This window comes from Lolium perenne, chromosome 1, assembly GCF_019359855.2.
Source record: "Lolium perenne isolate Kyuss_39 chromosome 1, Kyuss_2.0, whole genome shotgun sequence".
Classification (NCBI taxonomy): domain Eukaryota; kingdom Viridiplantae; phylum Streptophyta; class Magnoliopsida; order Poales; family Poaceae; genus Lolium; species Lolium perenne.
In genome coordinates, this window is record NC_067244.2 from 257,447,948 (window position 1) to 257,520,036 (window position 72,089).

Sequence of the window (72,089 nt, forward strand, 5' to 3'; positions counted from 1 at the left end):
AAATATCGGGGCCGTCGGCACAGGACTCGTTCTAGCCAGGCCAGCAGGTCAGCCGTCGGCACAGGTAAACCGTCGGCACATGAAGGTCTGTGCCGACGGCAACCGTCGGCATAGCCTCTCCGCCGTGACGGCGAGCTAACAGCGTCAGGCCTGTGCCGACGGCAAAGCCGTCGGCATATATTTCAGCCCTGTGCCGACGGCAAAGCTATTTTCCATTTTACGACATTAATCTTAAAAAAATCATAACTAAATCATTATAATTCAGAAAAATACAAATAATATATCAAAATTTTCAGAAAAATAAGTTCTATCTTGGAAAAATATCAAACTTGAAATATCTAAAATGAAAAAGATCTTCACGCCCACTGTTTTGAATATAGATTGAAACGGGCATAAAATATTCGAAAACGATCCAAACAATGTGAAACCTTCGCATGGTGTCATATTATGTGTCATAGTTACAAGGAAAAATTTTAAAGTTGGAAAATTGCGAACATCACAAAAAATCATTCACAAAATGAGCTATCATGTTCTAGGTTTCATGACATTTAGGTCAAACGACCATGTTATGGATAGAATCGCGGCATAGTTTGTGATAATATGCCCATATTGTGCACACATGTGCATCTTGGGATGTCTTACGATATTGCAGGAGGAAGTTTTCCATTTTATAGCACGAAAAAGCCATTTTCCATTTTTGAGGTGCCGAAAACGGGGTGTTTTGTGAAGCAACCACCAAATTAAAGATTGACATTGGTACCAACACATTTTTAAAAAATACTAGACCAACTAAGATGCAAAATTTCTCAACCGGTGTATCTGAAACCTTTCTGTCCACCCTTCATGAAAAAGACAAATTTCTACCGAATCGGTAGGAGGCTGACCAGATTTGAACTACAGGTACATGATATATTGCTCAAGATTTTTTGTAAAAATCATTTTTAGATTCACAACATGCTATTTCATCAGAGATCCAGTGCAAGTTTGGCGAGCCTCAGGCCCGGGCAAAGGATCTTCATGCCCGCCGTTTTGAATATAGTTTGAAACGGGCATAAAAAAATCGAAAACGATCCAAACAATGTGAAACCTTCGCGTGGTGTCATATTATGTGTCATAGTTGCAAGGAAAAATATTAAAGTTGGAAAATTGCGAACATCACAAAAAATCCTTCACAAAATGAGCTATCATGTTCGAGGTTTCATGACATTTAGGTCAAACGACCATGTTATGGATAGAATCGCGGCATAGTTTGTGATAATGTGCCCATATTGTGCACACATGTGCATCTTGGTATGTCTTACGATATTGCAGGAGGAAGTTTTCCATTTTATCGCACGAAAAAACCATTTTCCATTTTTGAGGTGCCGAAAACGGGGTTTTTTGTGAAGCAACCACCAAATTAAAGATTGACATTGGTACCAACACATTTTTAAAAAATACTAGACCAACTAAGGTGCAAAATTTCTCAACCGGTGTATCTGAAACCTTTCTGTCCACCCCTCATGAAAAAGACAAATTCCTGCCGAATCGGTAGGAGGCCGACCAGATTTGAACTACATGTACATGAAATATTGCTCAAGATTTTTTGTAAAAATCATTTTTAGATTCACAACATGCTATTTCATCAGAGATCCAGTGCAAGTTCTGCGAGCCTCAGCCCCGGGCAAAGGATCTCCATGCCCGCCGTTTTGAATATAGTTTGAAACGGGCATAAAAAATCGAAAACGATCCAAACAATGTGAAACCTTCGCGTGGTGTCATATTATGTGTCATAGTTGCAAGAAAAAATATTAAAGTTGGAAAATTGCGAACAGCACAAAAAATCCTTCACAAAATGAGCTATCATGTTCGAGGTTTCATGACATTTAGGTCAAACGACAATGTTATGGATAGAATCACGACATAGTTTGTGATAATATGCCCATATTGTGCATACATGTGTATATTGGGATGTCTTACGATATTGCAGGAGGAAGTTTTCCATTTCATCGCACGAAAAAACCATTTTCCATTTTTGAGGTGCCGAAAACGGGGTGTTTTGTGAAGCAACCACCAAATTAAAGTTTCACATTGGTACTAACATATTTTTTTAAAATACTAGACCACCTAAGATGAAAAATTTCCCTAGCGGTGTATCTGGAACTTTTACGTCCATCCCTCATGAAAAAGACAAATTCCTGCCGAATAGGTAGGAGGCCGGCCAGATTTGAAATACGGGTACATGATCTAATGCTCAAGATTTTTTGGAAAAAATATTTTTAGATTCAAAATATGATATAGAAGTCATATTTGGATTCCTCTCATTTTTCTAATCGATTTAGACATATTATTTGTCAAATTTTGATTTACATATTTAAAGATATTAATTATTCCATATTAAATAAAAGAAAAAATAAATCATTTTATTGTCCATTTGAATTCAAGATTAATATACTTATTCTTGTAGTTTATGTAGGTAATTTTTTGAAATTCAAAAAATAATGATGTGCAACGTCAAGTAATAAGGGTTAATAGTATTGATATGATATTATTGTCAACAAGGTGTCATTTCTTTCATGGAATCTAGTCTAAATGGAACCAAGAAGTTAAGCGTGCTAGGGGTGGAGTAGTGTGAGGATGGGTGACTGACCGAGAAGTTTAACTATGAGTGGTATTTGACCTAATATTAAGTGTAGTTAGAGTTAAAATGGTGCATGTGATAGATTAAAAAAATTGGGATAAAAAAATATGAAAAAAAAAAATTTGAAAAAATTTTAAAATTTTTTTTTTAAAAAAATCGAGCCATAATTACCAAACGGCGTTATTTCTATGCCGACTGATGCTGTGCCGACGGCCAGCCTGTGCCGACGGCAACTTTGACTGTGCCGAGGCGTTATTGTGCCGACGGCAAGGTGCCGACGGCTGCCGTCGGCACAAGCCTGTGCCGAAGGCAAAGCAAGCTGTGCCAACGGCCGGCGGCCGTCGGCACCTTGACTGGTTCCGTAGTGTCACCCGGTGGGTCACCAAGGGTTGCATCCAAGACACTCTTTCTTAGCAACTTCCTGTACAGTTCTAACATTGCGGTACCAATCTACAAAGTTAGTTCCAGATTCATGCAGTTTCTCTTTTTTTCTAAGATCAGAGCTAACGGGAAGGTGTTGTTGTGGGCCATTGATCTACAAACATTGGTAAAATTCACTTAGACAAGTTTCATAATTAATTGGTTATATTGAATTAAACAAATTTTAATCATTTAGTAACTCCCACTGAAATCAATATCTCTCTTGATTGATACATCCGCATATAACTCACTCGAGATTGATGTGACACCACATGTCGAGGAATGGTGACATTGAGAGCAGAGGTGCGGTCAGGCTGCCAGCTCCTCGAGGTCGAACACCTCGATGGCGGCACATAGGTCAGCGTCCTCCTAGTCATTGACAACATTGGGCGGAGGCGGTGGTGCGGCGGCTCCCACGGTTGGCTCGTTGATGGCGAGGGCGCCTACTCGCCAGACCGGCATGCCAACGGCGCTCCTGGCCTACGATGGCGCGGTGGCGCGCCCGACGCAAAGAAGGTGTGGAGGCGCATGTCGTACTCCGCCGTGAACCACATGCCCTAGTTGCGGGACCCCTTAGCGTAAGCCGGGTCATTGAGGAGGTCCTGCCGCAGGTGCGCGTGCTACCACTGGATCTCGGCTAGGTGGGCATGGCCAGAAGTGGGCACGGGTGGCACCGGAACCCGATCTGGGCTCAGGTGCCAAATGTGAGGCTGGTGGACGTCGCCCTACGGCATTGGGGCGTGTCAGCGGCGAGAGTGTGAATGTAGCTTGCGCAACCGGCGGCTGGCTAGACCCCGGCTCGTGGTCATTCGTAACACGCTTCTCCTTCTTGGGGGCCATGATGGCAATGCTATCGGTGGCGGAGAGTGAGCGAGTGGTGAAGTGGAAGTGGGGGACTGGCGTGGGGTCTAGAACTCTCTTGTCGGTCCTATTTAATATGGCCCACGGGGTTGCTGTGCCGCCGATAGGTGGGCTCTCAGAGACCAATAGGCCAACGCGGGAGGACCCGCCGCGCGTCCGTGCTCCATCCACGGCCGCACTTTTGCATCACCGCGTTGGGCCGCATTTTGGTTCGTGGCAGATGCATGCAGACGCAATGCATCGCTGCGTCAGAGATGGCCTTAGGCACTCCGCCTCCTAAGTTTTGTATACATATATACCCCCACGTGTGTCAGATCAATACAACAAAATTATAGGTTTTCACCTAATTTCACATGGTATTTGGGTGGTTAGTCTCACAACATCCATCCTAGGTTGTTCTACCACTTCCACATTCGCATTATCCCTGTAGATTTATGTTATCTCCCTGGACACGGCTGCCCGATCTTGATCAAAGATCGAAGTTTAACCCCTAAGGAAGCGCTTTATGAGGATCGGTTCTTAGATTTATATATTAGATCTAATTTCGAGATTCTAGTTCTATAGATCAAATCATCTAGTTACCCACAAAATTCCTGTGTGGCAAAGCGAGTTGATAATAGGGTTCCATAATGTATTACTGCATAAATTGTCACACGAAGAAACACGAGTACTTATAAAACCATATATGGTTCAATTCTTAAAGCGTAATATTCAGATCGATAAATCAAGTCCTGAACTGCCCACAACTTCTAGGAATCAGAACTCCTTTTCGTTGCATATCCAAGGAGTCATTCAGGCTTGGGGCCTCCAGACAACTTCAGGGACTCTGATGCTTTCCTGCAGGGCCTCCGAAGCTTTCCTGCATGTTCCAGAGAGAAATATCAATGATTCGAACTTGCATAATGGAGAGTCGCATGTAGTTCTTTAGGCATTGGGGTCAGGACTGCATATCAGCATATGTTCCTAAGATAATGCCATGCATTGCCATCAATAATAGTAAAATGCGTTTGATTTTAAAAATCCTAACAAACTGGAGACATAATTGAACTCAAATAATATGGATCGTCAAAAGTTGTGCTGATAAGGTCATGAGCTTACCCATCTCGGCTACAACACAAGGGAATGTTCAACATATAACTAATTAAGCTGTGATGTACTGAATCATGGAAGTTTTATCCGGTTATAGAGACCAATGCTAGGTTGACCTGAAAGCACTACTTAAGCACACAATGCTTATGTGTAACCATAGGAAGATTGGATACCTTTGGGCATCCTCCATCTCAGCGTTCTCTGGGTCCATCTCGAGTCCATCAGAAAATCGTTCATACGCCCTCTTGTAGTCCTGATGATGCAAGACCGAGTGAGTGGTCAAAACATATTTGCAAGGAAAAAAGAAAAGCATCGAACACCATCTTTTATTTAACCTTTAGTAACATTAGAGCTGAGCCTTGCCGGTAGCAAGCCTTTGGCCAGTCAGGCCTCCTTTTCCTGCACTCATCAGCATCAGACAAAGCTTTCCCTCCATCACCCATGAGAAGCCAACAAGCACTCCTGTTGGAGAACGCGATTGCGTCATCAGGATCAAGCGCTATCATCTACACCCAACAAGAAAATTAACAGTGGTCAGGCAAACCAGCTGAAGGAACACAATATATTAGCATTTGTACCCTATTGTAACAAAACAACGATTTGGTTACTAGATTACTAAGGTCCACTCAAGTCATGTACACCAAACGATATGGTGCTTCTGGTGTTAACTTTACCCATGACTCATATTTTAAATAGAAGCCATGTAGCTGCATGCAGAACTTCCTTTCACATTCAGCAAAAGTACAAACCTAGGTCAGAAACTAGGCCACCCATGACTCCTACGGAAAATTTAGAACTTGCAAGCCATTATAAGATACGTATTGAACAATGAAACCCGGTGAGAAGATATATGGAGCTTTAGTATACATACCAAAGTGTAGTATCGTTCTGCAGATTCAAAATCCTTATTCTTGAAAGCGTAATTCGCTATTGCCTTAAACCCTCCATCTCTTGTTTCCCGCTTAACAACAGGCTCCTGTGAATATCAAATGAGAAGAGTGCATGGAGAAGTCATAAAATATATAAAAGCTGTACAAATTACTAAGAACAGTGCTGTTAAGATCTGGAGAAACATGTTTTTTCTCATTTTCTATGTGAGCACAAGCATAATGTTTCTGGTACTTCAAATTATCTACTAGCATCCATGCTGATTATTGTAAAAAAACTAAATTTTCATCTAAAATTCTCGCACATTCTAAATGCCATACTAAGGTAACAATCAACATCAGCATAGCATATCCTACATAAAAACATAAAAAAAAAATCCAGGTTTACTCCTTCATTTCACCTCTCCCATAATATCCCTAACAACTAGCTAGGGGTGCGAGCGGGGCAGGACGTGGATAATTTTTTTTTTTGCATTAGTCATGCTTTAAATCAGCTCTAATATAGCCCCATTTACTCTATTTAGTTTTGCAGGAACCTTTGCGGACGCGGCTTGCAACCCTACTAACAACCATCTATAACTACCTCTTGTGCACAATTGGATAAATAGATTTGTGTAACAATCATCTGTAACCAACAATTTTTTAAGAAGAGCTAACCATGCAGTATCACCAACTTGTTAGCTTTTTGAATATTTCAGGAATCAACAAGTTTATAATCAGGTTGAGTGTTGGATAGAAACCTAAGTTGTATTGCGAATAGATTATATATATGGCTGGATTGGTCTGTCCTCATCTGCATTCTACTACGTGTAAACAAGAGATGCAGAGGTTCAAGTACTTAGCATTCAAAATAAAAATTGATTATACACCTTGCTGGCTCACAGTGACGTTTTAAAAAAATACATCTGTATTGCTAGTAGCACCTAAGCTAATAGATTATATATATAGCCAGATTGGACTGTCCTCATCTACATTCTACTATGTGTACACAAGAGATGCAGCGGTTCAAGTAGTTAGCGTTCAAAATAAAAATTGATCATGCACCTTACTGGCTCACAATGACGTTTAGAAAAATACATGCGTGTACAGCTAGAGAGATAATTCTTACACCAGGAATGATACGCTTGGTATTAAAATCGTCCAGTATGCATTTGACAAAGTCACTTGAAACAACGTTTTCAGCGTGGAGATGTTCAGCAGCATATGTTAAAGCTTCCTTCCGATCAGCACCAGCCTACACAGAAATTAAGCAGTTAATTTCACAATCTCTCCATTATCATACAAAAATAACTACCTTGAAACCACTGACCTGCTGTACATTAACAGTCTTAAATTATTAACTTTGACCATTATTTCTAGCATAACAAAATATATCAATATTATGAAATTGTTTTTGAAAACAAACATATTCTATTAAGTTGTTTGTCAAGAACATAGCTGGTGGAAGATTTAAAAGTTTTACCAGGACTATGTCCAAAATGTCATGTTTTTGAAAACTGGAGAAAGTGTTTGTCATGGAACATTATCATCATGCTAGTGGCAACAAAATTGATGGTCACAATCTTGTGGAAAGATTTTTATGTGCCAAAGGCAAAGTGGGCCACAAATTCTAGTATGAAATAATTGTTTGAATTGCTCAAAAGCTTAGCACCATCAAATAAAAAAAATACTTACCATATTAAGCATAGAATTTTAAGCCATAACAAAGGGAGTCACCAAAATTCAACAAGTCAACAAAGCTAAGATAAAGGCCTATACCTTGTACAAGAGAAGTATACATTTCCTTGAGCCAGCATCAATAGCAGCAATCATAGGTGTCTTACCATTTACCATCTTGTTGACCTAGTGAGAGACAATAAATACAATTAAATAATGGTAACTAAGGATAGAAGTAAGAATTTGTTTATTTGATGGTAAGTATAGTGTGTAGAAACATATTTCGGTGACTAGTTTTCAGTACTCCCTCCTTCACAGTTTATTAGGCGCGCGCGTACCCCTAGGTCACCAATTTAACCTATATAATTTAAATTATATAATATAAAAATTATATCATTAGAAAATAGAACATCTGAACTTTCTAATGATATAATTTTTATAACATATAACTAATGCTAACTTGATCAAATTTGCGACCTAGGGGTACGCGCGTGCCTTATAAACTGTGAGAGAGGGAGTAAACAATAAACAACTCTCATGACATCAATGAGATTGTCAACAGACAGCTGCAGATTTTTTTTTTTTAAAAATATTCCATTTTAAAAAAACTTCTAAATTTCCAGAATTTTCTTTTCCAGAAATGTTCAAATACTGCTTAGAAATGAGTGAAATTGAAGTTAAACAAATGTGTATTTATTTCTTCTATTTTTCTTAGCAAGACATGTCATGAAGTGGTATGTACTTTTTTACGAGAAATTAATGGTATTCACTTAAAACTTACATCAGCATTATGGTCCAATAAAATCTTCATAGCACCATCATGATCTTTTGTAGCAGCAACATGAAGTGGTGTCCCACAATGAGCTTCAAGGTCAACGTATGCTCCTTTGGCAAGCAACAGTTTTACCATTTTACAATCTCCTGGAAAAAAGGCATGAACATATTTCCCAAACAAATGTTATAAAAAATGCAACAAGGAATACTTTGGATACAAAGGAACAAAGCCGATCTTTTCAGTGGCTAGAAAATTATTCAAATTTCATACGTATGTATTTTGCGGTATCTAATTTCCATCTAACAAAATAACTGCTATATGCGCAAATATCCCACATTCAGTTGCTGCATTCCAACTTGATTAGATAAATGACTTGAAAAACAATAGGTGATAAGTGAAAATATGCAAGGTGGCACATAATGGAGTTATAGGTTTGTAGCCACTTCTTATTCCGAAATGGAGACACAGTGCCTCAGCCTCTACATCAATTGATGCATGCTGATTTTTATTACTACTTTATTGTAGCCACAATTTAATTAGTAAGTGGGACAAAGCCATCGAAACCCAACAAACTCACATATGTACTGCCATATTTGTGGTCATTTTAATTACAATTGAGTAGATAATTACTATCCACTTTGAAGATAGTTTATTATCACAATAAAAATTTACTATATGACAAAATGGAAATAGACCGTAGTTAGAAGATAACACCACCAACAAACTAGAACTTACAAACTCAAAAGACTACTGAATTAAGAAGTGTTGCAATTTGGCTATGCGTGTCAGAGATGTTTGTTCATAGAAATAGACCTGATACAGTTGCTTGATGTAGAGGTGAAATCCCGTCATGACATGATTTGTTTGGATTGGCACCATGATCAAGAAGATACGTGGCACAGCAGACATTCTTAGAGAGGGTCGTCAAAAACAAAGGTGTCCTACCTGTCAATTCACGCAGTAGTGAATCTTAAAAATGTTTTAAGTTCAGCATAGAAATACGATATTCCTACATGTAAGTATGAAATCATATTTCCTCTCCACAATATACATTTAATCCCAGAAACTCATGAACTGTACTATGTTTCTTCAGACTGAGAGCTTACAAACAGGAACACATCCGTCAGAATATGCAAAATGGATCCGTCGAGTTTATATAAGTATTATATGAAAAAAGTAGAATAGCAGAGTGCAAAATGGCTACGGATTTGGTTAGTCATAAGAATGATGTCTCTGCTGTCCTACTTGATAATGTTTCTGCTACAACATGTTCAAATTATTTTGTATCACAGGCAGATTTGGCTACCAAGAAGAGCACAACACCGGGTTTAATGACCACGCCGGTATCTCCAGCTTTATTCTCTGATGAAGTGATTGCGTTTGGAGGCGTTAAATCACAGACGGCAAAAGGTATAAGGTCTAGTGGAAGACTTCGAGCGCAACCAAATGCTGATGCAACTCAGCTTGAAAAAGCTATGCTTCTGGCACAAAGGCGTAATGAAAGTTTTGCGCAAGGTATTTCTCAGCCACACTCGCTACTTAATTTTTCAGATGCACAAATTATCCATAATGCTACTGTTTTGGGGGTATCAATGGGTAGTTCACTTTCAGACCAAATTAATGCGGCACATATAATTAAAGAGAATGAATTTCAAAGGACACTAACTATCCTGAAAAAGAATGAGTCCATGTTGGAAAAAAGTGCGGAACATTTGCCTTGTCTTACTGTCTCACATGCGTCTGAATTAGTTGGGGATCTAGATGATGATTTTCCATCAGATAATGATTTGCTTTGTGCATCACCTGTAACACATAAGACAAGACGGAATAAAAAGAAAAAGTCTTATGATAGGACTAAGGTTAGACGAAGTAACAGGATTCGGAATAAAATTTATAATTAGATGGCTTTGAACTCTTTGTGTGGATTGACTTGGAATAGTGAGGGTTTTGGTGATCCGGGAAAACACCTTTTTGTCAAAGAAGCTATTAGAGAACATCGGCTAGACTATATAGCACTTTTGGAAACAGGAAGATCAAATTTTACTGTTCCTTTCCTTAGGGATCTATCTTGCGGGAAGGAGTTTAGTTGGTTTTGTTTGCCACCTCAGGGGCGTTCGGGGGGTATTTTGGTTGGCATTAATAATAACACTTTAAAAGTTAATAAGGTAGTTAATGGTGATTTCTGTGTCAAATTATCTTTAAAATCAAAAATTGATGGGTTTGAGTGGGTCTTGGTACCAGTGTATGGAGCTGCTCAGGATTCTCTTAAACACGTGTTCTTGTCCGAGTTGGTGCGTCTCTGTGAGGTTGAATCTCTACCTTTGCTCCTTGCCGGAGATTTTAATATACTTCGAAAACCTGAGGATAAAAGTAATGATAATTATAATCCTCGGTGGCCCTTTATCTTCAATGCTATTATTGAAAGTTTAAATTTGAAAGAAATTGCACTATCGGGGCGTCAATATACTTGGGCTAGTAGGCGAGTGACTCCTACCTATGAAAAGCTGGATCGTGTGCTTGCTAGTGTGGAGTGGGAACAAAAATTCCCATTAGTGTCGGTAAGGGCTTTATCTAGGTCGGGGTCTGATCACACACCTCTTCTTATTGATTCGGGAAACCATGCACACTTAGGAAACAAAGCCCGTTTCTCATTTGAGCTGTCTTGGCTGCAACAGGACGGTTTCTATGATTTGGTGGCAGCTGAGTGGGCTGCAGCTCCAATGGGGGTCTCACCAATCGATACTTGGCAAAAAAAGATTAGACATTTACGCAGATTTTTAAGGGGATGGGCGAAAAATCTTAGTGGAAAATATAAACTAGAAAAGGAGAGGTTACTACAAATTATTGATTTCCTGGATATTAAGGCGGAGACTTGTCCTTTATCTAATGTTGAGAGGGATGAGTTAAAAATGGCTAATGATAAGTTGAATAAGCTTAGAAGGTCGGAAGAAACCAAATGGGCACAGAGAGCCAAGGTTAAGTATATACAGGAAGGGGGAGATAATACAAAATATTTTCACCTAATTGCTAATGGGAAGCATAGGAAGAAGAAAATTTTCCAACTCGAACAAGAGGAGGGGACGATTGTTGGGGACGAGAACCTAAAAACTTATATTACTGAATACTACAAAACATTGTTTGGTGAACCGCAACATAGTCCAGTATTAATGATGGAGGATAGAGTTGATGATATTCCTCAAGTTTCGGCGGCTGAGAATGAGCTTCTCATCAAAGACTACTCTTTTGAGGAAGTTTATGAGGCGATCTCACAGATGAAACATAATAAAGCGCCGGGGCCAGATGGGTTTCCGGCAGAGTTTTATCAGACCTTTTGGGAAGTAATAAAAGTGGATTTAATGGCGCTTTTTATTTCCTTCCAAAGAGGAGAGTTACCTTTACATAGGCTAAATTTTGGGGTTATTACTCTTATTCCAAAAAAATATAATGCGACACAAATACAACAGTACCGCCCGATTTGTTTACTTAATGTGATATTTAAAATCTTTACTAAAGTGGCTACTATTCGTATTTCGGAGGTTGCTCATAATGTAATCAAACCTACCCAAACTGCATTTATGCCAGGCAGACACATTTTAGAGGGAGTGGTTGTGCTTCACGAATCCATTCATGAACTGCATAGGAGAAAGTTAGATGGTGTTCTTTTCAAAATTGACTTTGAGAAGGCGTATGATAAAGTTAAATGGCCGTTTTTACAACAAGTACTGCGTATGAAGGGTTTTGATGAGATATGGTGTGATCGAATTAAACAGTATGTTCATGGAGGGAGTGTGGGGATTAGGGTTAATGATGATATTGGTCATAATTTCCAAACTAGGAAAGGTTTGAGACAGGGTGATCCTTTATCTCCGATTCTATTTAATATTGTCGTGGATATGCTAGCTATTATTATTGCACGAGCTAAGGAGGAGGGTCAGATTGGGGGTCTTCTACCTCACCTAGTCGAGGGGGGAATTTCTATCCTACAATATGCTGATGATACAATTTTATTTTTGGAACATGATATTGTTAAAGCACTGAATATGAAATTAATTCTATGTATATTTGAGCAGCTCTCTGGTCTGAAAATTAATTTTCATAAAAGTGAGATATTTTGTTTTGGTAAAGCAAAGGATAATGAACAACAATATATGCAGATTTTTGGTTGTGAAGCGGGTGCTTTACCTTTTAAATATTTGGGTATACCGATCCATCACCGAATCTTGAGAAATGCTGAATGGAATCCGGTTGAAAACCGTTTTGCTTCAAAATTAGGGTGCTGGCGTAGTAAGATGCTTTCTTATGGCGATAGATTGGTTCTCATTAATTCGGTGTTAACAAGTCTATCAATGTTTATGTTATCATTCATGGAGATCCCTGTGGGGGTTAGAAAGAGACTAGATTATTATAGATCTAACTTCTTTTGGCAATCGGATGAAAAAAAGAAAAGATATAGGCTCTCTAAATGGAACATAATCTGTAGACCGAAAGACCAGGGGGGTTTGGGTATTGAAGTTCTGGAATTAAAAAACAAATGCTTACTGAGTAAGTGGCTATATAAACTTCTTACTGAAGAGGGTATGTGGCAACAAATTTTGCACAACAAGTATCTGCACTCTAAGACTTTACCGCAAGTTGAGGCAAAGCCTACTGATTCGCCGTTTTGGAAAGGTCTTATGAGAGTAAAATCTGACTTCTTTAGTAAAGGTTTTTTCAAAGTTGGAGATGGTACTTCGGTACGCTTTTGGGAAGATGTCTGGTTAGGGGATGTTCCTCTATCACGACAATATCCCTCTCTTTACAATATTGTACAACATAGAGATGTTTTGGTTTCCACAGTTTTGGCACAAAATCCGTTGAATATTACTTTCAGGAGAGGTCTTAATGATCATAAATATACTGAATGGTTGCATTTGTGTCAACGACTCATAACTATTAATCTCACTAATGAACCTGATAAGTTTGTATGGAAGCTTACAGATTCGGGTGTGTTTACTGTTAAGTCTATGTATCATGATTATATGAATGGCCATACCAGATTCCTGCGCAAATATTTGTGGAAACTCAAGATCCCCTTAAAAATAAAAAATTTCATGTGGTTTCTTAATAATAAGCTCTTACTTACTAAAGACAATTTGGCGAAACGTAGATGGACGGGATCTCAAAAGTGTTGTTTCTGTAATACAAATGAAACTGTGCATCACTTGTTCCTTGCATGTCCTTTTGCTACTATTATTTGGCGGATGATTTACTTTGCCTATAATGTCCCGCCACCTACGAGCATTAATAATATGTTTGGGAACTGGTTGTATGGAGTTCCGAAGAAAGATAAACTGAAAATTAGGATTGGTATATCTGCTATATGTTGGACAATATGGAACACTAGAAATGACATGATTTTTAATAATCAAAAGGGTACTAACTTTTTGCAGGTTATTCTTCGAGCTGTGCACTGGATACGGTTATGTGCTTTCCTGCTACCGGAGGATCAGCGGAAGGATATGGATACTGGATGCAACAGACTGCTGGTGCTTACTCAGGATTTCTACTACCGGGCTACTGGGTGGCGACACATTAATAGGATAGAGTATGGCTAGCCTATTTAGATGTTTTGCTGTCCCGCTGGTTGATGTATGTGGCAACCAAGTCGGGCACATATTTATTTTTTACCCTATGCCTTTTGTACTTTGTACTTGATTTTTGATACTTTATACGTTCAATAAAAGGCCGTGTGCATCGATTGATGCAGAGGCCGGGGCTTGCTGCTCCTTTATCGAAAAAGGTAGTTTTTTTTTCAAACGGGAGTGTCTTCTACTTTAAAGAAATTAACATCCCCAACAAATGATGGATCTCTTAGAACATGCTAAGTAGAAAACTAAAACAATCCCGAAATATAGAACTTCAAAATTTTGAGATATCGGAAGAGAGAATTCTCCAGGCCTCTGCACCCTAGTTATAGTTAATACTGACCATGCTCATCAGCGACATTCGCATCGACTCCTAGGTCCTCGACCAGGTAGCTGCAGAACTGCAGCCTCCCTCTGATGGCGGCGATGTGAAGCGCACAGAGGCCTTTCATCAACCCTTCATCTTCCACCCTCAGGGCTTCGACTGCCTCCCTGAGGCGACCCCTGCCCATGTCCAGCAGCATCACCAGAACTGCAACATATTGCTCATAAGAAATTAGCACTCGATCAGGAAAACCGCATCGGAAAGAAAATTGGAGACAACGGAGAGAGCACAGCATACCCTTGAAGCGGGGGAGGTTGCCTTCATGAACCGCCTCGAAGATTTCATTCAGCATTGGGCCACCGACTGTGGCAGGACGAACAGGCGGAGGAGGCGCCATGGCGTCGGTGGAGCCGTACAGTACTATGGAGATGGAAGGGTTTTGGGGTGAGTGGGGAGAGGAGGAGACGGGGTGCGGGTGTGGTATTTGAAGCACTAGCTGTCAGGCCCCTCAGCCCTCACCCACACGACCCTTTATTTTCCGAGTGATTATCTGTGCTTCACATAATTATCATATTTTAGGGAAAAGCTCCATTAATGGTTTATTTATGCGGATCTGGTGTTTCGATACTCGATCGTGCTTGGTTTTTGGTGCGGCTAGATTAAGTTCTGGTGCGGCTAGATTAAGTAGTACTCCACCGCAAGGCTTCATCAAGTTTTCATTTTTTTTTTTCGGAAAGGGGAGTAATCTTTCTCCATCATATCAAAAAGAAAATATTCCCTCCTTTCACAATTACCCTACGGGGTTCTAGGTTTAGTCAAAGTCAAACTTTACAAAGTTTGATTACAAATATAGGAAAAATATTAATTTCTAAAATACAAAATTAGTATCATTAAATTCATCTTGAAATGCATTTTTATATTAATCAAACTTTAAAACTTTGACTTGAACTAAAATCAAAACGATCCAACGGAAAGCCCCACCTGAGCTCTCGCGACCATGTGGGCGACGGGCGTGTGCGTGCTGCCGCCGCACTGATCTCCCTCTTCGTGCCTCCCCTGCCTCGGCCCCTACCAGATCGGGAGTCCCCTCTCCGTCCTCTCTCTGTCCTGCCCTGCCGTCGTCGGCGCAGCGGGAGCTGTGCCCCTGCTTCCCGGTGCCCAGGCCGTCTCTTCGGTCGGGCTGGGCGGGGCCTCCGCTTCGCCCCCGTCGATCGGCCTCCTTCGCGTCCTATTGCTAGGTTCGGCCTCACGACGGTCCTTGTTCTCGCAGCCTGGCGCGATGGCTCCCCAGCCCCCTGCTCCTCTTCATCCACCGCCGCCGCCGAGCTCCCTTTCGCCGTCTCCGTTCGAACCTACGATCTTCTCCTCCGCGTAGAGGCTGCTCCTCTGCAGCTCCCGAAGCACCCCTGCTCCTGCCACGGACTCGCATAGGATGGATCTTTCCAGCGCTTCGCCTGCGCCCCTGCTCTTGCCGCGAGCCCGTGCGAAGAGGGTGGATGGAAGCAAGTGGGTTCAGGTCGTCGCTCTGGCCGCACCTTTCTATCGCCATATACGAGGGGGGAAGCTCTAGAATGGAGCCTCGCCTTCAAGAGATGGGCTCGTGGGCGGTGCTTCCGCTGCCTTGAGCGCGGCCACCACATCGGCACCTATCGGGAACTGTCGGGGATGCTCCCCGGCAATGCCCACCATGAGGGGCTTAGGGTTGACGGAATCCTGCAGGCTAGCATGAGACATCGGTAACCAAACAAACGGAGAGAGAGATTTATCCAGGTTCGGGGCCCTCGATGAGGTAAAACCCTTACTTCATGCTTGTCTGATCTTGATTATCGAATATATCAGGTTACAATGGGGTAGCCGATAGGCTATGATGGTGGTCTCGCCGAGAGGCAAGGGTTCTATGCTCTGGTTCTAATCTTGCGGTGGTTCTACGTGTGTAAGTTCTTTTGGAGATATGCCCAAGAGGCAATAATAAATTAGTTATTGTTATATCTTAGTGTTCATGATAAATGTTTACATACCATGCTATAATTATATTAACCGATATATTGATACATGTGTGTTATGTAAACAACAAGGAGTCCCTAGTAAGCCTCTTGTATAACTGGTTTGTTGATTAACAGATGATCATGGTTTCGTGATCATGAACATTGGATGTTGTTAATAACAAGGTTATGTCATTGGGTGAATGATATAATGGACATACACCCAAATAAGCGTAGCATGAGATCAAGTCATTAAGTTCAATTTGCTATAAGCTTTCGATACATAGTTGCCTAAGTCCTTCGACCATGAGATCATGTAAATCACTTACACCGGAAGGGTACTTTGATTACATCAAACGCCATTGCGTAAATGGGTGGTTATAGAGATGGGAATAAGTATTTGGAAAGTATAAGTTGAGGCATATGGATCAATAGTGGGATTTGTCCATCCTGATGACGGATAGATATACTCTGGGCCCTCTCGGTGGAATGTCGTCTGATTAGCTTGCAAGCATATGATTGGATCATAAGAGATGACATACCACAGTACGAGTAAAGATTACTTGTCGGTAACGAGGTTGAACAAGGTATGGAGATACCGATGATCGAACCTCGGACAACTAAAATATCGTGTGACAAAGGGAATTGGCATCGTATGTAAATGGTTCTATCGATTACTAAGTCATCGTTGAATATGTGGGAGCCATTATGGATCTCCAGGTCCCGCTACTGGTTATTGGTCGGAGAGGAGTCTCGATCATGTCTGCATAGTTCACGAACCGTAGGGTGACGCGCTTAAGGTTCGATGTTGCATAAGTAGATTCGGAATATGAGATGGAGACCGAAGTTTGTTTGGAGTCTCGGATGGGATCCAGGACATCACGAGGAGGTCCGGAATGGTCCGGAGAATAAGATTCATATAAGGGAAGTTGATTTCTAGGTTTCGGAAAAGTTCAGGATTTTTCCGGTGGAAGACTGATACGTCTCAAACGTATCCATAATTTCTTATGTTCCATGCTACTTTTATGATGATACTCACATCTTTTATACACACTTTATGTCATTATTATGCATTTTCCGGCACTAACCTATTGACGAGATGCCGAAGAGCCAGTTGCTGTTTTCTGCTGTTTTTGGTTTCAGAAATCCTACAAAGGAAATATTCTCGGAATTGGACGAAATCAACGCCCATGGTCTTATTTTTCCACGAAACTTCCAGAAGACCGAAGGGGATACGAAGTGGGGCCACGAGGGCCCGTACCCATAGGGCGGCGCGGCCAGCATGGGGCCCGCGCCGGCCTATGGTGTGGGGCCCTCGCGCCGCCTCCAACCCTACCCTTCCGCCTACTTAAAGTCTTCGTCGCGAAACCCCCTGTACCGAGAGCCACGATATGGAAAACCTTCTAGAGACGCACCCGCCGCCAATCCCATCTCGGGGGATTCAGGAGATCGCCTCCGGCACCCTGCCGGAGAGGGGAATCATCTCCCGGAGGGCTCTTCATCGCCATGATCACCTCCGGATTGATGTGTGAGTAGTTCACCCCTAGACTATGGGTCCATAGCAGTAGCTAGATGGTTGTCTTCTCCTCATTGTGCTATCATGTTAGATCTTGTGAGCTGCCTATCATGATCAAGATCATCTATTTGTAATGCTACATGTTGTGTTTGTTGGGATCCGATAAATATGGAATACTATGTCAAGTTGATTATCAATCTATCATATATGTTGTTTATGTTCTTGCATGCTCTCCATTGCTAGTAGAGGCTCTGGCCAAGTTGATACTTGTAACTCCAAGAGGGAGTATTTATGCTCGATAGTGGGTTCATGCCTCCATTGAATCTGGGACAGTGACAGAAAGTTCTAAGGTTATGGATGTGCTGTTGCCACTAGGGATAAAACATCAATGCTTTGTCTAAGGATATTTGTGTTGATTACATTACGCACCATACTTAATGCAATTATCTGTTGTTTGCAACTTAATACTGGAAGGGGTTCGGATGATAACCTGAAGGTGGACTTTTTAGGCATAGATGCATGCTGGATAGCGGTCTATGTACTTTGTCGTAATGCCCTGATTAAATCTCATAGTAGTCATTGTGACATGTATGTGCATTGTTATGCCCTCTCTATTTATCAATTGCCCAACTGTAATTTGTTCACCCAACATGCTATTTATCTTATGGGAGAGACACCACTAGTGAACTGTGGACCCCGGTCCATTCTTTACATCTGAAATACAATCTACTGCAATACTTGTTCTTTACTGCTCTTCGCAAACAAACCTCATCTTCCACACTATACGGTTAATCCTTTGTTTACAGCAAGCCGGTGAGATTGACAACCTCACTGTTACGTTGGGGCAAAGTTCTTTGATTGTGTTGTGCAGGTTCCACGTTGGCGCCGGAATCCCTGGTGTTACGCCGCACTACACTCCGTCACCAACAACCTTCACGTGTTCCTTGACTCCTACTGGTTCGATAACCTTGGTTTCTTACTGAGGGAAAACTTGCTACTGTACGCATCACACCTTCCTCTTGGGGTTCCCAATGGACGTGTGTTAACTGCACGCATCAAGCTCTTTTTCTGGCGCCGTTGCCGGGGAGATCAAGACACGCTGCAAGGGGAGTCTCCCACATCCAATCTCTTAACTTTGTTTTTGTCTTGCTTTACTTTATTTACTGCTTTGTTTGTTCTCTATATCAAAAATACAAAAAAAAATTAGTTACTAGTTTTATTTTATTTACTGTATTGTTTGCGGTCTCTATATTAAAAACACAAAAAAATTAGTTACTTGCATTTACTTTATTTAGTTTGCTTTATTTACTACTTTTAAAATGAATACTCCTGAGAATACTAAGTTGTGTGACTTCACTAGCACAAATAATAATGATTTCCTATGCACACCTATTGCTCCACCTGCTACTACAGCAGAATTTTTTGAAATTAAACCTGCTTTACTAAATCTTGTCATGAGAGAGCAATTTTCTGGTGTTAGTTCTGATGATGCTGTTGCCCATCTTAATAATTTTGTTGAACTTTGTGAAATGCAAAAGTATAAGGATGTAGATGGTGATATTATAAAATTGAAATTGTTTCCTTTCTCCTTAAGAGGAAGAGCTAAAGATTGGTTGCTATCTTTGCCTAAGAATAGTATTGATTCATGGACTAAATGTAAAGATGCTTTCATTGGTAGATATTATCCTCCTGCTAAAATTATATCTTTGAGAAGTAGCATAATGAATTTTAAGCAATTGGATAATGAACATGTTGCTCAAGCATGGGAAAGAATGAAATCTTTGGTAAAGAATTGCCCAACCCGTGGACTAACTACTTGGATGATCATCCAAACCTTCTATGCAGGATTAAATTTTTCTTCGCAGAACCTATTGGATTCAGCTGCTGGAGGTACCTTTATGTCCATTACTTTGGGGGCGGCGACAAAGCTTCTTGATGATATGATGATAAATTACTCTGAATGGCACACTGAAAGGGCTCCACAAGGTAAAAAGGTAAATTCTGTTGAAGAAACCTCCTCCTTGAGTGATAAGATTGATGCTATTATGTGTATGCTTGTGAATGGTAGATCTAATGTTGATCCAAATAATGTTCCTTTAGCTTCATTGGTTTCTCAAGAAGAGCATGTTGATGTGAACTTCATTAAAAGTAATAATTTCAACAACAATGCTTATAGGAATAATTCTGGCAACAACTATAGGCCATATCCTTCTAATAATGGTAATGGTTATGGTAATTCTTACAACAATAATAGGAGTGTACCCTCTGGTCTTGAAGCCATGCTTAAAGAATTTATTAGTACACAAACAGCTTTTAACAAATCTGTTGAAGAAAAGCTTGGTAAAATTGATATTCTTGCTTCTAAGGTTGATAGTCTTGCTACTGATGTTGATCTTTTAAAATTGAAAGTTATGCCTAATGAAGATAAAGATATTAAGTCATTTGCTACAGCAAACGCTATCCAATTTCGAATTAATGAAAATATTAGATTGATGGATGAATTGCATGCTAGGTGGGAAAGAGAAGAAAACGAAAAACTTGCTAAAGAGAATAATGTAGCTAAAGTTTGGACTATTACCACCACTAGTAATGTTGATGCTTCACATGTTGCTACACCTCCTACTATCAATGGTAAAATAATTGGTGTTGGCAATGCTTCTACTCCTAGTGCAAAGCGTACAAAACTGCTTGAAACTGCTAAAACTGCTGAAACTGTTTGTGATAAAACTGCTGAAATTTTTCAAAATATTGGGGACAATGATCCCATTGCTGTAGATCATAATGGTTTAGATTTTGATGATTGTCACATCTCTGAAGTTATAAAGTTCTTACAAAAACTTGCTAGAAGTCCTAATGCTAGTGCTATAAATTTGGCCTTCACAAAACATATTACAAATGCTCTCATAAAAGTTAGAGAAGATAAACTAAAACTTGAAACTTCTATTCCTAGGAAGTTAGAAGATGGTTGGGAGCCCATCATTAAGATGAAGGTCAATGATTTTGATTGTAATGCTTTCTGTGATCTTGGTGCAAGTATTTCTATTATGCCTAAGAAAATCTATGATATGCTTGACTTGCCACCATTGAAAAATTGTTATTTGGATGTTAATCTTGCTGATAATGCTATAAAGAAACCTTTGGAGAGGATTGATAATGTTCGCATTACGGTTAACAATAACCTTGTCCCCGTTGATTTTGTTGTCTTGGATATTGAATGCAATGCATCTTGTCCCATTATATTGGGAAGACCTTTTCTTCGAACTGTTGGTGCTACTATTGATATGAAGGAAGGTAATATTAAGTATCAATTTCCTCTCAAGAAAGGTATGGAACACTTCCCTAGAAAGAGAATGAAGTTACCTTATGATTCTATTATTAGAACAAATTATGATGTCGATGCTTCATCTCTTGATAATACTTGATTCACACTTTCTGCGCCTAGCTGAAAGGCGTTAAAGAAAAGCGCTTATGGGAGACAACCCATTATTCTACTACAGCACTTTTGTTTTATATTTGAGTCTTGTAAGTTGTTACTACTGTAGCAACCTCTCCTTATCTTTATTTTATTGCATTGTTGTGCCAAGTAAAGTCTTTGATAGTAATGTTGATACTAGATTTGGATTACTGCGCAGAAACAGATTTCTTACTGTCACGAAATTTAGCAGCCCCGTCTGTAGGTAACTCAGAAAATTCTGCCAATTTACGTGCGTGATCTTCAGATATGTACGCAACTTTCATTCAATTTGAGCTTTTTCATCTGAGCAAGTTAAGTGCCCCAGAAAAATTCGTCTTTACGGACTGTTCTGTTTTGACAGATTCTGCCTTTTATTTCGCATTGCCTGTTCTGCTATGCTTAATGGATTTCTTTGTTCCATTAACTTTCAGTAGCTTTGTGCAATGTCCAGAAGTGTTAAGAATGATTATGTCACCTCTGAATATATGAATTTTCAATTATGCACTAACCCTCTAATGAGTTTGTTTCGAGTTTGGTGTGAAGGAAGTTTTCAAGGGTCAAGAGAGGAGGATGATACAATATGATCAAGAAGAGTGAAAAGTCTAAGCTTGGGGATGCCCCCGTGGTTCATCCCTGCATATTTCAAGAAGACTCAAGCATCTAAGCTTGGGGATGCCCAAGGCATCCCCTTCTTCATCGACAACTTATCAGGTCACCTCCAGTGAAACTATATTTTTATTCAGTCACATCTTATGTGCTTTACTTGGAGCGTCTTTTTTCTTTTGTTTTTGTTTTTGTTTGAATAAAATCGGATCCTAGAATTCTTTGTATGGGAGAGAGACACGCTTCGCTGTTGCATATGAACACATGTGTTCTTAGTGCTACTTTTAATGTTCATGGCGAAGGTTGAAAACTGCTTCGTTCATTGTTATATGGTTGGAAACGGAAAATGCTTCATGTGGTAATTGGTATAATGTCTTGAATAATTTGATACTTGGCAATTTTTGTGCTCATATAGATCATGTTTAAGCTCTTGCATCATGTACTTTGCACCTATTAATGAAGAACTACATAGAGCTTGTTAAAATTTGGTTTGCATGATTGGTCTCTCTAAGTCTAGATATTTTCTGGTTAAGGTGTTTGAACAACAAGGAAGACAGTGTAGAGTCTTATAATGCTTGCAATATGTTCTTATGTAAGTTTTGCTGTACTGGTTTATACCTGAGTTTGCTTCAAACAACCTTGCTAGCCTAAGTCTTGTATTGAGAGGGATTACTTCTCGTGCATCCAAATCCTTGAGCCAAAAACTATGCCATTTGTGTCCACCATACCTACCCACTACATGGTATTTCTCTGCCATTCCAAAGTACATTACTTGAGTGCTACCTTTAAAATTCTATTCTTTGTCTTCGCAATACATAGCTCATGGGAAAATAGCCTTAAAAACTATTGTGGTATTGAATATGTTGCTATGTATATTATTTCTTTGTTGCGGTCAGAAACCCACCGGCGAGCAACGACGGGCAACACAGGAGAGCCGGGAGCAACTTAGGGCTGCGGCTGGCCCTGGTCCCTCCGAGCGACGGCCCGCAAAGACTCCGGCACGCACGTCCGATGCTGACGCAAGGGCGTGCCACCTGACCTATACCTGGTCAGGAAGGTGATGGAGATGCCTCGCTTAGTTTCCTGCATGGCATACACGTAAACATTAAATACGAGCCTCGATCGGCTCTCAGGTTGTCCTGTGAATCGGCTCAAGGAGCCGATCCACCCATGATTCGTATGAGGTGCACGAATATATGGGGGTCCTGCTTGATCAAGATAAAGCTAAAACGATCTACGACGATTTAGGGTTTTCACCGCATAATCGGAACGTCCTACTCACGATTGGGCCTCGCGGCCACGCACGGTGATCGTAAGCCGATCCTAGACAAGGCCTAAAAACCAACACGAGGTTGATCCTCGGAACATCCTGTCTAGGGCTAGCAAACTACACCCTACGCGCCGCTGGATCCTCCAACCCTTTGTAAGGCCTAACTATTGCAGATATTAAACTAATCCTTGAAGAACAAGGAGCAACCGTAACGGATCGGATCTACTAAATAATAATCAAGTGGGGTGCCGCCCCTACACCTAAGATAGGTGTAAGGGCGGCTAGATGTATGAGGGTTGCACTACGACAGCATATGATACGAAGAACAATGCTAACCCTAACACATCTAAGATAACTACGTTGCTCGCCATCAAAAAGGCTTCAGTACGAGCAACGCATGGTAACGAATAAACTTGTACTGCCTAGATCGCAAGATGCGATCTAGGCAGCATGATGCTTACCCGGAAGAAACCCTCGAGACGAAGGAGTTGGCGATGCGCCTAGATTGATTTGTGGTGAACGATGGTTGTTGTTTATTTCATAAACCCTAGATACATATTTATAGTCCGTAGACTTTCTAACGTGGGAACAATCCCAACCGTGCACGAGACAAACTCTAACTAACCGACACGTATCCTACTATGTTACAGATACAAGGGCAAACTAGCCCAAACTTTGCATATAAGGCCGATTCACGTATATTCTTCCATGTATATTCTTCAAGCCCATCTTGATCGCGGCCCACCTCTGACTCGGTCAAATTCTGGTGATAACACATGCCCCCCTGGTTTTGGAATTGATAATTCCAAAATCACTCTGCTTTTTCTTCGTCGGGTCATGTCGTGGCAGAAACGTCGCAGTATCCTTCATCATGATGCCTTGCCTTCTCAACTTCTCCGCGTGACCTGGCAGTTTTTTTTTTAGGCACCACTTCCTCAGAAACTGCTGTGGCATTGAATTTCCACTATATCCCCTTTTATTTAACCGCTCCAAACAGTTTACTTTCCGCATCCCCTTCGCATTAGCACTCCAAAAGCCCTCCTGCGCCACCATGTCTTCATCCTCCTCTGCTTCATCGGACCTTTCCAGCCAATCCTCCTCTTCTCGCGAGCCGACGCCGGAGCATAACCCGGAGGAGGTCCATGCGGCGAACACCCGCCGCGCCATCGAGGCCGGGGAGGAATCCAGCCATGATTTCTCCGTCTGGTCTGAGGACGACAAGTCCTTGACCGACGGGGAGAGTGACCTCCGCTTCCTCGCCGACGGGGAAACGGAGGAGGAGAGCGATGACGATCGCTTCTCCTGCGATGACTTCACCTCTCCCGAGGAGGAGGAGGAGGAGAAGGAAGAGGAGGAGGATGACACCTCCTCCGACGAGCCGTCGGCCAAGCGCTTCTGCCCCTGGCCAGGGAACCTCAGCGACTTCGACAGCGACGACGACGACGCTGACGAGGAGGATGAGGACAATGAAGGCCCGGTTGGCAGCCGCTGGAGCAGCGACGACGAGCCCGCCGGGAGTAGCGCCGACAGCGGCGACGACGGCGACGACGAGGGCAGCGACGGCCCATAGATAGGACCATTAGCATAGGATCAGTAGTAGTAGACGGGGCAATGTATCGCCTAGTACTTCCTTTTGAGAGCAATCAGCTCTTTATGTAAGAAATCTTGCTTATCAATGAAGAATTTCCCCAATTTGATTTTGCCGATTTCCCTTAGCCGATTTCCCCTCATACTGATTTTGCCGATTTGTCCCCTTAGCCAATGCTTAATGAGCCGATAGCAACGCATCGGTCCTTTACAATCCATCCTTCAAATCCTCAACTGATGACTTTGAGACCTGGTGGATAATGTGGAGTCTTCAAGAGAGCCCTTAAATTTCTCCCACCAGTTCCAGCGATCCTCTTCTGCGAGCACTCATCATTTTGTGAAGAAGGTTGCGACGAAGGATCAGCCGTGAAGGATAACGTTGCATAGAAAACAAAAAATTTCCTACCGCGAACACGCAATCCAAGCCAAGATGCAATCTAGAAGATGGTAGCAACGAGGGGTTATCGAGTCTCACCCTTGAAGAGATTCCAAAGCCTACAAGATGAGGCTCTTGTTGCTGCGGTAGATGTTCACTTGCCGCTTGCAAAAGCGCGTAGAAGATCTTGATCACGATCGGTTCCGGTGCCACGAACGGGCAGCACCTCCGTACTCGGTCACACGTTCAGTTGTTGATGAAGACGACATCCACCTCCCCGTTCCAGCGGGCAGCGGAAGTAGTAGCTCCTCTTGAATCCGACAGCATGACGGCGTGGTGGTGGTGGAGAAATCCGGCGGAGCTTCGCTAAAGCTACGCGGGAGATATGGAGGAGAGGGGGGCGGCTAGGGTTTGGGAGGGGGTGGCCGGCCTCAAGGGGGTGCGGCCAACTTGTGGCTATGTGGTGGCCGGCCCCCTCCCCTATGCCCCTCATTATATAGGTGGAACCCCAAGAGTTAGTCTCCAAGTCTTCGAATAAGACCCGAACCAAAAACCTTCCATATGGAGGGGAAACCTAGCCAAGCTAGGACTCCCACTAGAGGTGGGAGTTCCACCTCCCATATGGGGGGGTGGCCGGCCCCCTAAGGGGGAGTCCACTTGGGACTCCTCCCCACCTAGGGTTGGCCGGCCATGGAGGTGGAGTCCCATGTGGACTCCACCTTCCTTGGTGGTTTCTTCCGGACTTTTCTAGAACCTTCTAGAACCTTCCATAGAACCTTCCGCGACATTTTAATTCACATAAAATGACATCCTATATATGAATCTTATTCTCCGGACCATTCCGGAACTCCTCGTGATGTCCGGGATCTCATCCGGGACTCCGAACAAATATTCGAACTCCATTCCATATTCAAGTTCTACCATTTCAACATCCAACTTTAAGTGTGTCACCTTACGGTTCGTGAACTATGCGGACATGGTTGAGTACTCACTCCGACCAATAACCAATAGCGGGATCTGGAGATCCATAATGGCTCCCACATATTCAACGATGACTTTAGTGCTCGAATGAACCATTCACATACGATACCAATTCCCTTTGTCTCGCGATATTTTACTTGTCCGAGGTTTGATCTTCGGTATCACTCTATACCTTGTTCAACCTTGTCTCCTGACAAGTACTCTTTACTCGTACCGTGGTATGTGGTCTCTTATGAACTCATTCATATGCTTGCAAGACATTAGACGACATTCCACCGAGAGGGCCCAGAGTATATCTATCCATCATCGGGATGGACAAATCCCACTGTTGATCCATATGCCTCAACTCATACTTTCCGGATACTTAATCCCACATTTATAACCACCCATTTACGCAGTGGCGTTTGATGTAATCAAAGTACCTTTCCGGTATAAGTGATTTACATGATCTCATGGTCATAAGGACTAGGTAACTATGTATCGAAAGCTTATAGCAAATAACTTAATGACGAGATCTTATGCTACGCTTAATTGGGTGTGTCCATTACATCATTCATATAATGATATAACCTTGTTATTAATAACATCCAATGTTCATGATTATGAAACTAATCATCCATTAATCAACAAGCTAGTTTAAGAGGCATACTAGGGACTTCTTTGTTGTCTACATATCACACATGTACTAATGTTTCGGTTAATACAATTATAGCATGGTATGTAAACATTATCATAAACTCAAAGATATATTATAATAACCATTTTATTATTGCCTCTTGGGCATATCTCCAACAGTCTCCCACTTGCACTAGAGTCAATAATCTAGTTTACATTTGTAAAGATATAACACCTTGGCCTTCCAGTGCTTTATCATGTTTTGCTCATGAGAGAGGTTTTAGTCAACGGACCTGACATGCTCAGAATCGTATGTATTTTGTAATTCATTTGCGTCTCAACGCATCACTCATTTCCAAATGAGTCGGCATTAAATATGTTTGGTCTTCTGGTGGAACCTTAATTCCGCGGTCTGAAATATGTCACTAATATTGTCACACACAATATAGCTTCAAAGTTCTGACACTATGGGAACTACACCAAGTTCTCAAAGAACCTCTTGACTTAACATCCTCAGTCATTGTCAAAACAATGACATATTCTGCCTTCGTTTGTAGAATCCGTCACAGTATTTAGAACTCTTCTAAATCTAGCATTGTGCTACCTTTTAAACAACACTTAGCCTAATTTTGAGATTGAAATTTTATTTTTATATGTGACAAAACCAATATCGGTGCAACACCTTACAGCGATTTGTTTGTCATATCTCCATACAAAACTATTTATATATCCTTGGTTCTTCTAAAGTACACAGGGATATTCTTACTGTTTGTCCAATGATCATCACATGAATCATTCTGGTATATGCTCCTAACATTTTAGAGCACAGGACATCTGATTGTGTACATATTAATTGTGATCTAAATCACTCATGTGTTTTTACTCATTTAGTGTCAGATACACTCAAGTATTGTTAATACTTCACATGATAAGAACATTTTCTTAATATTTCTATATTGAACTACTTCAATATCCTTTCTATGTACTTTTGACTTAAACTTATTATGTGTTTCAATCTATCTTCATAGATCTTGACACTAAATATGTTTCAGTCCATATCCTTTCATTGAAGTTAATTCTCAATGAAACCTTTTAATCAAGTATATAATTACATCATTTATAACCAACTATATGTCACCTACATAAAGTGTAATAAATGTGTCTTAGCGCTCCCACTTAATTTCTTGCAAATGCAAGCCTCTTCATCGTCTCTGATGAAATCAAAAACTCTTTGACTATTTCATCTGGTGAAGATTCCAACTCCGTGATACTTACTTCATCCAATTTGAAGTCGTATACCTATCTAGTATTCCACGGACCAGCAAAACTCTTGGTTGTATCTTGTATACACCTTTAATACACACTTCTGATAAGTAATGTATTTTGCCATCCTACTAACATATTTCATAAAGGAAATATGTAGTGTTTACTAGAATAATCTATATAGACTTTAAGCATTGCTACGGAAGATCTAATCTTGTCGTAGTCAACTCTTTGAACTTTGTCGTAAACAACTTTTCGACAAGTCGAGCTTATTCAAGGATATTCCATCCAAGTCCATCAATTTTATAGATCCGTTTACTTTCAAAAAATATTCATCTATCTTGGATTTCATGGCGTATAGCCATTTTAACGGAGTCAGGGCCCATCATAACTTCTTTGTATGTAGTTGGTTTATCATTGTTCAAAAAACAATCCTTTGTTCACAAATCATTTATTTGATCACAAAGTAAACCATACCTACAAGGTTCAATAAGTACTTCGATCTCCATGACTATAACATTTTTTTTTAGACATGGGAGCCATGATCGTCGTGGCCGCTTCCGGAACCAATTCCGATGCTGCGCTACTCTGATCATTATGCTCAGGTTCATAAACCTTATCAAGTTCTATTGTCCTCCCACTCAAATACTTCGCTAAAAACAATTTCTTGGAAATAAGTAAGAAACATTGACAAACACTTTTGTCTTTGTCTCCATAGTGGAAAGAATTCCCAATCAATTCTGTGGGATAACCAACAAAGACATTCATCCGATTTTGGTTGTTAACTTTTAGACCAAAATTTAAAGAAAGGATTGTTAGGGTTTATACCCATGCCATAACTCGTATGGTGTCATTTCTATGGATCATGATGATGCTCTATTCAGTGTAAAAGCGGTAGTCTCTAAAACATAATCCACAAAAATATAATGGCATCAATATTTTATCTCATCATTGATCCAACAAGGCTTGGATACATCTCTCGGATACTATATCATCATTATGATGTTCCAAGAAATGTGAGTTGTAGAACAATTTCATGACTCTCTTAGATGTTCGCTTAAAACTCGTAATTCAAATATTTTCACCATGATCCAATCATAGATATTTGACTTTTCTATTACGATGATTTCCACTTCATGCTGAAATTTATTTGAATCCATTCAAATGTTTCAAACTTCTTCCTTATTGAATATATCCACATATATATATTCAATTCATTGTTGAAAGTTTTCATGAAGTAGAAGAATCTCCCGCACACAACTATGCCCAGTGAACCACATACATCATCATGTATTTTTCACTAAGTTAGTTGCCCGTTCAACTCTTGGCCTATGAACGGTATTTTAATCATTCTCTTTAGAAAAGATTTGCAAGCGCCAAATGATTCAAAAATCAAATGACTCCAAAAATCCATTTGCATGGAGTTCCTTCATGCGTTCCTTTCTAACATGACCTAAATGGCGGTTCCACAAATAAGTGGAATTCAAATCATTTGCCTTATGGCATTTTTAGCGTCAGTGTTATGTCTGTGTGTTTCACCATTAAGATTTATAATAACTTATCCATCGTACATGGAGTAATGTCATAATTTGAACAACTCATTGTTTTCATTTGACCAGAGCAAAATAACAATTATTAAGTTCTTTATTATAAATTCTAAGGGCTAGATAGAATACCAACGACGAACATAATAACACTTTATTTTGTTCCAGACGTGTATTTCTATCATATTCCTTGTCAGTCACTTAGGCCATTGTATTCTTGTATTGTGTTGTTTTGTATGACACTTCATACCAACCAATATAGTACTAATACCCAAGAATTTCATAGTGTGACCTAACTAGGAATACAAACATAACATGTATATCATTTATATACACCTGAGCTAGACTTTCTAGTCTTTTCTTTCTTTTTGCCAAAATATCTTTTGCAGTTTCTCTTTTAGCTTTCCTCATTATTCAGAAAAACACTTCAACATAAATAACTTCTAGGTTTGTTGGTCAAATACCAATAACCTTGAGGTTCTTACTTTGAAGTTGATCATCATATGACAAGTGTTCTAGATTTCACTTATTAGTAACTATGATGAACAATTTCACTCATAATTTTATCCATCAATTCATGACAACCTTTTGAGACCATGTCTGTACATGCTAGGCTCATAAAGTTTAACCTTAGTATTCGCATGTACAAATCTGGCTTGCACCCGTTGTATGCACACGTAGAATCTATCACACCCGATCATCACGTGATGCTTCGAAACGACGAGTCTTAGCAACGGTGCATACTAAGGATGATAACTTCATGGATATGCGAATATTATTAGTGCCCCAATAGTTGGAGGATTGTGACGCCTGGCGTCTTCAACCTTCATACATTCCCATAAAACTTATGAGTTTATGTAGTCTCACCAAATTTATATTCTATCATCTTGCAATAAGGTCTTAGATATCACATATATCTCATACCTTGATTATTTCTGAAAACTAAATTTTCAGCTCCTTACTTTTCAAACAGATTTGAACTTCAAGTTTCACGGAGACAAGATAACTTTGGGTACTAATTGAAACCATAGCTCTTTGAATCAACAATGTGAGGTTTACTAAAAGTTTGCAATAGGACTTAATCAATTCTTGATTCTTTAACAATACGGTACTAATCCGTAAAGTTTCTTATCAGATTTAACAGTATTTCTATCTCAATAACAAGACTAGCGCATAGTAGTAAACGGATGCCAATACTACAAAATTAATACAAAATACTACTCAGACTATGTTTATGATAATTAGTTCATGTTTTAATCTAATTACTAATGAACTCCCACTTAATACAACATCCCTCATAGTTGTTAAGTGGTACACGATCCAAATCCACTACACCAAAACCGATCATCACGTGAGATGATGTAGCTTCAATGGTGAACATCAACATGTTGATCATATCATCCATATGACTCGTGTTCAACCTTTCGGTTTCCGTTGTCCCGAGGCCATGTCTGTACATGCTAGGCTCGTCAAGCAAACCCAAGTATTCCGCGTGTGCAACATGGCTTACACCCGTTGTATATGAACGTTGAATCTATCACATCCGATCATCACGAGATGCTTTGAAACGACGAACTTTGGCAACGGTGCATACGAGGGAAGAACACTTTATTATCTTGATATTAATGTGAGGGATCATCTTATAATGCTACCGTCGTGATCTAAGCAAAATAAGATGCATAAAAGGATTAACATCACATGCAGTTCATATGTGATATGATATGGCCCTTTTGTCTTTGCGCCTTCGATCTTTATCTCCAAAGCACGGACATGATCTCCATCATCAACAGGCATGATCTCCATCATCGTCGGTGTAGCGTCAAGGTTCATGGCGCCGTCTTCATGGTTGTTCACCTCATGTAGCAACTATTACAACTACTTTGAAATACTACTCAACATGAAAATTAAAGACAACCATAAGGCTCCTGCCGGTTGCCACAATACAATAATGATCATCTCATACATATTCATCATCACATTATGGCCATATCACATCACCAAACCCTGCAAAAACAAGTTAGACGTCTCTAATTTGGTTTGCATATTTTACGTGGTTTAGGGTTTTCGAGAGAGATCTAATCTACCTACGAACATGAACCACAACGGTGATACTAATGTTGTCAATAGAAGAGTAAATTGAATCTTCACTATAGTAGGAGAGACAGACACCCGCAAATCCTCTTATGCAATACAAGTTGCATGTCGAACGAGGAACAAGTCTCATGAACGCGGTCATGTAAAGTTAGTCCGAGCCGCTTCATCCCACTATGCCACAAAGATGCAAAGTACTCAAACTAAAGATAACAAGAGCATCAACGTCCACAAACCATTGTGTTCTACTCGTGCAACCATCTATGCATAGACACGGCTCTGATACCACTGAAGGATAACGTTGCATAGAAAACAAAAATTTTCCTACCGCGAACACGCAATCCAAGCCAAGATGCAATCTAGAAGATGGTAGCAACGAGGGGTTATCGAGTCTCACCCTTGAAGAGATTCCAAAGCCTACAAGATGAGGCTCTTGTTGCTGCGGTAGACGTTCACTTGCCGCTTGCAAAAGCGCGTAGAAGATCTTGATCACGATCGGTTCCGGCGCCACGAACGGGCAGCACCTCCGTACTCGGTCACACGTTCGGTTGTTGATGAAGACGACGTCCACCTCCCCGTTCCAGCGGGCAGCGGAAGTAGTAGCTCCTCTTGAATCCGACAGCATGACGGCATGGTGTCGGTGGTGGTGGAGAAATCCGGCGGAGCTTCGCTAAAGCTACGCGGGAGATATGGAGGAGAGGGGGGCGGCTAGGGTTTGGGAGGGGGTGGCCGGCCTCAAGGGGGTGCGGCCAACTTGTGGCTTTGTGGTGGCCGGCCCCCTCCCCTATGCCCCTCATTATATAGGTGGAACCCCAAGAGTTAGTCTCCAAGTCTTCGAATAAGACCCGAACCAAAAACCTTCCATATGGAGGGGAAACCTAGCCAAGCTAGGACTCCCACTAGAGGTGGGAGTTCCACCTCCCATATGGGGGGGTGGCCGGCCCCCTAAGGGGGAGTCCACTTGGGACTCCTCCCCACCTAGGGTTGGCCGGCCATGGAGGTGGAGTCCCATGTGGACTCCACCTTCCTTGGTGGTTTCTTCCGGACTTTTCTAGAACCTTCTAGAACCTTCCATAGAACCTTCCGCGACATTTTAATTCACATAAAATGACATCCTATATATGAATCTTATTCTCCGGACCATTCCGGAACTCCTCGTGATGTCCGGGATCTCATCCGGGACTCCGAACAAATATTCGAACTCCATTCCATATTCAAGTTCTACCATTTCAACATCCAACTTTAAGTGTGTCACCCTACGGTTCGTGAACTATGCGGACATGGTTGAGTACTCACTCCGACCAATAACCAATAGCGGGATCTGGAGATCCATAATGGCTCCCACATATTCAACGATGACTTTAGTGATCGAATGAACCATTCACATACGATACCAATTCCCTTTGTCTCGCGATATTTTACTTGTCCGAGGTTTGATCTTCGGTATCACTCTATACCTTGTTCAACCTTGTCTCCTGACAAGTACTCTTTACTCGTACCGTGGTATGTGGTCTCTTATGAACTCATTCATATGCTTGCAAGACATTAGGCGACATTCCACCGAGAGGGCCCAGAGTATATCTATCCGTCATCGGGATGGACAAATCCCACTGTTGATCCATATGCCTCAACTCATACTTTCCGGATACTTAATCCCACCTTTATAACCACCCATTTACGCAGTGGCGTTTGATGTAATCAAAGTACCTTTCCGGTATAAGTGATTTACATGATCTCATGGTCATAAGGACTAGGTAACTATGTATCGAAAGCTTATAGCAAATAACTTAATGACGAGATCTTATGCTACGCTTAATTGGGTGTGTCCATTACATCATTCATATAATGATATAACCTTGTTATTAATAACATCCAATGTTCATGATTATGAAACTAATCATCCATTAATCAACAAGCTAGTTTAAGAGGCATACTAGGGACTTCTTTGTTGTCTACATATCACACATGTACTAATGTTTCGGTTAATACAATTATAGCATGGTATGTAAACATTACCATAATCTCAAAGATATATTATAATAACCATTTTATTATTGCCTCTTGGGCATATCTCCAACAAGCCGATGACACTCCAATCGGCTTCTAAAAAACAGCGCATCTACCAGGCTAGCTGCCCCTCGAGCCTCAGTCATGGTGAGAATATTGGTGAGGATGCACAGATCAGACCAAAGGCTTTGAACTCAGGTAGTCTGAGACAGCCATCATGCAGAGTTAGCCAAACTTGCCCCATTGACCCCCTCTCTTCTGCTGAAAGCCGATGTCGCAGACGAAAAACCAACAGCTTAATGAGAAAGAGGCTACCTTGCATGTCAACACCGATGCTTCTGATAGTACCGCTGAATTGGCACAAAATCGGCTCCTTGCAACCCAGGCAGCTCTCATTGTTCACCCCCTCACGGAAGCAGAAAGCCTTGAAGCTGAACTGAAGACCGTCTTGGCAAGCATCCGCGCTTTGAACACGCAGCTTGGTAGATCTTGAGTCGGCTTTGTTTCTTAGCTCTAAAGTCGATGTCCTTGCATCGGCTGTATACCCACTATGAGAAATTTTTTTTTTACTGCCCGATTTTTTCTATCGGCCCTCAAATATTTCACCGCACACATGTTCATATGCACATGCTCATCTGATTAGGTGCCCCCCGAGCCGAATCTGTCAGGTGACTGCAGATATCGGCTCTGTAGTACGCCAAGGCACTGTATTTGCACGTCGGCTCCGTTAGGATTCGTGTTGATTCTCATCAGCCGACGTGACCGCTGCTCATTAGATCATCGTTGAACACAAGCAGACCGTGTGGTGAGGATAATTTTGGCCGATTGCTGGAATCGGCCTCCATATTGATCGAAGCGCTCAACGAAGGTTTTGTAATGTTCCTTCATAGATCTTTGGGGCCGATCCTCCACGTTTGCTCATCAGTTTGTTCTTGCTATACGGTCAGGCCGGTGGATAAGACCAGCCTAACCCTGCCCTTCGTCACGTCGATGCGCTCGCAGTCGTCCAAATTGATGCCTGAGAGTGGCTCTTGGCCTGCTATTTCCCAAGCGTTCATGCCAGCCGTTGAAATCTCGGCTGAGTCATCGGCCTGGACGACCTCTACCTCATCTCCATCCCACTGTATTACGCATTGGTGCATCGTGGAGGGAATGCAACAGTTGGCGTGGATCCAATCTCTTCCTAGCAGAACAGCATAGGTGCTCTTGCTATCGACGATGAAGAACGTCGTAGGGATAGTTTTCCTTCCTACGGTCAGATCCACGTTCAGAACACCTTGTGCGTCAGACGCTTGGCCGTTGAAATCGCTCAATGTCACGTTGGTCTTGATCAGATCCGAGCTAGAACGTCCCAACCGACGTAGCATAGAGTATGGCATAATGTTGACTGCCGCTCCGGTGTCCACCAGCATCTTATTGACAGGCCTCCCATCGATATAACCTCGCAAGTACAGGGCCTTCAGATGTCTGTAGCTTCTTTCTCGTGGCTTCTCAAAGATAACCGGCCGTGGGCCGCAGTCAAGTTGTGCCACAGGTGCCTCGTCTAATCCTGGAGCACTGAACTCCGAAGGGAGGATGAACACCATGTTTGTGCCAGCCGATGTTTCATCATCGGCTTTCCTTTGCTTGGGGCGCCACTCCATTTTTTGTGGTCGACCCTCTTCATCCAGGGTTCGCTGAATTTTCGCGGCCAGATCAGGCCGCGCCTTCCTTAGCGTGTGTAGGTATAACCTTTCGGCTTCCTCCAAGCCGCGAAGTCGCTGAACCCTACGTTTTTGGGAACGGCTGAGTCCATCAGGGCACCACCTTGGCCGGTGGTACTTGTCTTCTTCTTCTTCATCATCGCCTCCCAAATCCTCGAGATCTTCCATCCGAGGGGACTCAGCGTGCTTGTTCCGAGGCGGGAGAGGCCCTAAGCGTTGGAACACGGACACGTTAGCTGCCTCCTTCTTCTTCTGGTTACATTCTGGGCAATTGCCGATTGTAGGCAATCGGCTCATTCCTGAATCCCAGCAGTGTCTGAAGAAGGGACAGTCCCAGTGCCTATCTTCGTCGTCTTGCTCCCTTGATTTTTCCTTGGCACGACGCTCGTACTCCTCATCGCGATCATGCCGACGATGTCTCCTGGCGTCCCTAGCCAGACGGTCCCTATCATCATCGTCGCTGGATCGTCGGCGTTGGCTGTATTGACTCACATACTTATTGAGGAGGTGATCAGAGAGAGGTCGCTGATATCTTATGTTCCTCACTTCTCCCTCTGTGATGCAGCGCTTGCCATCATGACGGAGCCGATCGCGTGGAGCGGCCTCCTCTGTTTCCTTGCTGTGAGAGCAGCTGCCCTCGTCTCCGTCCTTGCCAGCGTGGTGTCCAGGTCCTACCATGTTGATGCTGAACGAGGATCCTGGCTGGCAACCTTCAGGGTAAGTGCACTCCACCATGTTAACGGCGGGGAAGGGGTGGGTGTCGACCTTCATGGCGGACTGGTTGAAAATCAGACGTCCTTGTTCTATCGCCATTTGGATCTGCTGACGCCACACCCTGCAGTCGTTGGTGGCATGGGAGAACGAGTTATGCCATTTGCAGTATGGCTTTCCGTTCAGCTCCTGTACCGTGGGGATTTTGAGGCCTTCGGGTAACTTCAACTGCTTCTCCTTGAGTAGGAGGTCGAAGATTTGCTCAGTTTTAGTCACGTCAAAATCGAACCCTCTGGGCGGACCTGGTGGCTTCACCCATTTGCAGGACACGGGGGTTGCCCCCCGAGTCCATTCAGCCACTGCTACTTCTTGATCTCCCGCAGAGCCTTCGTCTTCATCTGCCTCAACCAGGACTACCGCACGCTTGAATTTGTCCTGGTACAAGTCCGGGTGGCGCTGTTCATATGCCGACAGTTTCTGAACCATGTGCGCCAGTGAAGGGTAGTCTGCTTGGGAGGCCATGTCCTTGATTGGTGATGCAAGGCCCACCACTGCCAACTCGACTGCTTCCTTTTCAGTTACACGAGCCGAATAACATCGGTTCCTAAGATTTCTGAAGCGCTGGATGTATTCTGCCACGGTTTCTCCACGCTTCTGACATATTTGTGCTAGATCGGCAAGGCCAGACTCGGAAGCCTCTGAGTGGTACTGCATGTGGAACTGTTCTTCCAACTGCTTCCAAGTCCGGATCGAGTCCGGTGGCAACGAAGTGTACCACCCGAAAGCCGATCCCGTGAGGGACTGTGCGAAGAACCTCACGCGTAGTGGATCCGACGCTGAGGCCGTTCCTAGCTGTGCCAAATATCGGCTCACATGCTCGATGGAGCTGGAACCATCTGATCCACTAAATTTGGAGAAATCAGGGAGCCGATATTTGGGTGGTAGCGGGACCAACTCGTACTCGTTGGGGTACGGCTTGGAATAGCCGATTGTCCTCCTTTTCGGCACCATGCCGAACTGGTCTCTCAGGATCGTACTGATTTGATCCGCGGTCTGGCCTGCAGAGTCGAACTACGAAGATTCGCCGGAGTGGCATACTTAGCCAGCCATGCTTGCTTTTCCAGCTCTGAGCCAACTGCAGGAGCTGAGCTCTGGAGGTTTGTCGGAGTGGCATATTTAGCTAGCCACGTCTGCTTCTCAAGATCTGTCGCTGACGTTCCTCCTGCTTTTCCAGAAGTCCCTGCTGTTGCGGCCTGGTTTGTGAGCGCCCAGTTACCGCAGTCTGGCACGTATGTGCACATGTACCCGTGAGGGATCTCCTTAGGCGCCTCATGCAAGAACTGGCAGTCACTAGGGTCACCACCGATCTTGTAGACGACGAATGCCGGTGAATTCGGCACCTCTGGTGCTGCCAACGCAAATGGCAGCGGTGGACGGGACTGGAGTGGCATCTCTCCCTGGTATGTCCCGAGAGCTGGTCCTGACGGAGAGTATTGACGACTCATGATTTCCTGGATCACTCGAAGAGCAACACGCTCCAAAATGTTCACCAGGTTCTCAGAGTGGCGGTGTAGCGAGTGAGCCACCATGTAGTTAATCTCCTGACGAAGGGACCTGGTGCGTTCTTCTGATGGGGTGGACAGGTCTATTCCATCGAGCGCACCTTGAGGCGAGAACCCTTTCCACCTGATGCCATGTGAACGGGTTCTGTGAAACGAGCCGATGAGGTCGGCTTCGAGGATCGTTTTGACCTCGTCATACTTCTTCTTGAGCTCCTCGGTCAGATCCTCGTACGTGACTGGGGTGCCATCCGCCATCTCGGATGTAGATGGCGATGTGGTTGATGTAGAAGATTGTCCCACCGGGCGTGCCAGAATGTGTTGCGGTCAGAAACCCACCGGCGAGCAACGACGGGCAACACAGGAGAGCCGGGAGCAAATTAGGGCTGCGGCTGGCCCTGGTCCCTCCGAGCGACGGCCCGCAAAGACTCCGGCACGCACGTCCGATGCTGACGCAAGGGTGTGCCACCTGACCTATACCTGGTCAGGAAGGTGATGGAGATGCCTCGCTTAGTTTCCTGCATGGCATACACGTAAACATTAAATACGAGCCTCGATCGGCTCTCAGGTTGTCCTGTGAATCGGCTCAAGGAGCCGATCCACCCATGATTCGTACGAGGTGCACGAATATATGGGGGTCCTGCTTGATCAAGATAAAGCTAAAACGATCTACGACGATTTAGGGTTTTCACCGCATAATCGGAACGTCCTACTCACGATTGGGCCTCGCGGCCACGCACGGTGATCGTAAGCCGATCCTAGACAAGGCCTAAAAACCAACACGAGGTTGATCCTCGGAACATCCTGTCTAGGGCTAGCAAACTACACCCTACGCGCCGCTGGATCCTCCAACCCTTTGTAAGGCCTAACTATTGCAGATATTAAACTAATCCTTGAAGAACAAGGAGCAACCGTAACGGATCGGATCTACTAAATAATAATCAAGCGGGGTGCCGCCCCTACACCTAAGATAGGTGTAAGGGCGGCTAGATGTATGAGGGTTGCACTACGACAGCATATGATACGAAGAACAATGCTAACCCTAACACATCTAAGATAACTACGTTGCTCGCCATCAAAAAGGCTTCAGTACGAGCAACGCATGGTAACGAATAAACGGGTACTGCCTAGATCGCAAGATGCGATCTAGGCAGCATGATGCTTACCCGGAAGAAACCCTCGAGACGAAGGAGTTGGCGATGCGCCTAGATTGATTTGTGGTGAACGATGGTTGTTGTTTATTTCATAAACCCTAGATACATATTTATAGTCCGTAGACTTTCTAACGTGGGAACAATCCCAACCGTGCACGAGACAAACTCTAACTAACCGACACGTATCCTACTATGTTCCAGATACAAGGGCAAACTAGCCCAAACTTTGCATATAAGGCCGATTCACGTATATTCTTCCATGTATATTCTTCAAGCCCATCTTGATCGCGACCCACCTCTGACTCGGTCAAATTCTGGTGATAACATTCTTATAACACTACAAGAAAAGTTCTGATAGACAACGTCTCAAAATCGTCCGCTAAGGGGTATTTTTCGTCGCCTATGGGCCTAACCCGACGATATGGGTTCTGTTGTCGAAACTGCGTCAGGCAAAGTCCTATGACGATTTTTTCGGTCCGTCGCGCTTGGGCGCCCTTCCGCCACGGAAAATCGGACCGTTGCAGAAGTGTTTCCGGGAGCCCGTTGACTGCAGACGTCATGCAAACTGACACGTGGCAGACGCCGTTAACTGGCAGTTAACGGCGTTAACCGGCTGAAACCCCGTGGTAGATGGTAGGCCCACACGAGGCCTGCCACGTCTTAAGCGGGCCGGCCCATTAAGTTTGCGGGCCGGGCTAGCTGACTTAGTTTGACCGGTCAACTATATACCTGGGCTGGTCCATTAGTTACGTGGGCCGGGCCTAACCTCTACGGTTGACTGGTCAAATCTTTAATGGGTCGGCCCACTAAGCATGTGGGCCGAGCCGAATGCACTCGTTTGACCGGTCAACAGGCAAAAGGACCGGCCCACAAGACATGTGGGACCCACTTTTCTGTTATCGGGCCGGCCCATTTAACAAGTGGGGTCCACCTTAAAGCAAGTGGGCCGGCCCAAGAAGTTATTGGGCTGGCCCAATTAGCCTACGGGTCCCACTTTCCTGCTATCGGGCCGGCCCATTTAGTACGTGGGGTCCACAGTAGATCAAATGGGCTAGCCCAACAAAAAGTGGGCCGGGCCAAAAACACATGTGGGTCCCACTTTCCTGTTAAAGGGCCGGCCCATTTAGTATGTGGGTTCCACCATATAGCAAGTGGGCTGGCCCAACAAGATAGTGGGCCGGGCCAAAAACACAGGTGGGTCCCACATTCCTGTTAAAGGGCCGGCCCATTTAGTATGTGGGGTCCACCATATAGCAAGTGGGCTGGCCCAACAAGATAGTGGGCCGGGCCAAAAACACAGTTGGGTCCCACATTCCTGTTAAAGGGCCGGCCCATTTAGTATGTGGGGTCGACCATATAGCAAGTGGGCTGGCCCAACAAGATAGTGGGCCGGGCCAAAAACACAGGTGGGTCCCACTTTCCTGTTAAAGGGCCGGCCCATTTAGTATGTGGGGTCCACCATAACGTTATTGGGCTGGCCCAACGAGATAGTGGGCCGACCCAATAAACAAGTTGGGCCCACTATCGTGTTAACGGGCCGGCCCAATAAGTAAGTGGGCCGACCCAAAATGAAAGTGGGTCCCACACTACTGTAAGTGGGCCGGCACAATCTGTTGTAGGGCCCTGATTGTTTGACTAGTCAACTTGCATTAAATTTCATGAGCCTAAAATCTGGTATCAATGATACACACAATTACATACACAAATAAAATAACTAGGAAAATTACAAGGCAATTAATGTGCCCAAAAAAAAATTTACATAGAATCATTGAGGACTTCTATTAGCATCATCAATAACACGTTGACATTTGGCAATCGCCTTGATTGAATCGTGTGTACTCTTGGTCAACATATCAGCTACAGATCTTAAAGCAGCAATACCATGTCTTTTATAAAGTACAGCCTTGAGATATTTACTGTTTGATGAAAGGAATGGTCTAGGTTGACGGCTATGAGAGGATGCATCAGAAGAAAGATCAAAACTTTTTGTGGGCCTCTCTTCTGATGAAGATTGCTTCATCACAACTGCATTCTGATAATAATGCAAAAAGAGTTAAACGATGAACTATGCAAACATGTATTAAGCATTGTCGATATGAGATAGTCACACGTACTAAGCACAGACTTACATTATATCGTTGCATAGGCTCACCCCGGAACCTTTTTTGCGCTCTATCTTCTACTAAGGACTTCTTCATTACAACTGCATTCTAGTAATATTGCAAACATAGTTACAACAGTGAACTATTCAAACATTTATTATGCAATGTAGATATAAGATAATGACAAGTTCCATAAATAAGACAATGTATGGAACTTGTACTAAGCACAGACTTACATCATAATGTTGCACAGGGTCGCTTTGGCGACTATCTTCTAATGATGACTGCTTCATTAAAACTGCATTCTGGTAATATTGCAAACATAGTTACAACAATTAACTATTCAAACATGTATTACGCAATGTAGAGATCAGATAACAACATGTAGCAGAAATAAGGACATGATAAGATAAGATGCATGTACTAAGCACATACTGGCTCGCTGCAGGTCCTTCTTTTGCGTGCACTAGTCGTGGTCGACATGCCTGTCATTTTAGGTTCAGCCATCAAGTGAAATGCTAATCCTCCTGCTCCATTGTCCTTAATCTGTGTTTAGATATCACATTTAAGACCAAGTCAGCTGGTTTCAAATAACAAAAAACTTGAGCTGCCAAATGAATAAGCCAATATTTACCAGATATCAGATTAAAACCAACTAGATGTTGCTTTTCATGAGATACGAATTTCAGACATTCAGATTTAGAGTTGGGTAATGCCAAGGTTGTCCACATAAACTAAACTGGCATTAAGAATGACCAAATGTCAGGTTCAAATCACCTTCGCAGTTGCTCCAAGACAAGCATATCAAATAGGCAGAAACATAGTAAAGCATGAATGGCATTGCTATGGCAGGGTTCCAAGTGTTAATCTCTTGCATAAGGAACAATGCATATAGGTTATAGATAATAACGGAAGTAAACTGCCGAAATTACCAACCAAGAACTCAGATTCCAACCTTCCCTAGCGTCCCTGCTGTTAATGTTGGATGTTCTAATAAGTGGTTCGCATGATCAATCCCTAGGAAAAATAACATTGACAAGTTAGTCTACGATAATACAAAGACCAGACATGCACGCAGCAATAACTATGCAAGCTGTACGACAGGAGCATTCATGGAAAAAAATAGCTATAAGCTAAAGACGAGGTATAAGAGCAAGCAGATTAGAAATGCACATAGCATGATTATAAAAGCAGTGTGAGAATAGCAGGCACGAGAAAACAACTAGCGGCTAGCGGTGAGCTAATGACGTGGTATAAGAACAACCAGATTGGAAATGCCCATAGCATGACTATCAAAAGAATAGCATGCAGTACAAAAACAGTTGACAGCAAATGAATGGGTATAAGGCTATAAATATGTGGATGCACACAGGTGTCAGTAGAATGAACAGGATGGTAGCGACCGGATAATGCTTTTGTACTGTACAATATTTAAATGTACTTCAAGCGAAGTAACACATCAAGAAAGTTAATGGCATATGAGATCTGCAAATAACTACACAAAACATGGCTAAAGAAACACCGCGATCTAACGGGCCAGCGTACTAACCAAGCTGCGGCGGGGTGGACGGGGGCGGCAACTTGCATTCCAGCGGCGGCGAACGCGGGAGACATTGAGTGGACCCTGTTTCAGTAGAAGCGGGCGTTAGTGAAGCAGATATGGTTGGCTGGCAAGGGATTTGGTGAAGTTGATACAGCCGCTGCGCCGAGGTAGTCGGTGGAATAGATCGGCTTCTGTGGAGGGGGGCCGCGGTGAAGTAGACCCGGTTCCGTTGGAGAGGATCCGGTGCGTCGACGGGAAAGGCGTTGATTGCTAGGCTGTGGATGAGGTCGGCGGTGAAGCAGATCCGTCGGTGGCGAGGTTGGCGGTGAAGCAGATCCGTTGGTGGCGAGGTCGGCGGTGAAGCAGATCCATCGGTGGCGAGGTCGGCGGTGAAGCAGATCCGTCGGTGGCGAGGTCGGCGGTGAAGCAGATCCGTCGGTGGCGAGGTCGGCGGTGAAGAAGATCCGTCGGTGGCGAGGGCGGCGGGGGAGCGGATCAGGTGGGTGGACAGCCAACACGATAAGGCTACGCTGTGGAGGAGTATGCCAGCGGCGAAGCAGATCTAGTACTGTAGAGAGTCAGAGCTTTGGCGTGTGAGAGTATTTTTGAGCTAATGGGGCGAATGGTTGGTGGGTGGGTGTGGGCCTGTGGGGAGGGTTCGGGATCTAGGCAAGATATTTCATTGTTACCGAATGAGCCCTCCATGGTCGGTGGGTTGTAGCTTCCGGACCAGGGTTAAAAGGGTAAAACTGGTCACGGGATTTTCGAATGGATGCGGTGATACGTCTCCGACGTATCGATAATTTCTTGTGTTCCATGCCACATTATTGATGATATCTACATGTTTTATGCACACTTTATGTCATATTCGTGCATTTTCTGGAACTAACCTATTAACAAGATGCCGAAGTGCCGATTCTTTGTTTTCTGTTTTTGGTTTCAGAAATCCTAGTAAAGAAATATTCTCGAATTGGACGAAATCAACGCCCGGGGTCCTATTTTGCCACGAAGCTTCCGAGAAGACCAAAGAGGAGACGAAGTGGGGCCACGAGGTGGCCAAACCATAGGGCGGCGCGGCCCAGGCCTTGGCCGCGCCGACCTATAGTGTGGGCCCCTCGTGTGGCCCCCTGACCTGCCCTTCCGCCTACAAATAGCCTTCGTCGCGAAACCCCCAGTACCGAGAGCCACGATACGGAAAACCTTACTGAGACGCCGCCGCCGCCAATCCCATCTCGGGGGATTCTGGAGATCTCCTCCGGCACCCTGCCGGAGAGGGGATTCATCTCCCGGAGGACTCTACGCCGCCATGGTCGCCTCCGGAGTGATGAGTGAGTAGTTCACCCCTTGACTATGGGTCCATAGCAGTAGCTAGATGGTTGTCTTCTCCTCATTGTGCTTCATTGTTGGATCTTGTGAGCTGCCTAACATGATCAAGATCATCTATCTGTAATACTATATGTTGTGTTTGTCGGGATCCGATGGATAGAGAATACTATGTTATGTTAATTATCAAGTTATTACCTATGTGTTGTTTATGATCTTGCATGCTCTCCGTTATTAGTAGAGGCTCTGGCCAAGTTGATGCTAGTAACTCCAAGAGGGAGTATTTATGCTCGATAGTGGGTTCATGTCTCCGTGAATGCGGGACATGTGACAGAAAGTTCTAAGATTATGGATGTCTTTGTTGCCACTAGGGATAAAACATTGATGCTATGTCTAAGGATGTAGTTATTGATTACATTACGCGCAATACTTAATGCAATTGTCTGTTGTTAGCAACTTAATACTGGAGGGGGTTCGGATGATAACCTGAAGGTGGACTTTTTAGGCATAGATGCATGCTGGATAGCGGTCTATGTACTTTGTCGTAATGCCCAATTAAATCTCACTATATTTATCATGACATGTATGTGCATTGTTATGCTCTCTCTATTTGTCAATTGCTCGACTGTAATTTGTTCACCCAACATGCTTTTATCTTATGGGAGAGACACCTCTAGTGAACTGTGGACCCCGGTCCAATTCTCTTTACTGAAATACAATCTACTGCAATACTTGTTTTACTGTTTTCTGCAAACAATCATCTTCCACACAATACGGTTAATCCTTTGTTACAGCAAGCCGGTGAGATTGACAACATCACTGTTTCGTTGGGGCAAAGTACTTGGTTTGTGTTGTGCAGGTTCCACGTTGGCGCCGGAATCTCTGGTGTTGCGCCGCACGACATCCCGCCGCCATCAACCTTCAACGTGCTTCTTGGCTCCTCCTGGTTCGATAAACCTTGGTTTCTTTCTGAGGGAAAACTTGCTGCTGTGCGCATCATACCTTCCTCTTGGGGTTCCCAACGAACGTGTGAGTTACACGCCATCAAGCTCTTTTTCTGGCGCCGTTGCCGGGGAGATCAAGACACGCTGCAAGGGGAGTCTCCACTTCTCAATCTCTTTACTTTGTTTTTGTCTTGCTTTATTTTATTTACTACTTTGTTTGCTGCATTATATCAAAATACAAAAAAATTAGTTGCTAGCTTTACTTTATTTACTGTCTTGCACTCTATATCAAAAACACAAAAAATTAGTTACTTGCATTTACTTTATCTAGTTTGCTTTATTTACTACTGCTAAAATGAGTAATCCTGAAGTTGAAGTTCGTTCATTTAAGCAACAAGGGGGAGAATGTTTAAAAGATGCTTGGTATAGAATTAGTGATGCTCATAGTAGGTGCACTAAGAAACACTCCACCACTATCCTGCTCAGGAATTTTTATGTTGGTATCTCTAGCTGGAATAGATATGTTCTTGATTGTCTCGCGGGAGGTAACTTCCTAGGCGCTCCCGCTTTAGAAGCTAGTTGCATTATTGAGAGTTTATTTGGAACACCACCTGTTAATGAAACTAAAATTGAAATCTCTCTTGAGGATGTTATGAAAAAATTGGAGACCATAGAGAAAAAATTTCCGAGTGTTGAAACTAAATTGGAGATGTTACTTGATAAAACTGATGAACTTGATAAATCCTTAGGAGGAATTGATGAAAGAATTAGTGTCCTAGGAACTTGTGTTGTCCATGATGATCAAATCAATAGGATTGGTGAGCTTGAAAAAGCTATGGGAACCTTGGGTTCAACCTTTTCATCTATAAAGTTTAGAGAAAAAGCTTATGTGGGTAAGGAGCAAAAGTTTATGTATGTCTATAAAGTGCCTAAACCAAAGAAATATTATTATAGGCCTAAAATTGACAAAGCCCTTAGTACCACTACAGATGGGGGAGCTTATGATATCGATGCTTCGTCTCTTGATAATACTTGATTTACACTTTCTGCGCCTAGCTGAAAGGCGTTAAAGAAAAGCGCTTATGGGAGACAACCCATGGTTTTTACTACAGTACTTTGTTTTTATTTTGTGTCTTGGAAGTTGTTTACTACTGTAGCAACCTCTCCTTATCTTAGTTTTGTGTTTTGTTGTGCCAAGTAAAGTCTTCGATAGTAAAGTTCATACTAGATTTGGATTACTGCGCAGTTTCAGATTTCTTTGCTGTCACGAATTTCGACCTGCCTCTCTGTAGGTAGCTCAGAAAAATATGCCAATTTACGTGCGTGATCCTCATATATGTACGCAACTTTCATTCAATTTGGGCATTTTCATTTGAGCAAATCTGGTGCCATTTTAAAATTCGTCTTTACGAACTGTTCTGTTTTGACAGATTCTGCCTTTTATTTCGCATTGCCTCTTTTGCTATGTTGGATGAATTTCTTTGATCCATTAATGTCCAGTAGCTTTATGCAATGTCCAGAAGTGTTAAGAATGATTGTGTCACCTCTGAACATGTTAATTTTTATTGTGCACTAACCCTCTAATGAGTTGTTTTCGAGTTTGGTGTGGAGGAAGTTTTCAAGGATCAAGAGAGGAGTATGATGCAATATGATCAAGGAGAGTGAAAGCTCTAAGCTTGGGGATGCCCCGGTGGTTAACCCCTGCATATTCTAAGAAGACTCAAGCGTCTAAGCTTGGGGATGCCCAAGGCATCCCCTTCTTCATCGACAACATTATCAGGTTCCTCCCCTGAAACTATATTTTTATTCCGTCACATCTTATGTGCTTTGCTTGGAGCGTCGGTTTTTTTTTGTTTGAATAAAATGGATCCTAGCATTCACTGTATGGGAGAGAGACACGCTCCGCTGTTGCATATGGACAAGTATGTCCTTAGGCTCTACTCATAATATTCATGGCGAAGTTTCTTCTTCGTTAAATTGTTATATGGTTGGAATTGGAAAATGATACATGTAGTAATTGCTATACTGTCTTGGGTAATGTGATACTTGGCAATTGTTGTGCTCATGTTTAAGCTCTTGCATCATATACTTTGCACCCATTAATGAAGAAATACATAGAGCATGCAAATTTGGTTTGCATATTTGGTCTCTCTAAAGTCTAGATAATATCTAGTATTGAGTTTTGAACAACAAGGAAGACGGTGTAGATTCTTATAATGTTTACAATATGTCTTTTATGTGAGTTTTACTGTACCGGTTCATCCTTGTGTTTGTTTCAAATAACCTTGCTAGCCCAAACCTTGTATCGAGAGGGAATACTTCTCATGCATCCAAAATCCTTGAGCCAACCACTATGCCATTTGTGTCCACCATACCTACCTACTACATGGTATTTCTCCGCCATTCCAAAGTAAATTGCTTGAGTGCTACCTTTAAAATTCCATCATTCACCTTTGCAATATATAGCTCATGGGACAAATAGCTTAAAAACTATTGTGGTATTGAATATGTACTTATGCACTTTATCTCTTATTAAGTTGCTTGTTGTGCGATAACCATGTTTCTGGGGACGCCATCAACTATTCTTTGTTGAATTTCATGTGAGTTGCTATGCATGTTCGTCTTGTCTGAAGTAAGAGCGATCTACCACCTTATGGTTGGAGCATACATATTGTTAGAGAAGAACATTGGGCCGCTAACTAAAGCCATGATTCATGGTGGAAGTTTCAGTTTTGGACATATATCCTCAATCTCATATGAGAATAATAATTGTTGCCACATGCTTATGCATTAAAGAGGAGTCCATTATCTGTTGTCCATGTTGTCCCGGTATGGATGTCTAAGTTGAGAATAATCAAAAGCGAGAAATCCAAAATGCGAGCTTTCTCCTTAGACCTTTGTACATGCGGCATGGAGGTACCCCATTGTGACACTTGGTTAAAACATGTGTATTGTGATGATCCGGTAGTCCAAGCTAATTAGGACAAGGTGCGGGCACTATTAGTATACTATGCATGAGGCTTGCAATTTGTAAGATATAATTTACATAACTCATATGCTTTATTACTACCGTTGACAAAATTGTTTCATGTTTTCAAAATCAAAGCTCTAGCACAAATATAGCAATCGATGCTTTCCTCTTTGAAGGACCATTCTTTTTTACTTTTATGTTGAGTCAGTTCACCTATCTCTCTCCACCTCAAGAAGCAAACACTTGTGTGAACTGTGCATTGATTCCTACATACTTGCATATTGCACTTATTATATTACTCTATGTTGACAATTATCCATGAGATATACATGTTATAAGTTGAAAGCAACTGCTGAAACTTAATCTTCCTTTGTGTTGCTTCAATACCTTTACTTTGATTTATTGCTTTATGAGTTAACTCTTATGCAAGACTTATTGATGCTTGTCTTGAAGTACTATTCATGAAAAGTCTTTGCTTTATGATTCACTTGTTTACTCATGTCATATACATTGTTTTGATCGCTGCATTCATTACATATGTTTACAAATAGTATGATCAAGGTTATGATGGCATGTCACTCTAGAAATTATCTTTGTTATCGTTTTACCTGCTCGGGACGAGCAGAACTAAGCTTGGGGATGCTGATATGTCTCCGACGTATCAATAATTTCTTGTGTTCCATGCCACATTATTGATGATATCTACATGTTTTATGCACACTTTATGTCATATTCGTGCATTTTCTGGAACTAACCTATTAACAAGATGCCGAAGTGCCAGTTGCTGTTTTCTGCTATTTTTGGTTTCAGAAATCCTAGTAAAGAAATATTCTCGGAATTGGACGAAATCAACGCCCAGGGTCCTATTTTGCCACGAAGCTTCCAGAAGACCGAAGAGGAGACGAAGTGGGGCCACGAGGTGGCCAAACCATAGGGCGGCGCGGCCCAGGCCTTGGCCGTGCCGACCTATAGTGTGGGCCCCTCGTGTGGCCCCCTGACCTGCCCTTCCGCCTACAAATAGCCTTCGTCGCGAAACCCCCACTACCGAGAGCCACGATACGAAAAACCTTACTGAGACGCCACCGCCGCCAATCCCATCTCGGGGGATTCTGGAGATCTCCTCCGGCACCCTGCCAGAGAGGGGATTCATCTCCCGGAGGACTCTACGCCGCCATGGTCGCCTCCGGAGTGATGAGTGAGTAGTTCACCCCTGGACTATGGGTCCATAGTAGTAGCTAGATGGTTGTCTTCTCCTCATTGTGCTTCATTGTTGGATCTTGTGAGCTGCCTAACATGATCAAGATCATCTATCTGTAATACTATATGTTGTGTTTGTCGGGATCTGATGGATAGAGAATACTATGTTATGTTAATTATCAAGTTATTACCTATGTGTTGTTTATGATCTTGCATGCTCTCCGTTATTAGTAGAGGCTCTGGCCAAGTTGATGCTAGTAACTCCAAGAGGGAGTATTTATGCTCGATAGTGGGTTCATGTCTCCGTGAATGCAGGACGGTGATGAGAAAGTTCTAAGATTATGGATGTGCTGTTGCCACTAGGGATAAAACATTGATGCTATGTCTAAGGATGTAGTTATTGATTACATTACGCGCAATACTTAATGCAATTGTCTGTTGTTAGCAACTTAATACTGGAGGGGGTTCGGATGATAACCTGAAGGTGGACTTTTTAGGCATAGATGCATGCTGGATAGCGGTCTATGTACTTTGTCGTAATGCCCAATTAAATCTCACTATATTTATCATGACATGTATGTGCATTGTTATGCTCTCTCTATTTGTCAATTGCCCGACTGTAATTTGTTCACCCAACATGCTTTTATCTTATGGGAGAGACACCTCTAGTGAACTGTGGACCCCGGTCCAATTCTCTTTACTGAAATACAATCTACTGCAATACTTGTTTTACTGTTTTCTGCAAACAATCATCTTCCACACAATACGGTTAATCCTTTGTTACAGCAAGCCGGTGAGATTGACAACCTCACTGTTTCGTTGGGGCAAAGTACTTGGTTTGTGTTGTGCAGGTTCCACGTTGGCGCCGGAATCTCTGGTGTTGCGCCGCACTACATCCCGCCGCCATCAACCTTCAACGTGCTTCTTGGCTCCTCCTGGTTCGATAAACCTTGGTTTCTTTCTGAGGGAAAACTTGCTGCTGTGCGCATCATACCTTCCTCTTGGGGTTCCCAACGAACGTGTGAGTTACACGCCATCATGCGGCGGGATGATTTGGCGCGCGGCCGAAATTTTCAGTTTCAAGCTACGAGCAGAACGACAAAAATAATGTTCTTCCCCAGGGAGCTCTCATTTCTTCCTCTTCTCTTTCTCTCTCGAGTCTCTCCCACTCCCCCGGCTCCTCTCCCCCTTCTCTCCGGCGGCCTCGCTGGCCGGAGACGAGGCCGACTTCTCTCTGTATATTGTACACCCTCCGAACTAAATTAATTGATTCAACTTTCCTTAGACGTGTATGTATCTAGAGTAAAAACATGTGTGGATACATCCATATTTAGATAAGCAAAGTTGAGTCAGCTAATTTGGATCCGAGGGAGTTAGTGTTGTTGTAAGCATAGATCCAGTGTTTCCCATGAGCAGAATGGCGCAATGGAGTCGGGAATCTCGTCGTCGGCTTCAGATCTGGCCTATGGTGAATCTGGCGGATCTTGCCGGCCAAACCCCGATTTGGTGCCATCAAGGTGATGGCGCTAACGGTGAGGCTTGCTTTGGTCAGTGCTTCAGATCTGGCCAACGGGGAAGTCAAGCTGCTAACGTTCACAAGCTCGGGGCATACGACGGCGTCATCCGTCTTGCCCGTGAACATCTTGGCCTTTCAGCGGCCCTTCTCAGAGCCAATATGCCGTTGCTGAGGCCATTCTTCTCCTTCGTCCTGGCGACTACCTGCGACACCGTCCCAAGTGGTGCGTCCCCGGCGACGGAGTTGCTGGAAAGGATGCGGAGCAGAGATCTGATGTGCGGTCCAGAAGGACTCGATTGATTTTCTTCTATATGTTTTGGGGTCCTTTTTGTAAAGTTGCAGGTCCTATTAGTTATTATCTAGTTCTTTTGGACCTCTATGTAATTTTTTGGACTAGTTTCCATTTGCACCGATAAACTTGAATTTTGACAAGTTCACGGGAAAAAAATTCCTTTGCACATATGGCCTATCATGTATGAACATTCTTGAGATTTAAACTATATGTAATGGCCAGCACTTGCGCAAGGGGCTCGTCTAGTGCGCACTAGTTTCCATTAGCACCGATAAATTTGAATCTTGACAAGTTCTTGGAAGAAAAAATTGATTCACATATAGCCTATCATGTATGAACATTATTGGGATTCAAACTATACATAGATGGCCAACACGTGTGCAAGGGGGTCCTCTAATGTGCACTAGTTTTCATTTGCACTGATAAATTTGAATCTTTACAAGTTCTCGGAAAAAAAATGCTTCACACATATGCCCTATCATGTATGAACATTATTGGGATTCATATTATATAGAGATGGCCAACACTTGTGCAAGGGGGTCCTCTAATTCTTGGGGATCTATCGTTGGTGGCCAGAACAACACACATATGCATGCACTTTATGCACAAAGGCGCGGGTGCCTCTAATAATTCATGTGTGTGCGTATATTTGAACATATTCTTGGGGATTTTAATCTCTATCTCTCGATCTATATATCGTTGGTGGCCAAGAAACACACTTATATATATACGCATGCACTTTATGCGCAAAGGCGCGGGTGCCTCTAATAATGTGTGTGTGCACTCGATCGATGATCCCTAAACCTTAAACCCTAAAACCCTAATCCCTAATCCCTAATTATACCCTAAATGTACACCCTAAACATCCTAAATACTCAACCCTAAACCCTAGACCCTAAACCCTAAACATTACACCCTAAACCCTAAACCCTAAACCCTAAACACTAAACCCTAAACCCTAAACCCTATACCCTAAACCCTAAACCCTAAACACTACACCCTAAACCCTAAACCCTAACCCTGGACCCTAAACCCTAAACACTAAACCCCAAACCCTAAACCCTAGACCCTAAACCCTAATTAACCCAAACCCTAAAACCCTAGCTAGATAACCCTAAACCCTAAACCCTAATTAAACCCTACATATATATATAGGCCAACGACACTTCATTGCGCATCAAGCAGGCGACCAACTAATTAGCGCTGATAAATTAATTAACTTGAATTTTGACAAGTTCTCTCGAATGAAAACATATTTGATTAAGTTGCCTCATAATATATATACAATTAGTGTGCATGCGCGTATGTCCTACCTTGCACATATCATTCGTGCATATATTTCAATATATATCTAAACATATTCTTGGGGATATATATATTTCAATCTCTCTCTCGATCTATATATCGTTGGTGGCCAAAAAACACACTTATATACGCATGCACTTTATGCGCAAAGGCGCGGATGCCTCTAATAATGTGTGTGTGCACTCGATCGATGATCCCTAAACCTTAAACCCTAAAACCCTAATCCCTAATCCCTAATTATACCCTAAACGTACACCCTAAGCACTCTAAACACTAAACCCTAAACCCTAGACCCTAGACCCTAAACACTACACCCTAAACCCTAAACACTAAACACTAAACACTAAACACTAAACACTAAACCCTAAACCCTAACCCTAGACCCTAAACCCTAAACACTAAACCCCAAACCCTAAACCCTAAACCCTAGACCCTAAACCCTAATTAACCCTAACCCTAACCCTAAAACCCTAGTTAGATAACCTTAAACCCTAAACCCTAATTAAACCCTACATATATATAGGCCAACGACACTTCATTGCGCATCAAGCAGGCGACCAACTAATTAGCGCTGATAAATTAATTAACTTGAATTTTGACAAGTTCTCTCGAATGAAAACACATTTGATTAAGTTGCCTCATAATATATATACAATTAATGTGCATGCGCGCATGTCATACCTTGCACATATCATTCGTGCATATATTGCAATATATATCTGAACATATTCTTGGGGATATATATATATATTTCAATCTCTCTCTCGATCTATATATCGTTGGTGGCCACAAAACACACTAGCTAGCTTATATACGCATGCATTTATGCGCAAAGGGGCGGGTGCCTCTAATAATGTGTGTGTGCACTCGATCGATGATCCCTAAACCTTAAACCCTAAAACCCTAATCTGTAATCCCTAATTATACCCTAAACGTACACCCTAAACACCCTAAACACTAAACCCTAAACCCTATCTAGACCCTAAACCCTAAACACTAAACCCTAAACCCTAAACCCTAACCCTAGACCCTAAACCCTAAACACTAAACCCCAAACCCCAAACCCTAAACCCTAGACCCTAAACCCTAATTAACCCTAACCCTAACCCTAAAACCCTAGCTAGATAACCCTAAACCCTAAACCCTAATTAAACCCTACATATATATATAGGCCAACGACACTTCATTGCGCATCAAGCAGGCGACCAACTAATTAGCGCTGATAAATTAATTAACTTGAATTTTGACAAGTTCTCTCGAATGAAAACACATTTGATTAAGTTGCCTCGTAATATATATATATACAATTAGTGTGCATGCACGCATGTCATACCTTGCACATATCATTCGTGCATATATTTCAATATATATCTGAACATATTCTTGGGGATATATATATATTTCAATCGAATCTCTCTCTCGATTTAATTATATATCGTTGGTGGCCAAAAAACACACTTATATACGCATGCACTTTATGCGCAAAGGCGTGGGTGCCTCTAATAATGTGTGTGTGCACTCGATCGATGATCCCTAATTAAACCTTAAACCCTAAAACGTAACCCTAATCCCTAATCCCTAATTATACCCTAAACGTACACCCTAAACACCCTAAACACTAAACCCTAAACCCTAGACCCTAAACCCTAAATACTACACCCTAAACCCTAAACCCTAAACACTAAACCCTAAACCCTAACCCTAGACCCTAAACCCTAAACACTAAACCCTAAACCCTAACCCTAGACCCTAAACCCTAAACACTAAACCCCAAACCCCAAACCCTAAACCCTAAACCCTAATTAACCCTAACCCTAACCCTAAAACCCTAGCTATATAACCCTAAACCCTAAACCCTAATTAAACCCTACATATATATATAGGCCAACGACACTTCATTGCGCATCAAGCAGGCGACCAACTAATTAGCGCTGATAAATTAATTAACTTGAATTTTGACAAGTTCTCTCGAATGAAAACACATTTGATTAAGTTGCCTCATAATATATACACAATTAGTGTGCATGCGCGCATGTCATACCTTGCACATATAATTCGTGCATATATTTCAATATATATCTGAACATATTCTTCGGGATATATATATATTTCAATCTCTCTCTCGATCTATATATCGTTGGTGGCCAAAAAACACACTAGCTAGCTTATATACGCATGCACTTTATGCGCAAAGGTGCGGGTGCCTCTAATAATGTGTGTGTGCACTCGATCGATGATCCCTAAACCTTAAACCCTAAAACCCTAATCCATAATCCCTAATTATACACCCTAAACGTACACCCTAAACACTAAACCCTAAACCCTAGACCCTAAACCCTAAACGCTACGACACCCTAAACCCTAAACCCTGAACACTAAACCCTAAACCCTAACCCTTGACCCTAAGCCCTAAACACTAAACCCCAAACCCTAATTAAACCCTAAACCCTAGACCCTTGATACGTCCAAAACGTATCTACTTTCCCGAACACTTTTGCTATTGTTTTGCCTCTAATTTGTGTATTTTGGATGCAACTAACACGGACTAACGCTGTTTTCAGCAGAACTGTTCTGGTGTCTCGTTTTTGTGCAGAAATCCAACTTTCAGGAAAATCCTCGGAATTTATGCGAAAGGTCCTATTTTCCCAGAATACTGATGGAGCCAGAAGGGCAAGCCAGGCGGGGGCCCGAGGGCCCCACACACTAGGCCGGCGCGGCCCAGGAGGGGCCCGCGCGGCCCTAGTGTGTGGCGGCCTCGGCTGGCCCCCGACGCCCTCTTTCGGACTACTTATTGCCTTCGACCTAAAAACGCACGGGGAGAAGTCGAAGTCGCCAGAAACCCTCCAGAACGTCGCCACATCGCGAAACTCCGTCTCGGGAGCCAGAAGTCTCCGTTCTGGCACTCCGCCGGGACGGGGAATTGGAGGAGATCATCGCCATCATCACCACCGACGCCTCTCCATCGACCAGCCATGTTACCCCATCCATGTGTGAGTAATTCCCCCGCTGTAGGCTGAAGGGGATGGTAGGGATTGGATGAGATTGGTCATGTAATAGTATAAGATTGTTAGGGCATAGTGCCTAGTGTCCGTAATTGGTACTTTGATGATATTGTTGCAACTTGTTATGCTTAATGCTTGTCACTAGGGCCCGAGTGCCATGATCTCAGATCTGAACATGTTATTATTTCATCATGATATTCATTGTTTATGGTCTTACCTGCAAGTTGTATACACATGTCGCTGTCCGGAACCAATGGCCCCGAAGTGATTGTAAATCGGGACAACCGGAGGGGATGGTAGTGATGTGAGGATCACATGTGTTCACGGAGTGTTAATGCTTTGCTCCGGTACTCTATTAAAAGGAGTACCTTAATATCCAGTAGATTCCCTTGAGGCCCGGCTGCCACCGGCTGGTAGGACAAAAGATGTTGTGCAAGTTTCTCATTGCGAGCACGTACGACTATAATTGGAACACATGCCTATTGATTGCTTTGTACTTAGACACCGTTTTATTATTATCTGCAAATGCCCTGCTTGATTGTTACATGAGTTTCTCTCATCCATGCAACGCCCGTTATCCGTCCCCGTGCCTACAGTATTTTAATCCTGCTGTTTACTATAATCACTACTGCTGTCTCTGTTACTCTGCTGCCGTTATTTTACTACTATCGCTATAAAGCTGTTACTTATCGATAAACTCTTGCGAGCAAGTCTGTTTCCAGGTGCAGCTGAATTGACAACTCCGTTGTTAAGGCTTTCAAGTATTCTTTGTCTCCCCTTGTGTCGAATCAATAAATTGGGTTTTACTACCCACGAAGACTGCTGCGATCCCCTATACTTGTGGGTTATCAAGACTGTTTTCTGGCGCCGTTGCCGGGGAGCATAGCTTTATTTGGAAGTTCACTTGGATTGATATTGTTCGCTGCAAATTCTCCATCATGGGTAAACCTCGCGATCCTAAAGTCGCCATATTACCATCCACTACGAGAAAAGGTACAACTCTGAGTACCTCTGATACTCTTGATTCACCATCTGTGATAAGTCGACTTGTTTCACCGCCACAAGCTTCACTTGCTGGTACTTCTGCTGAATCTGAAAACTCTCATAATATTGATAATGTTTCTGCTGTGCTTGATGATACTGGTTCATTGGGATCTTTTCTAGATGCTACAATTGCTAGGTCTAGACAAATTGAAAATACTGAAACTCCTAATGCTACTACACCTGTTAATTTACCTGAACTTGATTATTCTAGTGATGATCCTGATGAAGATTATGTGGAGCTTAATGATGATTTTATTAATAGATGCAATGCTACTGCTGATGCAAGTAAAACTAAAAAGTTTCTCACACAATATACTGTTAGACATAAGTTATCTCCTGATCCTAAATTTGCCACATCTCCTATATGCATTAAGGATAAAGATTATGATTTTTCTCTTGATCTATCTCATATAGCTATTGTAGAGAAAGCACCCTTTTGTGGTACTGAAAAAGAAAGTGCTGTAGAACACATGATTGAACTTTCTTCTATGAGTAGTTTGTTTTCTGATGATGTCAAGATGCGTACTTATTTTGTCGCTAAATTTTTTCCTTTCTCATTAAAGGATGATGCTAAAACTTGGTATAATAATTTGCCTCCTGGTTCTATTAAAAGTCCAACTGATTTGCGTGATGTTTTCTTTCGAAAATACTTTCCTGCTAGTGCTCAACATGTTGCTTTACAGAAAATTTATTGATTTGACCAGGGAGATGAAGAGAAATTGCCTGAGGCCTGGGCAAGATTTTGTTCTCTTATCAGAGCTCGACCTGGACATGACTTAGAAAAGAATGATCTACTTGATATATTTTATAGTGGACTAACCATTGAGTCTAGGGCATATTTGGATAGTTGTGCTGGTTGTGTTTTCAGGAAAAGAACTCCAGACGAAGCTGAAGAATTATTGGCTAAAATAGGCCGAAATCATGATGATTGGACTACGCCTGAACCAATTCCAACGCCAATATTGAAGAAGATGGGTTTAATTAAATTGAATGATGAAGATATGAGGGAAGCCAAGAAGTCTCTCAAGGAGAAAGGTATTAAATCTGAAGATGTGAAGAATCTACCTCCCATAGAAGATATATGTGAGATAATTCCCCCTTCATCCATGATTGAGGTAAACTCCCTTCAGCGCTTTACTAGGGAAGATATTCCGTATTCAAAACCTCCTGCGCAATGCTTAGATGAGTTTGATAATTATATTGTTAAGCAAGAAAATTTTAATATGAGAGTAGAGAATCACTTAATGGAAAATTCTCGAGCTATTGGTGAATTGCATGGTATTGTAGAGAGAACCTCCAATGATGTTAAGATGCTTGTTAAACATTTTCAAATGGTTCAAACTCAAATTGATCAACTTACTAAAGTGCAAAATGACTTATTAAAAAATAATTCTAAAGAGAAACATGCTTATGAAGTAACAACTAGAGGTGGTGTCTCTACCCAGGATCCTCTATATCCTGAAGGGCATCCCAAAAGAATTGAACAAGATTCTCAACGAACTGAAACTAGTGCTCCATCTAAGAAAAAGAAAAAGAAACATAAAACTGTTGTGGAATCCTCTGAGCCTGTTAATGATCCTAATAGTATTTCTATTTCTGATGCTAAAACTGAAAGTGGTAATGAACATGATAAAGATAATGATAAGAATGATGCTTCTGATAAAAAAGAGGTTAAAGAAGAACCTGAAAAGCATGCTAAAAATAAGAAGTATACTAAAGAAGATTTTATTGCTAAGAAACATGGTAATGAAAGGGAACCTTGGGTGCAAAAGCAAATGCCTTTTCCTGCTAAGAAATTAAAATCAAAGGAAGAAGAACACTATAATAAATTTTGTGATTGGATGAAACCTTTATTCTTGCAAATCCCTTTAACTGATGCTATTAAATTGCCTCCTTATTCAAAGTATATGAAAGATATTGTGTCTAACAAAAGGAAAATTCCTAATGAGGAGATTTCCACTATGCTTGCTAATTACTCTTTTAATGGTAAGGTTCCAAAGAAGCTTGGCGACCCAGGTATACCGACTATTCCTTGTTCTATTAAGAATAATTATGTTAGAACTGCTCTATGTGATTTGGGAGCGGGTGTTAGTGTTATGCCTTTCTCTCTTTATAAGAGACTTTATTTAGATAAGTTGATACCAACTGATATATCTTTGCAAATGGCTGATAAATCTACTGCTATTCCTGTTGGTATATGTGAGAATGTTCCTGTTCAAGTTACTAATAACTGCTTGATATTAACTGATTTTGTTGTGTTGGAAATGCCTGAAGATGATAATATGTTTATTATTCTTGGGAGACCTTTTCTTAACACCGCAGGGGCTGTTATTGATTGAAATAAAGGAAAAGTTACTTTCAATGTTGATGACAAGGAGCATACCGTTTATTTTCCCAAGAGGATTGAGAAAGCATGTGGAGTTAATACAATTTCTAATGTGAGAACTATCAAAGTGGGAACCATTGATTGTCCTATATATGAGCATAAAGAAGAATATCAAACTCTTGTGATTGGATCCATATCAATACAATTCAAGGTAACATGATTGATTTGAGGTTTATTTCTTCTTATGCTATGTAAAATTTATTTGGTGGCAAGACTTGATCAACCTTGTTAACAAATACTTTTTATATGCATAGAGGAGGTAAACAACATCTCTTTCTTCCTCCACTTGTTCTACTTGCTGTAGCACTTTTGTTTTGTAAAGTTCCTTAGTTAGTTAGAGATTTCAAAAAAATTCCTGGCCAGTAATAATAAACTTAATACCCAGAAATGTGCATTTTTCAAAGTTTTCAAAAATCCACAAAAATTATACCGTTGGTCCTATTTTTCGATGAGGCACCTGGGAGCACCTAGGGATGACCAGTGGGGCACCCTAGGGTGGCACCCCACAGGCCGGCGCGGCCTGCAAGGGGGGCGCGCCACCCTGGTGTGTGGGTCCCCCTTTGCCCCACTTCAGCATCTCTTCCTCCCACATTCTTCTCTCTCCCGAAAAAACTAGCACCAGGTTCCTCTCACTCGCGTTTTTGCTCAAGAGCTCCAGATTTCTCGATCTCTTTGCTCAGCCCAGATTTCTGTCTGAAATTTGGCACATTTGCTCTTCGGTATGTGACTCCTCCAACCATCCAAGTAGAATTTTGTTTGGTTGAGTATATCTTGAATATTTTGCTGCTGTAGGTAACATGTTTAGTGAGCTTGCATGCTTGTTCTAAGTGGTAGAAACTAGTTTTGATGCATGATTAGTACTCTAGCAAGTTCCTATGGTAGTTTCCCTCAATTATATGTCACCGAATCAGATTTTATATTGTTTGTTGAAAAATTTCAGGAAAGGGAGATGGACAACTTTAACTTTGGAGAAGTGTTCCAAGGGGAGACAACAAGCACGGGGAGGCCCTCGAGGTCATCCACCCGATTCAGGCAATCCTACAATGAGGATCTCATCGCACCAAGCTTCGCACCCGAGGAGGACAATGGAGTCCCTAATGCTTCATCCTTCCCATGTTATGACTTTTTGAGAAATGCAGGTTTGTTGTATGATTTCTTGACCCTCGTCGGTAGGGCCGGTTTAACCACCTATGTGGGAGATGAGAGTGAGCAATACTACACGCTCACTAAAATCTTTGTGGAGAGCTTCAAGTTCAACAATAAGCACTTTCGCCCGACGGTTTCATTCAAGATCTATGGTAAACCTATTACTATGAAGTTGGAAATTTTTTGTGCTGCATTGGGTATTGTCCCTGTAGGTACAGCAAGGAAGATCGAGGAAAACCCCAAGGAATTGCTGGATCTCTATCGAGGGATCACCAATGATGATTGTCGCACCATTCAGCGTGGCAAGATAAGAAACATCCAACTCCCCGCCATTAAGTATTTTGCTTATTACATTGGCACTAGCATTCTTGGTAGGGAGAACACTAGTAACATATCTAGCTATCACCTTGGTTTCTTAATTGCTGCACTCACTGGGGACACGCCTTATCATCTTGGTGCTCTTGTTGCTCGCCGCTTGTCTAACAAGGGGCCTATATTTGGAGGAATTATTGCTTCACGCGTTTTAGCATATTTAGAGCTTCCTCTTGACCCTAATGATGTAAAAATAACTCCTATGAGGCTCGATATTGCTGCTATGAAGAGTCATCAATTTGTTACAACCGACTCTAGTTTAGATAAGATTGTCTATAGAATATTGTTTGCTGACGGGGAAGAGAGGGAAATCCTTTTGCCGCAGCCAGATTTGTTCAGTATTGATAGGAAACCATGGTCGCGCACTAAGGAGGAGGTGGATGAGCAATTGAAGATACAAGGCTTCCACCAGCAGCATGACTCCGAGGACGCCGAGCCCTCCTACGACTACACCGTCACGTATCCGGGTGCTTCTCCTAGCACATACCCGGAATATGATCCATCTTCGTACTACGGAGGTGCTACTTCATGGGCACCATGGGATTGATCTCCACTTAGGCCAAAAACCTAAGCTTGGGGGGAGGTATACCGGCATCACTCATTATTTGCATATTATGGTTGCTGGATACTTGTACATACTTGTTTAGTTTCTTTGAGTGGTTTTCTAATGAGAGGAAGATGATATTTGGGGAGGTGCTGCCTGAAAACAGATTCTAGACTGTTACTAGAAAAATTCGTGCGCACAGCCAGAACGTTATTTTGAGCTGCCAATTTTTGTGCATGTTCCCCAGGTTGTTATCTAACTTTCATTAGTTGAACACTTTTCGAGCTGAGCAGCGGAAGATGTTTGTAAAAATCGATTTCTGTACTGCTGTCAGGTTTTGGCAGATTTCTGCCATCCTGCTTTTCTGTGTTTCTTTTAGTTTTCATTTTCTTATTCTTACTTTGTTTCTTTCCTAAAACACAAAAAGACCAAAAATATTTCTGTTGTTTCTCTTCGCCACTTGTTTATTTTAGTTTCTTGATTTTATCTTGCTTTATTTGCTATTGCTAGTTTGCTATAAGAAAACCCAAAAAGATTTTGCTTTGTTTGCTTGCTTCCTTTTGTTCTTGTTTCCAAATTCGAAAACACCAAAAATATTTGCTGTTCTTCTTTGGTTTTGTAAAGTTCTTTATGAGTTCAATGGTCTTCGGTGGCTGGAGCGTGGTTTTCGTTCCATATTATTCAAGCTACACAAGTGAAAAGGCAATAATGACGATCTACGACAATCTGATTGTGGTGAGAGGCTGGTATGAACTCTATTTGTTTTCATTTTTGTACATACACTCATCCATGTGAGCATGCTTGGTTGGTTCATGTGAGGTATATGTCATTTAAGAAAGTCTAGTAGTTCATGATCTCTCATGTTTAGCTCCAATTTATTAATATGAGTAGCATGTCATGGATGTTTGCTTGCATTGTTTTATTCATAAATAGGTATGATATTGTGGTATCCTCCTCTGAATAATTCATTTGAATTAACTTGGCACATGCTCACGCATGCATATGACTGAACAAGAGTCAATTAAGCCTCAATGATTTACATTGCCTCAGAGTTCTTGTATCACTTTTATGCCTCAGTTAATCTATTTTGCCGCAAGCATGATTATGGCAGTTACTGCTCTCTTGATTGCCGCTTCCTAGTCTATTGCTAGCCTTCACTTGTACTGAGCGGGAACGCTGCTCGTGCCTCCAAACACATGAAAACCAAGTTGTTCCAAAGTGTCCACCATAAATACCTATGCATGGCATTTCAAACCATTCCAAGTAAATTCTCATGCGGTACCTTTAAACCTTCAAAATGCTTCTCAATTTGTGTTAATGTTTCATAGCTCATGAGGAAGTATGTGGTGTTTATCTTTCAACCTTGTCATTTACCCTTGACGGACTTTCATATGGACTAGTGGCACATCCGCTTATCCAATAATTTTGCAAAAGGAGCTGGCAACGGGGTTCCCAGCCCCAAATTAATTAACCTTCATAAATTTATAAATAGACACTCCTCCATGGTATGTGATTGTTGGTTGGCACCCGAGGATTCGGTTAGCCATGTCTTGAGAAAGCAAAGGTGGGGAGGAGTGTCATCTAAATAAAACTAAAATAAAAAGGCACTCCTTCATGGTATGAGATTGTTGGCAGGCACCCGAAGATTCGGTTAGCTATGGTTTGTGAAAGCAAGGTTGGAAGGAGTGCCACCCAAAAATAAAGTTTCATGGGAGCCGCTCTTGAAAGTCTGGTTGACGAGGTAGTTAGTGTACCCATTACCATTCGTTGACAACAACAAACACCTCTCAAAATAATCTTCCTCCTGTTTTACAAATGAAAAGCTCTAGCGCATGTTAATCCCTGCTTCCCTCTGCGAAGGGTCAATCTTTTACTTTTACATTGAGTCTCCATCCTTTCTTTGAGCACTTTCTTGAGAGCACAACTGTCATTCTTAGTATAATATGCTTGTCCCAAAATATGATTAATTGTGGTATAACTTTGATGCTTTTATCTTTGACAATCACTATTTCTAGTCTTTCTATGAACTTCAGAGGTGCCTGAGCATTTATGTTTTGCTGATCAAATATGGGCAAGCGAGATACCACTCTATCATACTCTTTTATGAACATTGCAATCCTGCTTATACATGATTCATGATGCTTATTATTAATTGTTGGTACTTTTCCATGATTGACATAGCTATTGGATGATCTTATTTGCATGTATCTTATTATGAACTGCCTAAGTGTTAGCCATAGCATGAGAATATTTACATCATATGAACAAATGTGTTTGTGAAAGTTCTTTTATCGCTCAGTTGTTAACTGAATTGCTTGAGGACAAGCAATAAGCTAAGCTTGGGGGGAGTTGATACGTCCAAAACGTATCTACTTTCCCGAACACTTTTGCTATTGTTTTGCCTCTAATTTGTGTATTTTGGATGCAACTAACACGGACTAACGCTGTTTTCAGCAGAACTGTTCTGGTGTCTCGTTTTTGTGCAGAAATCCAACTTTCAGGAAAATCCTCGGAATTTATGCGAAAGGTCCTATTTTCCCATAATACTGACGGAGCCAGAAGGGCAAGCCAGGTGGGGGCCCGAGGGCCCCACACACTAGGCCGGCGCGGCCCTGGAGGGGCCCGCGCGGCCCTAGTGTGTGGCGGCCTCGGCTGGCCCCCGACGCCCTCTTTCGGACTACTTATTGCCTTCGACCTAAAAACGCACGGGGAGAAGTCGAAGTCGCCAGAAACCCTCCAGAACGCCGCCACATCGCGAAACTCCGTCTCGGGAGCCAGAAGTCTCCGTTCTGGCACTCCGCCGGGACGGGGAATTGGAGGAGATCATCGCCATCATCACCACCGATGCCTCTCCATCGACCAGCCATGTTACCCCCATCCATGTGTGAGTAATTCCCCCGCTGTAGGCTGAAGGGGATGGTAGGGATTGGATGAGATTGGTCATGTAATAGTATAAGATTGTTAGGGCATAGTGCCTAGTGTCCGTAATTGGTACTTTGATGATATTGTTGCAACTTGTTATGCTTAATGCTTGTCACTAGGGCCCGAGTGCCATGATCTCAGATCTGAACATGTTATTATTTCATCATGATATTCATTGTTTATGGTCTTACCTGCAAGTTGTATACACATGTCGCTGTCCGGAACCAATGGCCCCGAAGTGACAGAAATCGGGACAACCGGAGGGGATGGTAGTGATGTGAGGATCACATGTGTTCACGGAGTGTTAATGCTTTGCTCCGGTACTCTATTAAAAGGAGTACCTTAATATCCAGTAGATTCCCTTGAGGCCCGGCTGCCACCGGCTGGTAGGACAAAAGATGTTGTGCAAGTTTCTCATTGCGAGCACGTACGACTATAATTGGAACACATGCCTATTGATTGCTTTGTACTTAGACACCATTTTATTATTATCTGCAAATGCCCTGCTTGATTGTTACATGAGTTTCTCTCATCCATGCAACGCCCGTTATCCGTCCCCGTGCCTACAGTATTTTAATCCTGTTGTTTACTATAATCACTACTGCTGTCTCTGTTACTCTGCTGCTGTTATTTTACTATTGCTACTGCTATAAACTGTTACTACTGATAAACTCTTGCGAGCAAGTCTGTTTCCAGGTGCAGTGATACGTCTCCGACGTATCGATAATTTCTTATGTTCCATGCCACATTATTGATGATATCTACATGTTTTATGCATACTTTATGTCATTATTATGCGTTTTCCGGAACTAACCTATTGACGAGATGCCGAAGGGCCAGTTGCTGTTTTCTGCTGTTTTTGGTTTCAGAAATCCTAGTAAGGAAATATTCTCGGAATCGGACGAAATCAACGCCCAGGGTCCTATTTTTCCACGAAGCTTCCAGAAGTCCGAAGGGGAAACGAAGTGGGGCCACGAGGTGGGGACACAGTAGGGCAGCGCGGCCCAAGCCCTGGCCGCGCCGGCCTAGTGTGTGGCCCCACCAGGACTCCACCGACCTTGCCCTTCCGCCTACTTAAAGTCTCCGTCGCGAAAACCCTACCACATTCGACGAAACCAGAGAAAACCTTCCAGAGCCACCGCCATCGCGAAGCCAAGATCTGGGGGACAGGAGTGGATCTTGTTAACTCCGGCATTGAGGGTTCGTGTAATCCTACACAGTTAGTGGTGTTCATCATCCAACAAGAGGGTGTAGAGTCTAGCATCTATCTATTTATTCTGTTATGTGATCAATGTTGAGAGTGTCCACTAGTGAAAGTATGATCCCTAGGCCTTGTTCCTAAATACTGCTATCGCTGCTTGTTTACTGTTTTACTGCATCTTTACTTCCTGCAATATTACTACCATCAATCGCACGCATGACAAGCACTTTTCTGGCGCCGTTACTACTGCTCATATTCATTCATACCACTTGTATTTCACTATCTCTTCGCCGAACTAGTGCACCTATTAGGTGTGTTGGGGACACAAGAGACTTCTTGCTTTGTGGTTGCAGGGTTGCTTGAGAGGGATATCTTTGACCTCTTCCTCCCTGAGTTCGATAAACCTTGGGTGATCCACTTAAGGGAAACTTGCTGCTGTTCTACAAACCTCTGCTCTTGGAGGCCCAACACTGTCTACAAGAATAGAAGCACCCGTAGACATCAAGCACTTTTCTGGCGCCGTTGCCGGGGAGGAAAGGTAAACGGCACACACACACCGGACCCCGGCAACTAGCCACTTTTTTGGCGCCGTTGCCGGGGAGGAAAGGTAAAAGGCACTCATACTCCGGTCCCAGGTAACTAAGTACTTTTCTGTTGCCGTTGTGTGTGCGCTCGAAGCTATTTCCTTTAGATCCTGCAATTGCATCTTTTTGTCTCTTGTTTTACACTAGTAAGGCTTAATGGAAGACAACAACAAAATGAGAGATCTTTATGAACTTTATCTTGAATTAGGACATGATGTGTTTGAAGAGAAAATTAAAAAACCCATGGAACTTATGCATGCTAATGGGAATGTTATTAGTATGAATGCTTTGAACACCATTGTTGCTAATTCTATGGAAGAATTTAAGCTTGGGGAGGTCGGTTTTGATGAAAATGATCTCTTTAGTCCTCCGGGTATTGAGTAGAAAGTTTATGTTGATTATGATATGCCTCCCATTTATGATGATTATAATGATAGTGGTCTTTTGGTGCCGCCTACTATGGAGGATAAAGTTTATTATGATGATACTATGCCTCCTACACTTGATGAGAATAATAATGATAGTTACTTTGTTGAATTTGCTCCCACTACAACTAATAAAATTGATTATGCTTATGTGGAGAGTAATGATACTTTTATGCATGTGAATAAGAATGCTTTATGTGATACTTATATTGTTGAGTTTGTTCATGATGCCTCTGAAAATTATTATGAGAGAGGAAAATATGGTTGTAGAAATTTTCATGTTACTAAAACACCTCTCTATATGCTGAAATTTTTGAAGTTACACTGGTTTTATCTTCCTATGCTTGTTACTTTGCTCTTCATGAACTTGTTTATTTACAAGATTCCTAAGCATAGGAAGCATGTTAGGCTTAAATGTGCTTTGAATTTGCTTCTTGATGCTCTCTTTTGCTTCAACTCTTATTTCTTGCGCGAGCATCATTAAAATTGCTGAGCCTATCTTAATGGCTATAAAGAAAGAACTTCTTGCGAGATAACCCATGTGTTTATTTTGCTACAGTACCTTTGTTTTATATTTGAGTCTTGGAAGTTGTTACTACTGTAGCAACCTCTCCTTATCTTATTTTATTGCATTGTTGTGCCAAGTAAAGTCTTTGATAGCAAGGTTGATACTAGATTTGGATTACTGCACAGAAACAGATTTCTGTCTGTCACGAATCTGGGCAGAATTCTCTGTAGATAACTCAGAAAAATCTGCCAATTTACGTGCGTGATCCTCAGATATGTACGCAACTTTCATTCAATTTGGGCATTTTCATCTGAGCAAGTCTGGTGCCATTTTAAAATTCGTCTTTACGGACTGTTCTGTTTTGACAGATTCTGCCTTTTATTTCGCATTGCTTCTTTCGCTGTGTTGGGTGGATTTATTTGTTCCATTACCTTCCAGTAGCTTTGGGCAATGTCCAGAAGTGTTAAGAATGATTGTGTCACCTCTGAACATGTGAGTTTTTGATTATGCACTAACCCTCTAATGAGTTTGCTTTGAGTTTGGTGTGGAGGAAGTTTTCAAGGGTCAAGAGAGGAGGATGATATACTATGATCAAGAAGAGTGAAAGGTCAAAGCTTGGGGATGCCCCCGTGGTTCATCCCTGCATATTTCAAGAAGACTCAAGCGTCTAAGCTTGGGGATGCCCAAGGCATCCCCTTCTTCATCGACAATTTATCAGGTTTCTTCTCTTGAAACTATATTTTTATTCGGTCACATCTTATGTACTTTACTTGGAGCGTCTGTTTGTTTTTGTTATGTTTGAATAAGTTCATCCTTGTGTGGGAGAGAGACACGCTCCGCTGGTTCGTATGAACACATGTGTTCTTAGCTTTTAATGTTCATGGCGAAGGTTGAAACTGCTTCGTTCATTGTTATATGGTTGGAAACGGAAAATGCTACATGTAGTAATTGATAAAATGTCTTGGATAATGTGATACTTGGCAATTGTTGTGCTCATGTTTAAGCTCTTGCATCATATACTTTGCACCTATTAATGAAGAAATACATAGAGCTTGCTAAAATTTGGTTTGCATAATTGGTCTCTCTAAAGTCTAGATAATTTCTAGTATTGAGTTTTGAACAACAAGGAAGATGGTGTAGAGTCTTATAATGTTTACAATATGTCTTTTATGTGAGTTTTGCTGCACCGGTTCATCCTTGTGTTTGTTTCAAATAACCTTGCTGGCCTAAACCTTGTATCGAGAGGGAATACTTCTCATGCATCCAAAATCCTTGAGCCAACCACTATGCCATTTGTGTCCACCATACCTACCTACTACATGGTATTTCTCCGCCATTCCAAAGTAAATTGCTTGAGTGCTACCTTTAAATTTCCATCATTCGCCTTTGCAATATATAGCTCATGGGACAAAATAGCCTTAAAAACTATTGTGGTATTGAATATGTACTTATGCACTTTATCTCTTATTAAGTTGCTTGTTGTGCGATAACCATGCTCCTGGGGACGTCATCAACTCTTTGTTGAATATCATGTGAGTTGCTATGCATGTTCGTCTTGTCTGAAGTAAGGGCGGTTTTCACAATCAAATGGTTTGAGTATGCATACTGTTAGAGAAGAACATTGGGCCGCTAACTAAAGCCATGAATCATGGTGAAAGTTTCAGTTTGGACATAAAACCTCAATCTCTTATGAGAATATTAACTGTTGAATGCTTAAGCATTAAAAGAGGAGTCCATTATCTGTTGTCTATGTTGTCCCGGTATGGGTGTCTAAGTTGAAGAATGATCAAAAGCGAGAAATCCAATGCGAACTTTCTCCTTAGACCCTTGTACAGGCGGCATAGAGGTACCCCTTTGTGACACTTGGTTGAAACATATGTCATGCAATGATAATCCGTGTTAATCCAAGCTAATTAGGACAAGGTGCGGGCACTACTAGTATACTATGCATGAGGCTTGCAACTTGTAAGATATAATTTACATGATACATATGCTTTATTACTACCATTGACAAAATTGTTTCATGTTTTCAAAATAAAAGCTCTAGCACAAATATAGCAATCGATGCTTTCCTCTTTGAAGGACCTTTCTTTTACTTTTATGTTGAGTCAGTTCACCTATTTCTCTCCACCTCAAGAAGCAAACACTTGTGTGAACTGTGCATTGATTCCTACATACTTGCATATTGCACTTGTTATATTACTTTACATTGACACTATCCATGAGATATGCATGTTATAAGTTGAAAGCAACCGCTGAAACTTAATCTTCCTTTGTGTTGCTTCAATACCTTTACTTTGATTTATTGCTTTATGAGTTAACTCTTATGCAAGACTTATTGATGCTTGTCTTGAAAGTACTATTCATGAAAAGTCTTTGCTTTATGATTCATTTGTTTACTCATGACATTACCATTGTTTTGATCGCTGCATTCATTACATATGCTTACAATAGTATGATCAAGGTTATGATGGCATGTCACTCCAGAAATTATCTTTGTTATCGTTTGCACCTCAAGGACGAGCAGGAACTAAGCTTGGGGATGCTGATACGTCTCCGACGTATCGATAATTTCTTATGTTCCATGCCACATTATGGATGATATCTACATGTTTTATGCATACTTTATGTCATTATTATGCGTTTTCCGGAACTAACCTATTGACGAGATGCCGAAGGGCCGATTCTTGTTCTTGCTGTTTTTGGTTTCAGAAATCCTAGTAAGGAAATATTCTCGGAATCGGACGAAATCAACGCCCAGGGTCCTATTTTTCCACGAAGCTTCCAGAAGTCCGAAGGGGAAACGAAGTGGGGCCACGAGGTGGGGACACAGTAGGGCGGCGTGTCCCAAGCCCTGGCCGCGCCGGCCTAGTGTGTGGCCCCACCAGGACTCCACCGACCTTGCCCTTCCGCCTACTTAAAGTCTCCGTCGCGAAAACCCTACCACGTTCGACGAAACCAGAGAAAACCTTCCAGAGCCGCCGCCATCGCGAAGCCAAGATCTGGGGGACAGGAGTCTCTGTTCCGGCACACCGCCGGGACGGGGAAGTGCCCCCGGAAGGCTTCTCCATCAACACCACCGCCATCTTCATCAACGCTGCTGTCTCCCATGAGGAGGGAGTAGTTCTCCATCGAGGCTCGGGGCTGTACCGGTAGCTATGTGGTTCATCTCTCTCCTATGTACTTCAATACAATAATCTCATGAGCTGCCTTACATGATTGAGATTCATATGATGATGCTTGTAATCTAGATATCATTATGCTAGTCAAGTGGATTTTACTTATGTGATCTCCGGAGACTCCTTGTCCCACGTGTGTAAAGGTGACAGTGTGTGCACCATGTGGGTCTCTTAGGCTATATTTCACAGAATACTTATTCGCTATTATGAATGGCATAGTGAAGTGCTTATTTATATCCCTTTATGATTGCAATGTGTTTTGTATCACAATTTATCTGTGTGCTACTCTAGTGATGTTATTAAAGTAGTTTATTCCTCCTGCACGGTGTAATGGTGACAGTGTGTGCATCGTGTAGTACTTGGCGTAGGCTATGATTGTGATCTCTTGTAGATTATGAAGTTAACTATTGCTATGATAGTATTGATGTGATCTATTCCTCCTTTCGTAGTGTGAAGGTGTGTTATCACCAGAATTTGACCGAGTCAGAGGTGGGCCGCGATCAAGATGGGTTTGAAGATTATACATGGAAAAATATACGTGAATCGGCCTTATATGCAAAGTTTGGGCTAGTTGGCCCGTGTATCTGTAATATAGTAGGATACGTATCGATTAGTTAGAGTTGGTCTCGTGCACGGTTGGGATTATTCCCATGTTAGAAAGTCTGCGGACTATAAATATGTATCTAGGGTTTATGGAATAAACAACAACCAACGTTCAACCACAAATCAATCTCGGCGCATCGCCAACTCCTTCGTCTCGAGGGTTTCTACCGGTAAGCATCATGCTGCCTAGATTGCATCTTGCGATCTAGGCAGCACAAGCTTTATGTTGTTCATGTGTTGCTCGTACTGAAGCCTTTTTGATGGCGAGCAACGTAGTTATCTTAGATATGTTAGGGTTAGCATTGTTCTTTGTATCATATGCTATCGTAGTGCAACCCTTGCATATCTAGCCGCCCTCACACCTATCTTAGGTGTGGGGGCGGCACCCCGCTTGATCATTATTTAGTAGATCCGATCCGTTATGGTTGCTCCTTGTTCTTCAAGGATTAGTTTAATATCTGCAATAGTTAGGCCTTACAAAGGGTTGGAGGATCCAGCGGCACGCAGGGTGTCGTTTGCTAGTCCTAGACAGGATGTTCCGGGGATCAACCTCGTGTTGGTTTTTAGGCCTTGTCTAGGATCGGCTTACGATCACCGTGCGTGGCCGCGAGGCCCAATCGTGAGTAGGATGATCCGATTATGCGGTGAAAACCCTAAATCGTCGTAGATCGCATTAACTTTATCTTGATCAAGCAGGACCACCATATATTCGTGCACCTCGCACGAATCATGGGTGGATCGGCTCCTTGAGCCGATTCATAGGATAACCTGAGAGCCGATCGAGGCTCATATTTAATGTTTACGTGTATGCCATGCAGGAAACTAAGCGAGGCATCTCCATCACCTTCCTGACCAGGTATAGGTCAGGTGGCACGCCCTTGCATCAGCATCGGACGTGTGTACCAGAGGCTTTGCGGGCCGTCGCTCGGAGGGACCAGGGCCAGCCGCAGCCCTAAGTTGTTCCCGGCTCTACTGTGTTGCCCGTCGCTGCTCGCCGGTGGGTTTTGACCGCAACACATTCTGGCACGCCCGGTGGGACACTCTTCAGCAACCATGTCGACATCCACAGCTGAGATGGCTGGCGACCCAGTCACGTACGCAGAGCTGCCTGATGAGCACAAGAAGAAGTACGATGAGCTCAAGGCTCTCTTTGAAGCCGATCTAATCGGCTCTTTCTCGAAGACCCGTTCTCATGGCCTCAGGTGGAACGGCTTTACAGCCGAGGGTGCCCTCGACCAAGTAGATCTGTCCACCCCTTCAGAAGAACGGACCAGAGCTCTGCTGACAAGGTATCAACTTGTCAATGCCTATGGATTATAGGCTAGGGTTTAGTTGGAAGTAGAGGGTAAGTAGATCTCGAAGGTTTCAGCCGAAAAGTACTCGACGATTATGAAAACTAGGGTTTGTAAATAATGATTCGATTGCCTCTTCGTCCCTCGTCTCCCCCTTTATATAGGAGGTGGAGCCGAGGATTTCGTTTTGTACAAGTTACAGATTCCGGGACGGTTTCTAACTCATCCCGCCAGATTTACAAATAACACTTCCTATTACAATTCTAACTTTCCTTAATACATCTTGGGCTCCCGAATCTTCTTATTCTTCGGATATTGGGCCTTCAATAAACCCCGGGTACTATCTTCGGCAGGCCCATTTGGGATGCCTATGTCAGTAGCCCCCGAGATTTTGCTTGAATCGTAGAGTCAGGGAAAATCTCCACTGTTTATTTTTAATCGACAGCTTTATCTTTTCTATATTTCTTCTCACAAAATTCTATATTGTACAGGGATAATGGTAGTTGGGGCTAGTTCATCTGACGGATCAGGTACTAGTTAACTGCTCTAGTGGCAATCCACAAAAACCTACTTCAAGATCACGTCCCTGGACATGATCTCGGGATACTGGTGTAAACTTCGACAGGTGCCGCTTAAGGTCTTACCATTCTGTCGAGTCCCAGTCAAATTTATCGAGTACCTAACGCGTCCGTTAGGATTTTTTCTTCGTATCTGTTGATACGGATAAAAGTAGCAGAGCGCAGTCTTCGGCGATGCTACGCCCAGCAGAACGGATCTGGGGTCTTACCTTCGCAAATTTGCGGCATTCAGAAATTGATCGCAACTTTGGCGTTCTGAGAATATATTGTCGAGTGCTTTTTCGGCTGTTGGAATGGCACATTTTATCGAGTCAAATATGACTTATATTGCTCTCCCGATGGGAGTATATGTAGAGTTAATTATAACTCGAAATATACTCTTTTGCTCTTCTATTTTTCTTTTTTTTAATTTCATCGGGCACGCGAACAGCGTTCCC

General features: G+C 42.4%; 2 protein-coding genes across 2 annotated transcripts; both read right to left on the minus strand.

Annotated features, from left to right (window-relative positions):
* Window positions 1–4,558: 4,558 nt before the first annotated feature.
* On the minus strand, window positions 4,559–8,443 carry LOC127327606 (uncharacterized). Its single transcript, XM_051354388.2, has 7 exons — window positions 8,315–8,443; window positions 7,636–7,719; window positions 6,986–7,111; window positions 5,862–5,966; window positions 5,326–5,496; window positions 5,164–5,243; window positions 4,559–4,760 (listed from the first exon to the last, which is right to left on the minus strand). Exons 1-7 carry the CDS (start codon window positions 8,441–8,443, stop codon window positions 4,694–4,696), a joined length of 762 nt encoding a protein of 253 aa, XP_051210348.2. The 3' UTR covers window positions 4,559–4,693.
* A 664-nt stretch (window positions 8,444–9,107) lies between these two features.
* On the minus strand, window positions 9,108–14,679 carry LOC127340018 (uncharacterized). The gene is made up of 3 exons (XM_051365806.2): window positions 14,555–14,679; window positions 14,276–14,464; window positions 9,108–9,253 (listed from the first exon to the last, which is right to left on the minus strand). The coding sequence occupies exons 1-3, from the start codon at window positions 14,652–14,654 to the stop codon at window positions 9,108–9,110; spliced, it is 435 nt and encodes a 144-aa protein (XP_051221766.1). The 5' UTR covers window positions 14,655–14,679.
* Between the last annotated feature and the right edge of the window lie 57,410 nt (window positions 14,680–72,089).

Excerpts from the sequence above, each read along its gene's own strand:
- LOC127327606 (XM_051354388.2), bottom strand. The coding sequence starts at position 8,443 with ATGGTAAAACTGTTGCTTGCCAAAGGAGCATACGTTGACCTTGAAGCT. Across the intron at positions 5,497-5,861 it reads CAGAACGATACTACACTTTG|ATGATAGCGCTTGATCCTGA; the intron begins GTATGTATACTA and ends TGTTGGGTGTAG. Across the intron at positions 4,761-5,163 it reads GAGATGGAGGATGCCCAAAG|GAAAGCTTCGGAGGCCCTGC; the intron begins GTATCCAATCTT and ends TGGAACATGCAG.
- LOC127340018 (XM_051365806.2), bottom strand. The coding sequence starts at position 14,654 with ATGGCGCCTCCTCCGCCTGTTCGTCCTGCCACAGTCGGTGGCCCAATG. Across the intron at positions 14,465-14,554 it reads CAACCTCCCCCGCTTCAAGG|TTCTGGTGATGCTGCTGGAC; the intron begins GTATGCTGTGCT and ends AATATGTTGCAG. Across the intron at positions 9,254-14,275 it reads GAATGTCGCTGATGAGCATG|GTAGGACACCTTTGTTTTTG; the intron begins GTCAGTATTAAC and ends GTGAATTGACAG.